Source organism: Ambystoma mexicanum, chromosome 9, assembly GCF_040938575.1.
Source record: "Ambystoma mexicanum isolate Mex_15411 chromosome 9, UKY_AmexF1_1, whole genome shotgun sequence".
In the NCBI taxonomy this organism is placed as follows: domain Eukaryota; kingdom Metazoa; phylum Chordata; class Amphibia; order Caudata; family Ambystomatidae; genus Ambystoma; species Ambystoma mexicanum.
In genome coordinates this window covers 1,205,603,862-1,205,675,950 of record NC_090931.1, presented here as the reverse complement: position 1 = coordinate 1,205,675,950, position 72,089 = coordinate 1,205,603,862, and positions in this window count along the sequence as shown.

The window sequence follows — 72,089 nt, the reverse complement described above, 5'->3', positions numbered from 1 at the left end:
AAAATATGGCTCTGTGGTTGTTGTGTGACTCCATTCACCACCACAAACATGCAAAAAATTATTTTTGTTCACATTCGGTTTATTGCTGAGTTTCATTTGTAGTTTGGTACTTAGTTTTCTTAGTGCTTTAATCATATTTAACACTAATATGAACAACTTCCTTTTGAGAAGGATTGCACTGTCCACGAATGCTTGTAGAATTACCTTTCTACGGTACGTTTTAAGGGGTGAGGATGATTTTGGTCCTCTTCTTAGTAGATTCTGAAGGACTCTGTGACAAAACATTTTTGCTAAAATACTTTTTACTATGGGTTCTTCTTACACAATCAGGATTATTAGGAACATTGTTAGCTGTATTGGCAGCCATTTTTTTGACAACATTTCTGTGTTTTGAGACACTTTTTGATGGAGGAGGTACAGTTTCGGTAGTTGAGACATCTTTTATTATGTTACCCAACTGCATTAGGTGGTTTGTATCAAGATACTCCACTAACTCTACAACAGGTGGATGCTTTCATTGGGCGCCTTTATTTTTATTTGCTCTAATCTGCGTTCCTTTCTACAGAGCTGCTTTTTGGTAGGCATTCTTTGCTGTCTGTTGAGAAAAAAAGCATACTTTGGTCTGTTGTCCAATGTATGTGTGCTGTGTGCATGTGTGCATAAGTTTGATGGGGAAGCTCTTTGGCATGGTGTGTCAACATACAGTGACCTCTAACTATCATTTGGTAAGGCTACTTTACTGTTTGTTTGTTTGTTTATTATTTGGTAATGCGCGCCAAACCCAGGGGTAGCCGGGCGCAACAGTTTTCATGAATGACAATTTAAGCTTGTTTACAGTATTTGGCAGGAATATATACAACATAGCAGAAAAAGAGCAAATATATGTAGGACTATATACAAACATATGCCTAAAAAAACACAAACGGTGGGAAGAAGCAAATATATACAAGAATATATACAGACAAGTGCCCAGGAGCAGGGCATGTCTTGGGGTGTCCAGGCAACAAATCGGTAGTGGCTGGGTGGGAGTAAGCTAGTCCTTGCCGTGCAGCCAGTTGATTATCCTGTGCCTGAATTTCGGGTACGATTGTTCAGTTCTAAGTTCAAGAGGTAAGTTGTTCCAGCAGTGAGCAGCTTTAATGGGAAAGCTAGTTCCTCCCACAGTGGATCGTTTAAACCTTGGAATCTCTAGTTTAAAGGTGTTGGTCGGATCTTGTGGGCTGCGTGGTTATTTTTCTATTGATTTTTTCCATTAGATATGGGGGGGCTAAATTGTTGAGGCATTTAGATGTGAGGGAAGCTGTTTTGAGTAGAATTCTGTCTGTTATTTTTAGCCAGTTTGTTTCTTTCCTGCAGTTAGTGATCTGCTCTCTAAAGGGGGTATTTAGTGCTGCTCTCAGGGCATTGTTCTGTAGTCTTTGAAGTTTGTCTGTGATGTATTTATTGCTTCCAGAGTACAGGGCATTGCAGTAGTCTAGCCTAGATATGATAAGGGCGTTAGCTAATGTGTTGCAGTTGGCACTGGAAAGGTATGGTCTAGATGCGCGGATGAGTTTTCAGGTGTAGGTGGAGGATGAGGCGAGGGATTTGACCTGCTTCTTGAGAGTGAGGGAGGAGTCCAGATCGAATCCAAGGGTTTTAACCACAGACATCACCTTGATAGGGTTATTATCAATGTTGAAGGATGTGTAGTTTGGGCATAGTATTTGGATGTTGGGTTCAGAACCTAGGATTAGTAGCTCTGCTTTGTCGTCATTCAGGCAGAGGCCATGTGAGGCCATCCATGCCTGAATGAGGGTGTACATTTTGTTCACCAAGGCTGAGTCTGTCTGGTAGTCACCCGAAAGGGGTATGAGGATCTGGGTGTCATCTGCGTAGTTTGTGTAGATGACACCCAGTCTGTCCAACTTGTCAAACAAAGGCTTGGTGAAGATTGTACATGGTGGGGGAGACACATGATCCTTGCGGGACACCACAGGTTATTTTGATAGGGTCGGCTGAGTCGGAAGTGGAGAAGAGTCGCATGGTGCGATTTGCTAAGAAGGATTGAACCCAGGCTATGGCATCTCCGGTGAAGTTGGCAGCCGATTCGAGACCATTATCCTTAAGTTCCTCAATTTGGGTCTTGAGGTCTAACAGAGCTGTTTCCGTGCCATGAAGTGGACGGAAGCCAGATTGCTGTGAGCCAAGCAAGTGGTTAGCTTCCAGGTAATCCTGAATTTGGATGTAGGCAGCTCTGTCAAGGATTTTAAGAAGAAAGGGCACTGTGGTGATAGGTCTATAATTGGTGGAGATAGTGGGGTCCAGGGTTTGCTTTTTCAGTAATGGTAGGACCCATGATTCTTTGAGGCTTTTGGGTCCCGTGATGGATTTAAAGGAAGAGTTTATGAGTTTGGAAATGAAGGGAGCTAAATCCCTAGCTGCGACCTTTATTAATTGTGCTGGGCAGGAGTCACCCTTACAATTCGAGGGTTTGAGGGAGAGTATTATTTTTTCTGTGTCAATTGTGGATATGGGCTTGAATCTAAATGGTGCAGTAGTCTTGTCCTTCTGAGATTGGGGTGTTTGTTGGTCTGGTGGTGGCAGTGCGGCAATCTTTTTAGCAATTTTACATTGAAGCAAGGAATTTTGTGAGCAAAGGCGTTTTGGATGTTTGTGCACCATGCTTTGTTTTTAGGGGCATTGTCTATTGGTTTAATAGGGGATTCCATTTAACAGAGGATGGCGAACAGCTCTTTAGTATTAGAGTTGGCTTTTGTGATTCTGTCATTAAAGGTGTTTTTCTTGTTTTGATAATTTCTTTTTTGTAAGATTTGGCAAATTCAGTTAGGTTGTTTTTGTTGTGTTCAGTGGGTGAGTGGCGCCAGATGGATTGGAGCTTTCTTTTCTGTAGTCTCAGAGATTTGAGGTAGGGCGTAAACCAGGCATTTAAGTGGGCTTCCTGTTTTGCTTTGCGTAGTGTGGCTGGAGCAGCTGTATCTAATACTTTGGTCAATGTGCTTTAGATGAGAGTACTAAGTGCCCTACTTGTGACGAGAACCATTATTTATAACCGTAATGCCAATAATTTGCTACCGCAACTTATTTTCACAATCTAACCTTCTAAGGATTTCCTATGTTATTTCAGTACCAAACACACAGGGATTTGTCAGCTATTCCACCTGTTATTCTTTGTTCAATAAATGGATATTTGTAGGTAGAATGGTTTACAAATGAATGCTCGCTTTGGTGCCCAAAAATAAGCAAATAACCCACGCAGACTCTTTAATGAGTAGTTACAATATGAAGGTTGTACTGTACTTGCTTTTTTGTGCAAGATGACCAGGTTTCTTCAGATATGTCGTCTGCAGTGTAGATGCTGTTGATTCTCAGGAGAGTAATCTTCACTGTGAATTGAAAAAAGATATCAATTACTTTGTGTGTTTGCAGCGGTCATGATACTGCAGACTTTACTTGTACTTCTTTCGTCAGACGATTCAACTTTCATATTTCAACCCAGTCCACACGCACATTTCACATCTCTCTGTGCAGTCTTTGCATACTACTTTCATTATGGTACTTGAAAGTCCTTCAAAATAACTACATTTTTTAAGGGTTTGCAAATGCCTTGTTCTTTACAAAGTGTAGTATTCATAGGAGAGAGGTTTGTAAGTGATAGGGCAAAGTACTAGATGGGCAAACATTTTGTACTTGTTAATGAAAAGCACGATGTCCAAAAATCGGGAATACCTCCGAAGGACATGTCAGCACTACAATCGAAAATGCCTACTATTCTCATATGATTACATTGCAAGTAGCATTACTATATGCAGTACAGAGTACAGAACTCCGACACTTTCACATACAAAATTGAGGTCTGCCCTAAATTAAACTCTCAACTAACACGCTTTTGGCAGGTGTCACCTGCCTTGTAAAGGGCAGACTCACCTGCCAAGCCTCCTGCATGGCCATTCATTCCAATGGATGTCTCACCTGCCAAAAACAAAATCGGCTGATTTCACCCGCCTTTAAGACAAAAATGGTTGAGAGCTATGCCTAAAGAGGCATGCTTGCAACGTACATACAGGTAATGCAGAAGACAGTAAGCAGTCGTGCGATTTGTTAATGACAAATCGGCAATCTTGCACTTTAAAAGGGAGAGCGTTGTTATGTGTTCCCTATGGAAATTTACCAGCATTATTTTGTCTATTTTAAATCATAAGGCTTCCACATGTACTCTGATTCAAATGTACATACCTGTACTCTATACTGATGCATGTGGACATGCATGGAGCTGTACGTAGAAATTTGCAATCCTTGCACAGTAGCTTGTGAAGTAGGTGCATTGCAATGGTATGCGATTTCCATTAAGACTCATCAACAGTAATTTTGAAGTGCGCAATGTTGATGACGGCGTTAAAATTAGCGATGTTCTATGTGATTGGTGGATGATTGTGCACCTGCTTAGTTGTGTCCAATGAGGGATTCGCTTTGGTACTGCTGTAGAAAGGGTGGAAGGACTGGGTAAGAGTTACATGCCGCACGTAGGCAATGCTTGTCCGCTGGTATGGCGTGTCACATACGGGTTTCTACAGCAACTCCTGCATGGAAAGACGACTGTAGGCATCAGCCAATCAAGGTGTTCACATTACTCTTTTTTGTTGAAAGACGGTGCGCACACTGAAAATGGCAGAGGTGGAGAGGGTCAAGGTTTTGCTGCTTGGAGACATTTTTGTGCCCGGCTTACAACACTATGCCGAGAGTAGGTATGTGGCACACCATTTCGATGTGTGAGGAGTGGAGGTGGTGTGGAGCACTAATACTGATGGCAATGCTGCGGCAATTCTGCAAGTTTGCAGAGACATGCATAGAATGACCACTCCTCATGTGGTAATTATGCACTACGGTGCTTGCCACTTGGGATACCTGACTTCACGTACTTTGTTGGCATATTTGGCACAGTTGGTTGAAGCACTGATGACCATCTTCCCAACATCGAAAGTAATTTTTTCTGCTTTACCTCCGAGAGTACAATGGAAAAACACTTCTGTTTTCTGTCCAGATCAAAGCATCGGGAGGTGCATCATCAATTGCGGCATGCGTGCATTCATGCTGCGCATTGGTATGTTTTTTTGCAGCCACAAAAACATTGCTCCAAGCAATGCGCATTACTTTGAAGGAGATGGTGTTGCACTGTCCTCTTTGGGAAATGCCATGTTCTTTTGGCACATAAGGCTTGCTTTAGAGAAGGTTCTGTAATGTTTGCAAGAGTAAAGCAAGGACAAAAAATACAAAAAATACATAAAATACCACATGTCTGGATGATATGTGGCCAGAAATTTTTTTTAAAATGGCTTTTTTCAGAGCCTACCTTAAAGGGGAAAAAGGGGAATAGTACTTTAATGTACTGTCGTCACGCTCTGATCCTGTACATGTCTGCGAACATGGCGGTAGTTAGAAGCCAGCACATATCACCACCAGGGATTGAAGGGTGGAGCCACATGTAAATGAGAATGAACGGAGCTAGGGATTGGTCCATAAAGTTCAGTAGGTGTGTTCTGACCGACGTACTTTAGTAAGACCGACTTCTTGCTCACAGGACACCACACAGCCATGGCTTTCCATGCTCGATTTGCGTCTGGATTGTGGGAGACTCATGGATACATTGGTTGAGGTGCATGCAAAAAGCTGCAGTTTATCTACAAATCTCAGATTTCCACATGCGGAAGTGAACTGGCATGGCGTGTGTGACATGAGATGGCTGGACTTGGTACCTCTTTGTGTTACTTTACAGACAGAGCGTCCCTCCAGATATACTGATCATTCATTGTGGAGGAAACAGTTTAGGCCATGTATCTGGAATTTCTTTGCAATTTGCCATGAAGGAAGGACTCGCGAAGCTCATGGACACATTTCCAAATCGTCAAATACTTTTTTCCCGTATTGCCCAATGACAAACATGGTTGCGTTCTTCTCCATTTGGTCCACAAATGGAGAAAGTGAGACGCAATGTGAATAAGGCTGTGTGTGCCTTTTTAAGAGATGTTGGCATGTCCTCTTTCCATGATGAAAACATTTTGTTTTGTTGCAATTTCATTTTCCGCAGAGATGGAGTCCACCTCGCATATGCTGGCAATCAGATGTTTCTTCACAATTTACAAAATGCATTGCGCCCTCTTTTGCAATCACACTAACCTATCTGACAATCCGTTTTCCCCAATCCACTATTTTTGTCCCATACAACACACCACTACCACCATCAGTGATGTCATCAATGATATTTGTGATGTCATCTTTGATGTCCTGGGTGTTAGTCTTAGCAATGCACGTAGATGGTGCGAGTTATGGTTGCTTAGCTTACTATAATGGGGAAATGTGCAGTGGTGTTTGGTTGCACTGTGAAGCATAACATTCCTTTAGTGATTTTTTTTACTGATTGTACATATATATGTATGGCAGGGAAGGGAAAGAAAGGGGCTAAACAAGTGATGTCATCATTGATGTCAGCATTGACATTTGAGATGACATCTTTCATGGTCTCGCTGTAAGTGGTAGCAGTGCACAGGGGTGATGGCAGGGTAGGGGGCTTAGTTTACCATAACTGGCTAATTTCAGGGGTTTTTCGGTTTTAATTTGAAGCATAAAGGGGAGGTGGAAAGTTTTTCTTAGTGAAGTGTACAGGTTTTTGTTAGGCCAACTTAACCATAACGTCCCTCAACAAAGTTTTTTTTGTAGTGTATATATATATATATATATATATATATATATATATATATATATATATATATATATATATATATTACACCGCCATGGTAGTGGCCGTGTAGTTATGGTTGAGTTGCTAAACCCATAGGAAGAGCACTTTTTGGGCGGCTTATAACTTCCCTTCCCCTGGACGAATCCACACCAAACTTGGTATTGGCCCACTCTGAATTTTTTTGCAAAGTTTGGTGAGGTTTTGTGCAGGGGGGGAGTTATACGGGGGGTCTCAATTTTTTTTTTTTTCCCATAGACTGAATGGGGAAAAAACTTTGCTCACGCCTACAGCCCAAACTGCTGGACGGATTTTTACAAAATTAGCGGCAGGAGCAGCGGCTTGGTACCGAAAGCGTGCTTTTGTAAATTTGGTGAAAATCCGTCCAGTAGCTACATTTTTAAATGACCAAAAAGTAGGTCACAGAAAGTGTGTGATATATATGTCCGCTCCGCGGGCACACTTCTCTGTTTGCTCCACGGGTAGGACACTGATTTGCTAAACGGCTCGCATCATGTCCGTGGACATGCAACGTGTCCCCTGATTGGATGGTGATGAGCGTGAAGTGCATCAGATTTTTGGAAACACCCGTCATCTTCGATCTGTGCTTGCTGAGCGCGGACATCGCAGTATAAACATATTAGAAAACACAACATTGCACTTGTCAAACTTATCAAATAATCTCTGGGGAGGTGAGGGGTGATAAGGATGGGATGGGATATGGCTGCAAGAAGCAAACAACAGGTGGTTTTTTGTCGCAAAAGTGCGAACAGTTAGGATGTTCGTGAACAGTCCTGTGCAGGACCGGAAGAAGTGGTTGATTGACTTACAATCTATGTTTACAAGTTCACCATTTACGTTTCTTCCTCATCATCTGTGTTGTCACTGAAATAATGAAATCAACTTGAAAATGAGTGAAGGTTGCAGGCTAAAAGCACTGTGCAGAGAAGTGATACATTACCGACTGCTAAGGGGTAAGGAAACTTTGCAATGACAAAATGCGCCTACTCCAGCATTGAAATAGAGGGTACACAAAAAAGAGTCAAAGTGTTTCTAGCAATAGCCCCATGTGGGATTGTTGCTTCTGCAGTCTGAAATGCCAACCTTACCTTGTGGTATTACAGAGTAATACTACATTCCGGATGCCCGTTCTTCTATATTGTTTATATTGGTTGCCCAATATTTATTAATATTAAATAGAAGTAATTTCAGGTTATTTTACACTCTTAATTAAAACGCTTGATGTGCTTGTGGTACACCCAGAGCGCGGCAAAGAAAGGGCTATTCATGTCTGTGTTAAAATGTAATTAAAGTAATAATGGAGTCAGACCTACAGTCGACACCTCAGGCAGCCACCTGCACTGCCTGATGCAAAGCCTGCCCAGCACGTGCTTGAGAATTACAGTTCTCATGGATGCGGTGAGGCAAGTTGTTGCAAAGTAAGAATGTATTTTGATTCTGAGTGAAGGTCACCAGCTTTGAATTATTGTGTGCGAGCTCAGGAAGCCCATGCATCGGACACACAGTATGAGGTTCAATTGTTTTTTGACCTTGAGAGAAAGGAACCAATCTGAAAGAAATTGAATAAAGGAGGATTGTTATAATGTAAGATATGATGAGGTTATGTATTCAAAAAGTGGACTAAGGAACATGTAAATTCAGTTTATGAAAAATTGTTGGTGCTGAAGTGGGAGAATGGGACAAAAGAATCCCACCAATCCCCTCACGCCCCTGGCCTAGAGGATCGCGGCCCAGACACCCGCCACGAGAGGAGTTTGCCTATCTACCAGACGACCAAATACCCTGGTACAGGAACATACGGATGTGCCCACCAGTCTGCCCACCAGCCTGCCCTGCCCAAGCCGACACCTGCGGCATGGATGAACTCGACTGAACCATTCAACAGTAAATAAGCACATTGTTAGAGATGCCATGACGACCTAGCCAAAGGTCAGAACACCGTGCAAACAGGCTCACTGGACACTCACACACCAATCCACACGAAGAACATATTCAGTGCTATTGCGTAGGTGACGGACACACCCACTGACGCGCATCTTTATTATTTTTCACATAGGTTTTTTCAAAATGCAGAAACGCAAGACGCACAACGAACTCATCTAAAATGCTTGCTGACGCTTCTCCTAACCCATGCATTGCAATGAGAAATATAACGAAGACATGATACTGGGGATAAAGCAATATGATACCGTAACTCAAAGTGCCAAGCATCAAACATCCCCACCTATGCACCAGGCCCAAGTAGGCCGCAAACAAGAGCCTCCATGAACATTGAACGAGCAAGAGTACAATTGCTGACCCTGCAGAATGAGCCCGGCGAGAACAGACAGCCAAGGGAGCAATGTTGCAAACTCGCATACCACAAGCCGAAGCCAAGGTCACACCTGCAAACTAAGCCAGACACACAGTGGAAAATGCAACATTAAATGTGCAGAATTCTGCCTCAACCACGGTCCCTCCTCACGTGACCAAGCCGAACCTGACAGGGTGCCAGGCCCAGGAGGGAGGAGGCGCCAGGGGCCCACGTTTTGAGACACAGGCGGCAACAATGAAGCGACTCAATGGACATCTGCGGCGGTGGGAGTAGTCTGCTCTCAAGCTTATGAACAAATCCATGCATTGTCTGCACAAACACATAGTTATACATTGTTGCAACTGGCAGGTGCACCGCGAGCTGGGAACAACGATGGTCCCATGCTGGGAGGCTCGCGAGTGGACCAATCAGAACATGGGGCACTTATCACTGACGCCATTAACATTAGCCAATCATCAGGGGTCTTCATGTAACAATTTTCATGTATCTAATAGAAGGGACAACCCAAGTATACCACCTGACTGACCCTTAACCACTAACAGCGTTCTCTATACGTATGCTATACTAACCCTACCACTCGAGGAACCAATCCAGAGTGACGATAGGTTTTTCTGCTAACTTTCCCAGGTGACGCAAGTAGTGCGTCATACTGAGGTAAAAAGGGCCTGCGAGCCCCACGAATTTTGAGAGAGAGTCAGGACGGACGCGTACGATCCTTGACCCATCCCTGCCGTTGTTTAATAAACAGCAGAACCACCTTGCTTCTTGCATGTGCCTCATACTCATTTTTGGGATACGCGGGAGGAGTTGGGGCCTCCCTGCCCGGGGGTCCGTGGACGGCCCAGCAGACCCCGGCAGAATTTCCCCCCGACAAGTTGGAGGCACTGCTGAGATCTGTTTAAGATCTGGTTTTATTTTATTTTTTCCGAGTGCCCTTGTTGCGAGGAGGCCCGGCGGCGCGGCCCCCTCTGCCGCTGCCCCCTTTTTAGGACTACAGGACCATCGCGGAACTGCGAGAAGACCGGACAGCGCAATTCGGATATTGGCCTTCGGGAGCCGGTTGAGAAGTATCCCGCCCGCGGTTGGCGAGTGTCCAGACGTGGTCCAGACGAGGGGAGGTGGCGAGCCGCTCGGAGGGGTACACGCAGTCGAGCAGCCCCGCATCAAGAGAACTTGGTGAGTATGCCACGCCCAACAAGCAATGTGAAGTTGTGAGGGAGGGGGGAGGAATAGAATACGGGAGGTGGGAGGTGTTACACAGGTGAGCGGCGAAGGTTTGATAAATTAGTGTTGACGGTGAAGTGAATGGTAGCTGGACAAGTGCGAGAGCAGTCCGCTACGTTACGGAAGATGAGGGGGCGGAGCACGAAAACATCACGTGCGGCCGCTCGTAGACACTGATTGGCCTAGGTCGCGACCACCTGTAAGGGTGTGTGTGTGCGGTTTCCTACGATTTGGTGATTATTGATCAATGAGTAGATGAGGATCCCTATTGATCGAGCAGAAAACTCGATAGATAGATGACTTTTCCCTGTAGGCGGTAGCTAACTGGTTGCCTAATACGGAAGATAATTGGCTGGTTAAGCCCTCCTGTCGAGGGGCGTATCACACGCGAGGCGACGCAGCGTGCGCAGTCTGATTATATTGTTGATTACCTTGTTCCAGGCGTGACAAGAGGACAGCTGTGGGGTTAACGGGGGTAGATTGCAAGCGTATTTTGAACTTTTAAAAACATGTAAAGAACTTACCAGTAGTTGTGGAAGAGATTGGTGACGTCACCAGTAGGGCTTTCATAGGATATCTCGAACACAAGGTACTTTTCGGAGAGTGGTGGGGAGGAGAATAATAGTAAGGGAGTGGAGACGGAGATAAACGGTAACGAGTAGATCGGGGCAAGGTGAAAAGGGGGACGTGGCTGCACACGGAGAACGCTGGCCACGACAAGTGAAGAAAGAGGAGGAGGGGTAAAACAAAAGTGGGACGGCTGTATAAGAACATCGCTCAGGGCACGCAGCCGCAGGGGGCTACATGCGCCTCGGCCGTAGGGGGCCGTAAAGGTGTTCGGTAAAGGAAGAAAAGAAAGAAAAGAATATACAAATGCAAATGCTATATCTTACTATTTTTCCTTAGCGGACAATCGCAAGTCCCCAAAATTACGGGGCCAGGTAAGGATCTGAGATTGTATAGCGTACACTGTTAGCAAGCTAACCGCTACCAAATAGGGGTAGGATAACAAGTGAAGTGCTACCATGTCATACGGGACAGGATCGGGAGGGTGGGGGAACACCCTCACTACCCCGCTACAGCATATATGTAAAACACTGTCACCCCATAGGGTGAAACTGATCAAATACAGCATAGAATGGACACAGGGGACGGACAACAAAATGACGACACCATGGCCGCCTAGTGGCAGTTTCGATCCATATACCCAACATTCACTATTAACCCATCTGCATAACACATACAAGGGGAAGAATTTGACACACCACGTGGAGGTGTTTAACTTATGGAGGATTTTCCAAGGGTCCCAACCAGGACCAAACGGAATGTTCACTATGGGGGAAACAACGGAAGAAAAGAAGATTAAGGAGGAAGGAGAGAATGGGGAAAAAGATATTGAAGGCACACAGAACACGGGTAATGGACAAGAGGGAGGAGAAAAGAGTAACAACCTAAACGAAAAGGAAATAAAAAAGGAACAGAGCGACGATATGCCCCTAGCGAAGGTAGTGAAAACGGAGGAAGGGGGGTTATATCCTTTAACAGAACTCTGAGAAATAGTAAGAGAACAATTAAGGGTGGCTGAGGGGTACTCGAACCCGGCATACAGCCCGCCACCATATACAGCTACAGGTGGCCACACGGGAAGGGAGCAGAATAGTACGACGGGATCAGCTCATACGAAGATGCCCGCAGGGGAGGGGAGGACTGGCGAAGAACAGAACGCGGGAATAGGACATGATGAGTGGGTAGCTGCACAGGTATTATTAAAATTACGAGATTCATTAACAGGAGAAGAGAAGGAGGTAGTAAGGAAAATGGACAAGGATAATACCAGAAAGAGTGAAATAAAAGGGGAAGAGGGGAAAAGAAAGGAGGAAGAGCTGTTAAGACAAAAGGAAGAGATTTTGGAGGAACGATTAGCAGAATTAAGGGATGAGCAGAATGAACTGATCAAGCAGCTTGAGAGAGAGGAAAGAGTGATAGCACGGGAAAGGAAAGAAAGTAAGAATGAGTTGGAAAAAATGAGGGAACGCACTGAGGAGAAAAAGAGAGAAGCCAAAAGGGAAAAGGCAGTAGCAGAAAGGGTATCGAGAGCAGCACTGCGTGACAAGAAAAGAGAGGAAGAAGAGAAAGAAAAAGAAATGGAAATGTGGAAGAGGAGATTACTATCAGAAACGACAAAGAAATACGAAGAAGGGAGGATGATAGAGAGTATATTAGAGCGGGAAAGAGTGAGATGGGAAAGGAAGAGAGAAGAAGAAAGGATATTGGAAAAGATGAGTAGTGAAGTAATGGAGGAATTAATAAAGAAAAGAGAGGAAATTGGTAGAGAAATAGCGGAGAAAAAAGAAGGGGAAAGAGAAGATAGGAGAGGGGAAAGTAAAGTAAGGAGGTATGTACGCAGAGACACAGCAGTAGCAACAACATCAGCACAAAGGGGAGCAATTAGTAAAGAAGAAACGGGAGGAACGGATCTAATAGACTTAAAAACAGTAACGATCGGGGGAAAAAGACAGATTGGGGATTGTCACTCCTGGATGGCTTTTGTAGTGAGGAAGAAGAAGGAATGGAGAAGGGAGGAAGAAATAGTGAAAGGGAACGCCTAGATAAATTATACATCACCCGGACAAATAGAGAATCACCATGGTCCTGCAGGAGAATGGAAGAACTGGAGGGAAGTGAGGGGGAAGAGCGAGGAATGGCGGGAAGGCAGACACGTGCAGCTACACCCTCATCATCCCGTGCAACATGCCCACCCGCACCCGCCCCTCACGTAATAACACTCTACGCAGGCAGGCTTAGAGATCTCCCTGGACGCAGGCAGGACGAACGAATGCACACGCCCACATCAAATAAAGGAAACGATAAAAGAAGGGGAAGAGATGGAGGAGAAACAGTTACGAGCAGGGGAAATATGGACGCAATTGACGATGTAGAAGACACGGAAGAAGAGGAGGGGTACACGGACCCGATTTTGTGGAACCCAAGGGGTCAAACAGGACACAACTTAATGCCACTTCTGGAGAGGGGAGGGGTTAGACCACAATACGTCCCTTGGAAGCATGCAGACAAGGAAAATATAAAGTGCAGGCTCCCATCATTAAGTGGAGGTGCGGGAAAATGGATATATGAAATGGAAAAACACACCGCAGGACAGAAACTGGCAGTGGGGAATGTAAAGGGCCTTCTAATATCAATATTGGGGCATGCAGCAGATGACATCTGGAAGAGAGCAGGCTTCCCCGGGGTCACAATAACAAACACATCACACGATGGGGCACCATTCGCAAACTGCAGACATGCATTATCGCAAGCGCTGAGGGTACAGTACCCAGACACATCAGACATAGGAGCAATTACATCACGCAAGATGCGTGAGAACGAAGATCCTGTGATTATATCCAGGAAATTCAAGAGAAGTGGCGTATGGAAACTAGAGAACAATGGGACAAAACACCAGCAATATTCTATCATATACTAATACAAGGGCTCCCAGAAGCAGTTCAGAAACAACGGAAGAAGGTAGTGGGGATGGAAGCAAAAGCATGGACAGAAATACAACTGACAATAGTACATCATTGTAGGACATGGCAAGAGAAGATGAAACAAAAGGAAGATATAGAAAAGTGGAAGAGGCTAAATTGGTACAGAAAAAACGTACTAAATATACGATGGAAGGTGCACTAATAACTACACCTACAACAGTGACTCAAAACCCCACACAAGTAGTGGCTGCACAAGATCCCTCCCAAATACAATCATCACAGATTGTAGCACAACAGCTGCCACCACCCCAACCATACACAACTAACATGGGAGGAGGATACTCAAAGCCAGGAGCCGGATATTATAATTATAACAGGGTAAGGGGAGGAATGATGAGGGGGGGGGATACGGCTATAACACACAACAGCAAGGGGGAGGATTGAGAAATTTCTACCCCACCGGGCAACCAGTATACCAGGACAATTCAGGGAGTTTTCCATGGCAGAACAGAGAACCACCGGTATGTTGGATTTGTGGATCACTAGGGCACATGTCACGCACATGTAGAATGAGACCAGGCACACCAGCATGGGGAGAACAGGGACAACAAGGGCCTACAAGGGAACAGCAGGGCATCCAACAACAGCAGGCACTGCAACCAGGAAATGTGCAGCAACAACTAGTGACACAACAACAGCCACAGACATATTCACTACCACAACAACAGGTAGCGATAACACAACAACATCAAGTGCAGCAAATACAGCAACCTGCCCAAATTCAAGACCATAAAATAACATCTACCAATACACAACTACATCAAACACAACTGGGAAGGGTCCTGGGACACAACCCTTACACAGGAAGTGGTCAATCATTATACCCACAATAGGACAGCCCACAGACGGCCTTGGTGTGTCCCATCCTGTCGGTAACACCTAATAGTGCGGAGGAACCACGCATAGAGGTAACGATAGGTGACAAAAAAGTGTCATTCCTTGTTGACACCGGGGCGACCCGGTCTTGCATAAGGGAAGGTAAATTTAAGATGTCAGGTGAGGCCATGAACACCCAAGGATTCTCTGGGGCTAGGGGGTTGGTTCCCTTTACTGATAACATTCCTTTATCGATAGGGGATTATGACATGTCCGTCCCGCTTTTATATTCTAGGGACTCACCAGTAAACATACTTGGGAGAGACATAATGAGCAGATTGAATATGACGATCTCCTTTACGGAGGACGGCATAATTTGCTCCACTCCTGGAATAAACATGCTCACTGCACGGCAAATTATGCAAGCATACTGTGGACAGACAGTGATTAGGGCTGAGCCAGTAGATGGCGAACTGTTCCAGTACGGAACAGACATGGCATTCGCATGGATGCCAGGAATAGAAGGAAAGATCTGGAGGAGGCCAACAGCCTATTTGTTTAGACCAGAAACACCAGCCAATGAACCAGAAGGAAAGGTGATTTCAGTGAGCATGGAGAGCATTATAGCAACTGCTGATTATATCGCAGTACATGCCCAAAACAGGGAAGTAAGAGCATAGAGGGCAGTGATAGCCCTAGCTGAGGGATGCAGGCTCATCCAGGTGTCAGACGAGGAGCTCTTTTCAGAAGAAAAGGAAGAAGGTGAAATGGTATCTATGATGAGTGTAGACATATGGCTAAGAGTGACATACAAACAAGTGGCACAGAAAATTGCAATGGCACTTGAAGCACCAACATCCACCCCAGTTCCCTTCTTTGAAGAGGATATGGCAAAAGTCCCAACATCATTATGGACTACTAGTGCCTATGACGTGGGGTGCATAAAGAGTATAGGGGGAGTAAGAATAAAATTGAAAAAAGGTGCAATACTCCCTAGAGTGAAGCAATACCCATTATCAAAAGAGGCAGATGAGGGCATATATGAAACAATAACGGCCCTTATATATAATGGATTATTGGTACCATCAGAATCACCATGTAACACAGCCGTATATCCAGTGCCCAAAGCTAAAGGAGGGTCTTGGAGCTTCATCCAGGCCCTCAGGCCCTTGAACAACATAGTGGAAGCAGAATACCCCATAGCAGCAAACCCGGCCACAATATTGTGTGGCATTCCAGCAGAGGCATCACGATTCACAGTGATTGACCTCAAAAATGCTTTTTTTTCAATACCCCTGCATCCAGACTCACAAGATCTAACAAGCTTCACGTACAGAAACACAAAATGGAAACACACCAGATTGCCACAAGGGTACTGCGAGTCGCCCTCAATTTTCAACAGAGTAATACAAATGGACTTGGGAAACATTGAATTGGATAGCACAGTGTTGCAGTATGTTGACGATATAATAATTTGCAGCACAAGCGAAAAACAATGCAGAGAGGACTCATTGAAGATGCTGACAATATTGGCTGAAAAGGGTTACAAGGTAGACAAAGAAAAGTTACAGTACTGTCAGGAACAGGTACTATACATTGGTCAGCTCATATCCCAATACGGAAGAAAGATTGCACCACAAAGAGCACAGGCCATATCAAAAACGCCGTTGCCACAAACAGTGAGGGAACTGCAGCAGTTCCTGGGACTGTGCAACTACTGTAGAGCATGGGTGTTTGATTACAGCTCATACATAGGACCCCTACCTGAGGCATTAAAAGAAGCTAACAAAGGGGAGAAAAAATTGGGGTGGACAATGGAAATGAAAGAGGCCTTTGAGGAACTGAAAGATGCAATATCAACTGCTCCGGTACTGGCCACCCCAGATTATGAACGACAAATCTTTATATTTTCACATTGCGACTCAGCAGTAATGAAAGCAGTGTTGGCTCAAAAAACAAGCATGGGTTACAAACCAGTAGCATTTTACAGCGGTCACTTGGATCCAGTAATGTTAGGACATTTCCCTTGCGAACAAAGCTTCGCCGCAGCTGCCTTCACGGTAGAGAAAGCATCATCAATTACAATGGGGTTCCCAACCACACTATTTGTGGAGCATGCACTATTTGCAATATTGAACAAGCCTAAGTCCACACTAACCACGCAGAGGGCGTCAGGTTATGAGATCATCTTATCTAGACCAGAATTATCAATTGTCAGATGCAGCACAGTTAATCCTGCAAGGTTTATAGCGGAAGTAATTAAGGAAGGCGACTATGCACATGATTGTACGCAGACTACCGAAATGTACTCATGTACTAGAAAAGTTGAAGAGGACGCGCTAAATGGAGGAGAGCTCTTGTTCATTGATGGGTCATCAACAATAGACCAAAGTGATGGGATAAGGAGAACTGGGGCAGCAGTGGTAAAAATGACAGAGGAATTGGTGTGTGTGGCGGTGAAATGCGTACAATTACCACGACATTACTCTGCTCAAGCAGCAGAATTGGTTGCACTGATCTTGGCGTTGAAGGAAAGCTTTGACAAAAGAGTGACTATATATTCTGACAGCGCATATGTCACGTCTACTGTCCACTCAGGATTGTCCAAATGGAGGAGAAGAGGGTTTAGGAGAGCTGACGGCATCCCAGTGCAACATGCTCTCTTGTTAGCTGAGTTAATTGAAGTAATAAATGATCCCCAAGAACTAGCTCTGGTCAAATGTCTCGCACACACTAACGGAGAAGATCATATCTCAAAAGGAAATGCAGCAGCAGACGCACATGCGAAGTATGCCGCATATTTTGGTGAGATATGGAACCCCCCAGAGTCAGAGAGAGGGAGAGGGAGGGGGATAGCTAAAGAGATGTTGATAAGAGAAGGGTACACCCATCTCCCAGCCACACAGATAATGGAGTTACAAGCGGCTGCACCAATGGCAGAAAAAGAAATATGGGTAAAAAGAGGATGTACAATGTCGCCAACTGACGCACTTTGGCGCCAGGGTAACACTGGAAAGATGGTAATGCCATTGGCACTATTGAGCACCGCCCTGAGCCAACTCCACCACCCAGCCCACACAGGCAAGGAAGTTATTGCAGCACGAATTAGGGAAGATTGGTTCTGTCCCGAGTTAAATTCCCATGTGACAAATTTTATCAGCAATTGTCTCACATGTCAGCAGTTTACGGCCGGTCACACGCTGAAAGTAATAAAAGGTACTATACCCCGGCCAGAGGGACCCTTCCTGCACATCCATATTGACTACGTTGATATGATCAACGTATGTCAAGGAAATAGGTATATGATTGTAGTAGTATGCCCATTCTCTAGGTGGATTGAGGCAGGACCCTGCTCACATCCAGATCCATTTAGAGCAGCTAAATTTCTAGTGAGGGAGGTTTTCCCCAGGTGGGGAGTGTGCGAGGTACTGCGGTCGGATAATGGCCCGCATTTCGCTAATGAAATGTTCCAGCACATCACATCCTTACTGAACATCAAGCATAAATTTGCATGTGGATATAACCCACAGGCTAACGGTTTTTAGGCGAACGCCTGAATGGCCTACTGAAGGAGGCAATTGCAAAAATACAGCAAACAACAAAGAAGAGTTGGTTGTATTGCCTTCCGCTAGCTCTATTTGAGCTGAGGAATAGACCAGGCTCCGACCACCACCTCACTCCTCATGAGGTGGTGACCGGACGTCAAATGCGACTTCCTCTAACGCCAACATCAAGGGCATTCACAGACTATGAAAACACTGCAACTGTTCTTGGTGATGAAATGTACCAATATGTGTCTTCTTTGATTACTAGTGTAGTGTTTGTGTCCCAACAGCTCGAGCGCACGCGGGCGGGTCTAAGAGTTATCAACAAGAAGACGAGGACCAAGGATCGGAAAAGGAAAAACTGTGCAAACTTGCTAAAGGTGACCACGTGCTACTCCGCAATTTCAATAGAAAGTGGAACAGCCCACGCTTCACTGGTCCCCACCTTCTAGAGGAGGTATCTACGAGAGCAGTAAAGTTGCAGGATAAGCGTGCTTGGAATCACCTACACGACTTAAAGATCTGCAAACTCCAGACCCGCCCTAGCGTCACCGACAGGGCCATTGGAAGAACAGCGACAGCGTCACCCACGGAGGAAGAGACTTCTACCACAGCTGACGACCTAAGGGTCTCCATACCCTGCCACCCCCCAGATTCCCCAGAGACAACTACTGAAATAGAAACTGGTAATTCCCATACCGCCCACCCCATGGTCACACGATCAAAGAGTAAAGAGACTTCCGCCAGTTGAACTCCAAACCCTCTGCCCATCGACCTCCTACCCACTACAGTAACCACCCAATTGAAGGACATTGTCTTGCACATATACACATGTAAACACTTGAATGTTCTCTTTTTCTTTCTCGCACATGCAGGTACCGCATATTATTGTATTGCTAAGAAAACAGATAACTAATAAAGTTCATTGCCCAGGAGTAGATGCTACCCTCAGACGATAACTACCCTGAAGCCCTATCACACCAATTTGTCTATCACATAAAAAGGCCAAAGTACCTAAAAAGAAGGAGGGTACGTGTCTACTACACAGCATTTATCTTGGCCGTAGAACAATCAATGCCCCATCTTCACCAACACTTGCCTACCCTAAGAGACAGATCGCTTAGATTGGCGTGGGAACAGCTCTTCCCCTGGGCACTGAACGACTACTTGATAGGGAGAGCTTGAAAACAACAACTAACACTAATAACAAGCATATTGAGAATTTTCAGGCGGGCAACTTTAACGTCGCAAGAATAAGCTGCCGGACTGCAGCAAGGTAAGAGCAAAATGCCGGTGAGACTAGCTTCTGTAATAAAGATGATAGGGATTTTGATGATCACTGGGTTTTTGGCTGCCTCTGTATGGCAGAAAAGTTATGCTATCAATATTTTGGCTGTACCCAAACCTAATGTACCCCCACCCACGGCTGCAACAGGTGTTACGTCACGTGGTACTAGCAAGCCTCCACATAAGGGAAATAGCAGCACATACTCAGATAATAAAGGTATTGATAATTACATAACAGATTCAGCACATGTCTCGAACAACATGTGGTACCAACACATGACCCAAATAGGTAAGCAGACAACAGAAGACAGCTGCTACGTCTGCTGATTGATCCCATACGCCATGAGCGCTTCGCGAACATTCGTTGCCACGGAAATAGATGAAAAGACAGCACGATGTATAATATACCTGGCACTGTTCCAAGGGAGATTTCAAGGGACGGTGGTGAAACTGGTGTGGAAGACGCGAGACACATATCCATACGAAAACAACTTCCTCAAGACTTATTTGAGTTACCACAAGAGCAGTTTTCATGCTGAAGCATTCAGATACCTGACAAGTGGTCCTGAAAAGGGAGAAACAAAGAAAGTAACACTACAATACCTACCATGTGACTGGTACGCCACTGAAGTTCCTGGTAAACCAGGATGTTGGGAAAGACCATTGGCAACAATAACAGGGAAGGTGTACATGGACAACAAATGGGACATAGGAGTGATTGGCAGCAACATGGTAACAAGAGAAAATATTACAACTATTGATGAACACAATAACAGATGTTGGACAATTTGGGGCAAGTACGTACCCATGCTGACGTGGATGGAGAAGGATGAAGACCCAATAAGCATACTGCTGCTGTCTGTACCTAAGATATGCTACCAACATAGAGGAGAAGTGGACGTGGGATACAACACCAACTGTGCAAGCGTGATAGAGTTACCTGAGGGGGGAGCAGGAACAGCAGTATTAATGGACCATTACTGGGCCTGCGGAAACAAGGCATACCACACACTGCCCCCTCTGTGGAATGGTATATGCACAATGGTACACGTTAATGTACCATCACTAGTGGTGCCCCAGAAACATGTGAACATGGCGAACTTCCCTAAAATGGATGAAGGAAACAAGAGGAAGAAGAGATCTGTAAAACCTCAGAAGAGTTCAGAGAACGAAAACAACAACAACAACAACAATGTCCTGAATAGAAAGAAGAGACAAGGAGAACCTCTGACAGGAAATTACCTATGGGGAAGGTCGGAAACAGCACTCACTTCAATCCCACCAGAACACAGACTATTCAGCAGAGCAGCAATGTTCTTCTCGTCAATAATACATCCGGGACTACAAGCTTAAGCAAACGCAAAATGGCTCCAGATAACTCGATGGGAGCTAATGATGACAATTAATTCTACAGTAAATGGATTCAACGCAATAAAAGAGGAACTGCGAGCAGTGAGGATGGTAGCCCTACAGAACAGATATGTATTAGATCTCCTTACAGCAATGGAAGGAGGAGTTTGCGCAAAGATAGGACAATCATGCTGCACATTTATTCCTGCTAACGATGCTGACAATGGTACACTGACAGAAGCAGTATCACAACTGGCCCAGATGCACTCCAAAATGATGGAAGAAAGTAAAGGAGTGAAGAAGGATGACAGCTGGTTTTCAATGTTATGGTCATGGATGCCATCTTGGCTGTCGGATGAACTGAAGATTATAGTTGGATGCATAATACTGGCTGGAGCTGCACTGATCATAATAAGATTTTGGAAGACCCGGAAGGCACGCACTACAGACGAAATGGTTGGTATGCACCCCTTGATGCCGGCAGATGATGGCCAGCACACAGGCACAATAATAAAAGAAAGAGAAAAACTGTGCAAACAGATCATCACCAACCAACTGGACCCACCATCTGTGAAGCTCGAAAACCCAAGAAACCCAAGGAACTACATAGGGAAATGGGTATACTGCACAACTGGAGGAACCTGTGTATATATGTATTGGTCATTTGAAGACCATGTCAACCACTATGGACACTTGGGAGGAGTAACTAAAATATGGAGAGTAAGAGTAGATAAGGAAAAAGATATGTTTGTGGTCGACAAGTCGACCAGAGGGGGGACTGAAGTGGGAGAATGGGACAAAAGAATCCCACCAATCCCCTCACACCCCTGGCCTAGAGGATCGCGGCACAGACACCCGCCACGAGAGGAGTTTGCCTATCTACCAGACGACCAAATACCCTGGTACAGGAACATACGGATGTGCCCACCAGTCTGCCCACCAGCCTGCCCTGCTCAAGCCGACACCTGCGGCATGGATGAACTCGACTGAACCATTCAACAGTAAATAAGCACATTGTTATAGATGCCATGACGACCTAGCCAACGGTCAGAACACCCGTGCAAACAGGCACACTGGACACTCCAACACCAATCCACACGAAGAACATATTCAGTGCTATGACGTAGGTGACGGACACACCCACTGACGTGCATCTTTATTATTTTTCACATAGGTTTTTCAAAATGCAGAAACACAAGACGCACAACAAACTCATCTAAAATGCTTGCTGACGCTTCTCCTAACCCATGCATTGCAATGAGAAATATAACGAAGACATGATACTGGGGATAAAGCAATATGATACCGTAACTCAAAGTGCCGTGCATCAAACATCCCCACCTATGGACCAGGCCCAAGTAGGCCGCAAACAAGAGCCTCCATGAACATTGAACGAGCAAGAGTACAATTGCTGACCCTGCAGAATGAGCCCGGCGAGAACAGACAGCCAAGGGAGCAATGTTGCAAACTCGCATACCACAAGCCGAAGCCAAGGTCACACCTGCAAACTAAGCCAGACACACAGTGGAAAATGCAACAATAAATGTGCAGAATTCTGCCTCAACCACGGTCTCTCCTCACGTGACCAAGCCGAACCTGACAGGGTGCCAGGCCCAGGAGGGAGGAGGCGCCTGGGTCCCACGTTTTGAGACACAGGCAGCAACAATGAAGCGACTCAATGGACATCTGCGGCAGTGGGAGTAGTCTGCTCTCAAGCTTCTGAACAAATCCACGCATTGTCTGCACAAACACATAGTTATACATTGTTGCAACTGGCAGGTGCACCGCGAGCTGGGAACAACGATGGTCCTAAACTGGGGGGCTCGCGAGTGGACCAATCAGAACATGGGGCACTTATCACTGACGCCATTAACATTAGCCAATCATCAGGGGTCTTCATGTAACAATTTTCATGTATCTAATAGAAGGGACAACCCAAGTATACCACCTGACTGACCCTTAACCACTAACAGCGTTCTCTATACGTATGCTATACTAACCCTACCACTCGAGGAACCAATCCAGAGTGACAATAGGTTTTTCTGCTAACTTTCCCAGGTGACGCAAGTAGCGCGTCATACTGAGGTAAAAAGGGCCTGCGAGCCCCACGAATTTTGAGAGAGAGTCAGGACGGACGCGTACGATCCTTGACCCATCCCTGCCGTTGTTTAATAGACAGCAGAACCACCTTGCTTCTTGCGTGTGCCTCATACTCATTTTTGGGATACGCGGGAGGAGTTGGGGCCTCCCTGCCCGGGGGTCCGCGGACGGCCCAGCAGACCCCGGCAGAATTTCCCCCCCGACAGTGCAAACGGAGTCTGCCTTACGCCAAGAGAATGGAAATGGTGAATGTAATGTAAGTTTAATTTTGGATGATTTTATACTCGAACGAGCATCAACTTATCATTATCTGAGCATTATTTGTGGGTCACATTGTGCTTGTTTGTTCTGTGTGGCATATTACAATGAAACGCAAGTATAACCTTTGTGTGTAATGTTCTTTTTACTGTCCAGATTGGCAGGCCAGCATTGATATGCATGTAGACCACTACTCAGTTCTCCCAGGTTCAACGCTAATATTTCATCAAAATGTCATGTATGAGCACATAGAATTGTACCGTCAGCTTTTGTATCCCGTTTAGAGTTGATCATACTACATGGAAATGTTCTCAGAAGCAAATTGTAATAAAGATCGGCTAGTGAGACATATTTCTATTATGTTTCCGAAACAGGTACATTTTGCCATCTTGAGATTGTCATAGATTCCAGATGCCAACTGACAGATTTTTTAATCGGCAGCTCCAGCTACTTGTGAACAACTAGATGTGTTTGACAGTTTTTTGGGACGATCGGCAAGGGCTGATATGCCCTTACGCTGTACTAGCGATTAGGAGCAACATAACATCCTTTGCGGTGGTCTAGCCTCAAGTTGATGCACAAGCCCTGGCATTCACTCTGCGACCCAAGCACTTCTTTTATCCAAAAAGAACAATGTGTGATTCACAACAAACATTTTGGATCGTGAGCGAAGAAAAAAATTTAAAATTTATTGAATTTGGCAATAGTCAGATGTTGTTGCAGCTTTTATTGTGAAATAAAAGTACTTTACAAATCTTGTTGTTTCTTTTGTAGTATGGTTTAGTATTCCGAATTTTGCCGTGCAGTGTTGTGAGAAGTTGTGTGTTGATTTTCGGGTTCTGCGTCACATCACGTAGGTGATGACTGGGCGCGTTTGGGTACTCTGCTCAGGAACGTCACAGAGAAAGGCGGACCATGTCACTAGGTTTGGTGATGTGAGGTTCAGGGGCGGGGCATATGATTTAGTGCAATCAGGGCAGTTCACCTTAGGCCAGTGGTCTTCACATTTTTTTGGCCGGGGCCCCCCTGAGAAAAATTTGGGCAGGTCAGGACCCCCCAGAAATGCCAAATGGACAGTATATATTGCGCTACATCACCTGCTCCAATCACAGTCACTGGGCTTCCTCATCCCACTCTTACCCAGTCACTGGGCTCTCCGCACTCCATCACACACCCTGGGCTCTTCCCACTCTGCTCCCACCACTATTCCATGGTTCCCGCCCATTGTGCTCCCACCATAGTTTGTGGGTTCCCCCAACCCGTTTCCAACACAGTCTGAGGGCCAGTGGTGACTGGTGATTTTTTTTAAGTGGAGGGGCATAACTATTTCCCCCAAAAATGCCATAGCGATCGAGCATAATGAGGGAGCCAGAACCAATAAAGGGGTGTCAGGGGGGGTTCCCCCTGTGAATGTTTTTTAAATAATGGGTTAAAATGTTACTTTTAACAAAAAAATGGGTAAATAGCCAAACAGTTTGCAACCAAACAGTTTGCAATTGGTGCTGGGTGTCCAGGGGGCAGGCATGACATTTTTTACAGGATATCTATAATAGATGTCCAGTAAAAAGATACCAACTTTGTACCCTGGGCCCCACTGGGCCTAACATAATCAACATGATTACTTTGGTATGCAAGGCATTGCACATTTATACAGCAATCACGCTATCATTGACACACGCATCCATCACTATACATTTACTCATAACATAAGCATACACGCATCCATACACAAGCTAAAATAAAAACAATGAACATAAACGCACCTTCTGCATTGGCCTGCATGTGGGTGCTGAAATGCTCTGCTCCAGGCTGCTCTGTCCGTATGTGCAAGGAGGCGCAGGAGCTCCTCCTCAGACATACAGACATGCAGTGCCCCAGCCAGCATTTTCAATGAGCTATACAATGCTGGCGAAGCAAAACGCCCCAGCACTTGTATGGCTCAGTGAGCATGTGCGGCTGGGAACTAAACTGAAATGTCAAAGGGAAACAGTTTTCCCTTTGACAGTTCAGCCAGCCCAGGAGCACTCCATCAGCTGGAAAAAGCAGCTGAGCGAGTGCTCACTGTTTCACTGGGCTGGCTCCTTAGCTCCTCCATAATGGATGAGCCACCAGGCTCTGACTGGGCTATAAGGCAATGCCTGTACCAAAAATGTAAAATGCTAGCGTGGGCCAGTCAAAATGGGCCACCATTTTGGCCAGTGTGGACCAGTTTGATGAGCTACTTAACTATGCAGTTAGTAATTTTTACCATTTTTGCTGAATATATCACAATTTACTTACATTTTAACACAAAGCATCCCCTTGGGTACTATTGAAACAGTGGTCCACATTACAACCCTGGCGGTAGCTGTGCCGGTAAAACAAGCACAGCTGCCGCCGAGTTGCATCCGGGTCCGGCACCATGAATGGGCAATTACTGGGTCATGCTGAGTTAGGCAGACCTGATAATTGCCCTTTCGCAGGTGCCGGTACCGGTAGATCCCCATTCCCATTTGAGCCACATAGGGCATCCCACAGTTTGAATACTGCTGCCTTAGGCCAATGCCGCAACGGGTAAGATTAGCACAAGATGGCCACGCCCTGTTGCCAGATTTCGCATGTGTACAAAAGAGGAAAACATTGGAAATGTTTGTATGATTGATCAACATATGTATAAAAATACATACCTGAACCCTCGGAACAATAATATTTTCTGAGCATTGCTCTTGTAAAATGTATCAAATAATCTCTAAGGAGGTGAGGGGTGATGAGGATGGGATGGTATATTTGTGACTTGATTGCGAATGAGTTTACAATGTTTGGTGGGATTCTGTCATGAGGGGGGAAGATTAGATAAATCTACACTTATTTTGGCAAACTGATAATCGATCTAGAAATAAAGTTTTTGCGAAGTTTGGTGGGATTGTGTCAAGAGGGGGCAAAATTAGAGGGGGGGTGCCAAAATAATGTAAAGGCTTATATTTGTGGTGGCATTTGTCAAATCTACACAAAGGTTTGGAACAAGATTATAGATCTAGATATAAATGGTTTCGTACAGTCTGAATGGATTTTGTCAAGTGTGGGCTTGGTTATATGAAGATTGTGTGTCCATTCATTTGACACTTTTGAAAAAATAAAACATAAGTGTATTTGAAGCAAACTTGCGTAAGGAGAATTGGCAAGGACCTACAAGCATGGTATTATTTGCCAAGTGTCATAATGTCATAATGTAGCTATAAAAAAATAGCGGTATACCTTGAATGAGTGGCAATGGGCAGTGGCCAGATTGTATGATTCATGGAATAAGGTCATGATCCAGAAAATCTGGCTACTGCCTATGACCACAAGGGAGAAAACATAGGATTAAAGTGGCCATGTCCACCTGGGACTGGCTTTGTGGTAAAGTTATTCAAAATTAGGATAGATCTGAAAGGGAAGAAAAATGTGCTTGTGGTAATATGGTCATAGGGTTCTCTTTTTGCCTTCTGCAGGCTGCCATGGAAAGCGAAGAGGGCCCTGTATGGAACCCTTGCCTTCCTTTTCCATGCTGGCCATCTTGGAAAAGGATTTTCCTTCCTATACTGGGGCGCCACAGGCGTTGCGGTGTAGGAAGCAAAATCCTCTTTTTTAGCACCCCGGGTTCCGCATTAGGAATCTAGGTTGCTAATGGCTTTCATCTCCCATTTCAGCATCGGTCCACGGACATACGCACAGTCCGCGGATATCAAAATCACTAGCTGGTGGTTCAGCATGTTCTATGTTACATGTATATAAAGTAAGGGAATCCTAGTAAACATACATCAAACTCACACTATGTATATGTATATTCAGTAAAAAAACTTTGTTAAATGGACGTTATGGTTAAGTTGCTCTATCAAATTCCTATGTATATTCAGTAAAAAAACTTTGTTAAAGGGATGTTATGGTTAAATTGCGCTACTAAAAAGCTATGAAAGGGTCATTGGAATAAATATCATGAGCTAATTAGTGCATTAAGCAATGCATTGATATAAATACCATTCTATTATGAAGTTCTATCCAGTATACAAAGCTACTCATGCGGAAACAAAGGTATTCTGTGTAGCATACCCGTTGAAGGTGCACTATTTATAATCTTGACATGTTTAATAATGAAATGATAACTGCTTTCTTGTAGAGTTTTGCGTACGGTGAAACATATAATAAGTAGCTAATAAAACCCACTTACTACATAATTGCATTATTAATGACAAAACACAAAGAGACAATAACACATACAAATATGAGTATATACAGGGAAAGTGAACTAAGCAAAAAAACAGCAGTAGTACCAGTAGTGTTTTCACCCAGTCGCCCAGGTGAGTGCATCGGCCCTTTTGTGCACTGCTGCTGACTCCATTTCAGAGTAAAACTAATGCCCATAGCCCCGAACCAGCCCGCTTGCTGCCTCTCTCTCCCTCGACCCCCTCGTCCATTCCCACCCACTAGTGCCACCTCCCGTCCCTCCCACTGCCCCTGATTGGCTATTCTCCCTTCCTCGTGTAGGCCTAGTCCCAAGGCACTGCCTGCGCTCCATCATTTCACCCAGGCACCCAGGTGAGTGCATCTGCCATTTTGTGCACTGCTGCTGACCCTATTTCAGAGTAAAACCTCCATCCATAGCCCCGAACCAGCCCGCTTGCTGCCTCTCTCTCCCCCGACCCCCTTGTCCATTCTCACCCACTTGTGCCACCTCCCGTCCCTCCCACCACCCCTGATTGACTATTCTCCCTCCCTCGTGTAGGCCTAGTCCCAAGGCCCTGCCTGCGCTCCATCGTTTCACCCAGGCGCCCAGGTGAGTGCATCTGCCCGTTTGTGCACTGCTGCTGACCCAATTTCAGAGTAAAACTTCCATCCATAGCCCCGAACCAGCCCGCTTGCTGCCTCTCTCTCCCCCGACCCCTTTGTCCATTCCCACCCACTTTTGCCGCCTCCCGTCCCTCCCACCGCCCCTGATTGGCTATTCCCCCTTCCTGGTGTAGGCCTAGTCCCAAGGCCCTGCCTGCGCTCCATCGTTTCACCCAGGCGCCCAGGTGAGTGCATCTGCCCTTTTGTACACTGCTGCTGACCCCGTTTCAGAGTAAAACTTCCATCCATAGCCCCGAACCAGCTCGCTTGCTGCCTCTCTCTCCCCCAACCCCCTCGTCCATTCCCACCCACTTGTGCCGCCTCCCGTCCCTCCCACCGCCCCTGATTGGCTATTCTCCCTTCCTCGTGTAGGCCTAGTCCCAAGGCCCTGACTGCACTCCATCGTTTCACCCAGGCGCCCAGGTGAGTGCATCTGCCCTTTTGTGAACTGCTGCTGACCCCATTTCAGAGTAAAACCTCCATCCATAGCCCCGAACCAGCCCGCTTGCTGCCTCTCTCTCCCCCGACCCCCTTGTCCATTCCCACCCACTTGTGCCGCCTCTTGTCCCTCCCACCGCCCCTGATTGGCTATTCTCTCTTCCTCGCGTAGGCCTAGTCCCACGGCCCTGCCTGCGCTCCATCGTTTCACCCAGGTGCCTAGGTGAGTGCATCTGCCATTTTGTGCACTGCTGCTGACCCCATTTCAGAGTAAAACCTCCATCCATAGCCCCGAACCAGCCCGCTTGCTGCCTCTCTCTCCCCCGACCCCCTCGACCATTCCCACCCACTTGTGCAGCCTCCCATCCCTCCCACCGCCCCTGATTGGCTATTCTCCCTTCCTCGTGTAGGCCTAGTCCCAAGGCCCTGCCTGCGCTCCATCGTTTCAAACAGGCGCCCAGGTGAGTGCATCTGCCCGTTTGTGCACTGCTGCTGACCCCATTTCAGAGTAAAACTTCCATCCATAGCCCCGAACCAGCCCGCTTGCTGCCTCTCTCTCCCCTGACCCCCTCGTCCATTCCCACCCACTTGTGCCAACTCCCGTCCCTCCCACCGCCCCTGATTGGCTATTCTCCCTTCCTCGTGTAGGCCTAGTCCCAAGGCCCTGCCTGCGCTCCATCGTTTCACCCAGGCGCCCAGGTGAGTGCATCTGCCCTTTTGTGCACTGCTGCTGACCCATTTCAGAGTAAAACCTCCATCCATAGCCCCGAACCAGCCCGCTTGCTGCCTCTCTGTCCCCTGACCCCCTCGTCCATTCCCACCCACTTGTGCCGCCTCCCGTCCCTCCCACCGCCCCTGATTGGCTATTCTCCCTTCCTCGTGTAGGCCTAGTCTCAAGGCCCTGCCTGCGCTCCATCGTTTCACCCAGGCGCCCAGGTGAGTGCATATGCCCTTTTGTTCACTGCTGCTGACCCCATTTCAGAGTAAAACCTCCATCCATAGCCCCGAACCAGCCTGCTTGCTGCCTCTCTCTCCCTACGACCCCCTCGACCATTCCCACCCACTTGTGCAGCCTCCCGTCCCTCCCACCGCCCCTGATTGGCTATTCTCCCTTCCTCGTTTAGGCCTAGTCCCAAGGCCCTGCCTGCGCTCCATCGTTTCACCCAGGCGCCCAGGTGAGTGCATCTGCCCTTTTGTGCACTGCTGCTGACCCATTTCAGAGTAAAACCTCCATCCATAGCCCCGAACCAGCCCGCTTGCTGCCTCTCTGTCCCCTGACCCCCTCGTCCATTCCCACCCACTTGTGCCGCCTCCCGTCCCTCCCACCGCCCCTGATTGGCTATTCTCCCTTCCTCGTGTAGGCCTAGTCTCAAGGCCCTGCCTGCGCTCCATCGTTTCACCCAGGCGCCCAGGTGAGTGCATATGCCCTTTTGTTCACTGCTGCTGACCCCATTTCAGAGTAAAACCTCCATCCATAGCCCCGAACCAGCCTGCTTGCTGCCTCTCTCTCCCTACGACCCCCTCGTCCATTCCCACCCACTTGTGCCGCCTCCAGTCCCTCCCACCCGCCCCTGATTGGCTATTCTCCCTTCCTCGTGTGGGCCGAGTACTAAGGCCCTGCCTGCGCTCCATCGTTTCACCCAGGCACCCAGGTGAGTGCATCTGCCCTTTTGTGCACTGCTGCTGACCCCATTTCAGTGTAAAACCTCCATCCATAGCCCCGAACCAGCCCGCTTGCTGCCTCTCTCTCCCCCGACCCCCTTGTCCATTCCCACCCACTTGTGCCGCCTCCTGTCCCTCCCACCGCCCCTGATTGGCTATTCTCCCTTCCTCGTGTAGTCCTAGTCCCACGGCCCTGCCTGCGCTCCATCGTTTCACCCAGGTGCCCAGGTGAGTGCATCTGCCCTTTTGTGCACTGCTGCTGACCCCATTTCAGAGTAAAACCTCCATCCATAGCCCCAAACCAGCCGCCTTGCTGCCTCTCTCTCCCCCGACCCCCTCGTCCATTCCCACCCACCCACTTGTGCCGCCTCCCGTCCCTCCCACCGCCCCTGATTGGCTATTCTCCCTTCCTCGTGTAGGCCTAGTCCCAAGGCCCTGCCTGCGCTCCATCGTTTCACCCAGGCGCCCAGGTGAGTGCATCTGCCCTTTTGTGCACTGCTGCTGACCCCATTTCAGAGTAAAACTTCCATCCATAGCCCCGAACCAGCCCTCTTGCTGCCTCTCTCTCCCCCGAACCCCTCGTCCATTCCCACCCACTTGTGCCACCTCGCGTCCCTCCCACCGCCCCTGATTGGCTATTCTCCCCTCCTCGTGTAGGCCTAATCCCAAGGCCCTGCCTGCGCTCCATCGTTTCACCCAGGCGCCCAGGTGAGTGCATCTGCCCTTTTGTGCACTGCTGCTGACCCCATTTCAGAGTAAAACCTCCATCCATAGCCCCGAACCAGCCCGCTTGCTGCCTCTCTCTCCCCAGACCCCCTCGTCCATTCCCACCCACTTGTGCCGCCTCCCGTCCCTCACACCGCCCCTGATTGGCTATTCTCCCTTCCTCGTGTAGGCCTAGTCCCACGGCCCTGCCTGCGCTCCATCGTTTCACCCAGGTGCCCAGGTGAGTGCATCTGCCCTTTTGTGCACTGCTGCTGACCCCATTTCAGAGTAAAACCTCCATCCATAGCCCCGAACCAGCCCGCTTGCTGCCTCTCTCTCCCCTGACCCCCTCGTCCATTCCCACCCACTTGTGCCGCCTCCCGTCCCTCCCACCGCCCCTGTTCGGCTATTCTCCCTTCCTCGTGTAGGCCTAGTCCCAAGGCCCTGCCTGCGCTCCATCGTTTCACCCAGGCGCCCAGGTGAGTGCATCTGCCCTTTTGTACACTGCTGCTGACCCCATTTCAGAGTAAAACTTCCATCCATAGCCCCGAACCAGCTCGCTTGCTGCCTCTCTCTCCCCCAACCCCCTCGTCCATTCCCACCCACTTGTGCCACCTCCCGTCCCTCCCACCGCCCCTGATTGGCTATTCTCCCTTCCTCGTGTAGGCCTAGTCCCAAGGCCCTGACTGCGCTCCATCGTTTCATCCAGGCGCCCAGGTGAGTGCATCTGCCCTTTTGTGCACTGCTGCTGACCCCATTTCAGAATAAAACCTCCATCCATAGCCACGAACCAGCCCGCTTGCTGCCTCTCTCTTCCCCGACCCCCTCGTCCATTCCCACGCAATTGTGCCACCTCCCATCCCTCCCACCGCCCCTGATTGGCCAGGATACCGTGACGTCAACCCATTACCAACCCTCCCAGGGCAGCCCTCTGCCCGGTAGCCCATCGGCTAAAGACCTGAGGCAAAGGACTACATTGAAGGCTCCTGATCTTATCTGCAGGTATCAGCAGGAGAAGCAAGAAGCCAACAATAAGTAAGTGTGGAAAGGGCAGGGCCAGAAGCAATTACTTCACACCATACTACCCCACCACTCATCTAACAAAGAATCACCATTGTAAATTCTTTATATCTGTAATATACGTGCATTTGGAAACGTTGTCTCATACATGTGGAAAGTTGAATCTAGAAGTGTCGCAATAGCCCCTCTGTGAATTTAGAAGTGCGCCCAATAGCCGCCCATTGAAAGTTGAATTTAGAATTGTGCCCAATAGCCCCTCTGTGAATCTAGAAGTGTGCCCAATAGCCCCTCATTGAAAGTTGCATTTAGATGTGTCCCAATAGCCCCTCTGTGAATTTAGAAGTGCGCTCAATAGCCGTTTATGGAAAGTTGAACTTAGAATTGTGCCCAATAGCCCCTCATTGAAAGTTGCATTTCGTAGTGTCCCAATAGCCCCTCTGTGAATCTAAATGTGTTCCCAATTGCCGCTCAATAAAAGTTGAACTTAGAATTGTGCCCAATAGCCCCTCATTGAAAGTTGCATATAGAAGTGTGCCCAATAGCCCTTCTGTGAATTTAGAAGTGCGCCCAATAGCCCCTCATTGAAAGTTGCATTTAGAAGTGTGCCCAATAACCCCTCATTGAAAGTTGCATTTAGAAGTGTCCCAATAGCCCCCCTGTGAATTTAGAAGTGCGCCCAATAGCCCCTCATTGAAAGTTGCTTTTAGAAGTGTGCCCAATAGTCCCTCTGTGAATTTAAAAGTGCGCCCAATAGCCCCTCATTGAAAGTTGCATTTAGAAGTGTGCCCAATAACCCCTCATTGAAAGTTGCATTTAGAAGTGTCCCAATAGCCCCTCTGTGAATTTAGAAGTGCGCCCAATAGCCGTTTATGGAAAGTTGTATTTAGAAGTATGCCCAATAGCCCCTCATTGAAAGTTGAACTTAGAACTGTGCCCAATAGCCCCTCATTGAAAGTTGTATTTAGAAGTGTGCCCAATAGCCACCCATTGAAAGTTGATCTTAGAATTGTGCCCAATAGCCCCTCATTGAAGTTGCATTTAGAAGTGTGCCCAATAGCCCCTCTGTGAATCTAAAAGTGTTCCAAACCGCCGCTCATTGAAAGTTGAACTTAGAAGTGTGCCCAATAGCCCATCTGTGAATCTAGAAGTGTTCCCAATAGCCGCTCATTGAAAGTTGAACTTAGAATTGTGCCCAATAGCCCCTCATTGAAGTTGCACTTAGAAGTGTGCCCAATAGCCCCTCTGTGAACTTAGAAGTGTTCCCAATAGCCGCTCATTAATGATGCATTTAGAAGTGTGCCCAATAGCCGCTCATGGAAAGTTGAACTTAGAAGTGTGCCCAATAGCCCCTCATTGAAAGTTGAATCTAGAAGTGTTCCCAATAGCCGCTCATTGAAAGTTCAACTTAGAAGTGTGCCCAATAGCCCCTCAATGAAAGTTTCACTTAAAAGTCCTCAATAGCCCCACATTGAAAGTTGCCTTCAGAAGTATCCCCAATAGCCGCTCATTGAAAGTTGAACTTAGAAGTGTGCCTGATAGCCCCTCTGCGAATTTAGAAGTGCGCCCAATAGCCCTTTATGGAAAGTTGAATTTTGAAGTGTGCCCAATAGCCCCTCATTGAAGTTGCATTTAGAAGTGTGCCCAATAGCCCCGCATTGTAAGTTGAATTTAGAAGTGCCCCCAATAGCAGTTCATTGAAAGTTGATCTTAGAAGTCTCCACAATAGCCCCTCATTGAAAGTTGAATTTAGATGTGCGCCCAATAGCCGTTTATGGAAAGTTGAATTTTGAAGTGTGCCCAATAGCCACTCATTGAAAGTTGAATATAGATTTGTGCCCAATAGCCACTCTGTGAATATAGAAGTGTCCCCAATAGCCCCTCGTTGAAAGCTGAATTTAGACGTGTGCCCAATAGCCGCTCATTGAAAGCTGAAGTTAGAAGTGTGCCCAATAGCCACTCTGTGAAAGCTGTATTTAGAAGTGTGCTCAATAGCCTCCTGAGAAAATTGGATTTAGAAGCGTACCTAATAGCCGCTCATAGAAAGTTGAATTTAGAAGTGTGCCCAATAGCCTCTCTTTGAAAGTTTAATTTAGAAGTGTGCCCAATAGCCTCTCTGTGAAAGCTGTATTTAGAAGTGTGCCCAATAGCCTCCTGTGAAAATTGTATTTAGAAGCGTACCCAATAACCGCTCATGGAATGTTGTAATTAGAAGTGTGCCCAATACCCCCTCTGTGAAAAGTTGAATCTAGAAGTGCCCAATAGATTCTATGTTCAAGTTCGATTTAGAAGTGCATTTAAAAGTTGAATTCAGAACTATACCCAATAGCTTCTAGGTGGAAGTTGAATTTAGAAGTGCATTTAGAAGTCGCATCTAGAAGTATCCCCAATAGCCTCTATGTGAAAGCTGAATTTAGAAGTGCATTTAGAAGTCGAATTTAGAAGTGTACCCATTAACATCTCTGTGAAAGTTGAATCAAGAAATGTTCCCAATAACCTCTCTGTGAAAGTTGAATTTAAAAGTGCGCCCAGCAGCTTTTATGTGAAAGTTGAATTTACAAGTGTGCCCAATAGACTCTCTGTGAAAGTTGAATTTAGATGTGTGCCCAATAGCTTCTGAAGGAAAGTTAAATATAGAGGGGCGCCCAATAGCATCTCTGTGGAATTGAACTTAGAAGTGTGCCCAATATCCTAATAGTCTAATACCGTACCTGGTTGAACTGACTAATCTTCCAAATAACCTTGCTGTGCAAAGTTGATTTTAGATTAATGCCTAATACCCTCCCGGTATAAAGCCGAATTGTGAGAAGTGTGCCTATTAGCGTGCCATAATTGAACTGACTAGTGTCCAGAATAGTCTCTCTGCGCTTAGTTCAATTTAGAAGTGTACACAACAGCATTGATGTTAGAAGCGTGCCTAAATATCCCTTCTGCGCAAAGTCTAAGTTAGAATTATACCTAATAGTATATCTGTGTAATGTAGAATCTAGAACTGCACCTAATAGTCTAATATCCTCCCTATACAAAATTTAATCTAGAGATAGACCTAATATCTCTATACAAAATTGAATCTAGAGGAGACATAATAGCATGTCTGTGTACAGTTGAATATCGAAGTGCACCTAATAGTCTAATATCATCTGTGTAATCTAGAATTTAGAACTCTACAGTTGAATCTAGAAGTGCACCTAATAGTCTAATATCATCTGTGTAATGAAGAATTTAGAACTGTGCAATAGCCTAACATCTCTGTGTGCAGTCGAATCTAGAAGTGTACCTAATAGCCTAATATCATCACTGTGTACAGTCGAATCTAGAAGTGCACCTAATACTATAATAGCATCTCTGTGCAAATGGGACTTGGAAGTGTGCCTAAAACGTGCCCACTCTCAATTTAGAACTACAATTAGAAAGCACTCCTAAATCCCACCTAAAAGCTTGTACCAAGCATGAGTACACCCACTCCACCAGAGTCTGTCGGAAACAAGCACTGCGGACCGCCCCCACTCCCCGATCTGCCTTCCATCCAGTCCACACCTTCCCAAATCATCCCACCCTCCGTCGCATACCCTACCATTCCCCTCTCCAAACACCAAGCCAGAGGGGCACGATGGCGAGCCAACCACTCTAAAACCACTCCTCCCACGAACCCCACCACCGTAGAGCCAACGTTAACCATGCCCGCTCCCCTCACTATCATACCAGGCACACCCCGCCCTGCAATCATCCACCTCCCGCCTTGCCCACAAAACCCTGCCACCTTCCCCCACCGACCGCACCCTTTCCCCTCCCTAAAAACTGCACGCCAAGCCCTAGCAAGAACCAAAGCTGCATCCCTCTCCCCCTCTGACCCTCCGACCCTCTCTCACACTCCAATCGAGACAAAGAAACTAAAGAGGAAACACACCTGGTCCCCCTTAATCTCTCAGCACTCCTCACCTCCCCTGTATCGACCCACCAACTCATTCCCCCAATCACCTCCTTCCCCCTTGGCTTCACCCTTCCTGAAACCCCTCTCCCTCGATTTCACATCAGGTGCAACTGAAATTCCTAGCCTGCCACACCTCACCTTCAAATCCCCCGAACCAAACCCGATCATCCTAACATACTCAGCCACCCAATACCGCCCAAGGCCCGACAATTTTTCTGCTCGCCCACTATTCCCATCGATCATCACCCCCCCTACCCCTCTCCCTCTCCCTCTCCAGCCACCACCCCTTCTGCTCCAGCCCCGAGACCAACTTCGCCTACCGATGTGAACTGCATCCTATTTAATGCCCGATCCATAGCAAAAAATAGACACTGCATCTTTAAACTCCTCGCCTCTGACAAACCAGACCTGTTTTTCATCACCGAAACTTGGTTCTCTGACGACTTCGCCCCAATCGCTAATGAAGCCTTCCCCCCTGACTACTCCCTCATCCCGCTGAACCGTCCCTCCAGAGCAGGGGGAGTAGCATTCGTCTTCAAATCTCTCTTCCATGCCCCAATCATCGAAAACCAACCTTCCATTCCTTTCTGCGAATCTCTCCTCGTTAAACTATCCCTCTCCCCGTCGCTCTCACACAGCTTCCTAATAATCTACAGGCCCCTTGGCTACGATAGACAATTCGCAAACAACCTCTGCGACTCTATTGCCACCCTTCAACTAAACCATCCCAGCTCACCCTTCTTGGAGACTTCAACATATGGCTCGACATCCCCACCAAACCTATGACACACTCTGGTTGACGGTTTAGATGCAATTAACCTCCAACCCCACATAAATGGCCCGACTCAATATAAAGGACACACTCTCGATGCCATCTTTACCTCCAACACCCGGATTCATTTAAACCCCCCCAACCCTATTATCTGGTCCGATCACTTCATTCTCTCGTTCGCCATTCACTCACCCGACCCCCTTCCCGTACTCGAATCTGAACCTCTGAATCTACGCAAATGCTGGAAAAAACTAATAATTGTCCCGGACCTAGCCGAAGCACTCCTCCAGTCTCCACCATCTACCTGCCAACTCAATAAACAACTAACCCCTGACGCCTTTGACTCATGGCTCAACGCATCTCTGATACGGCTCACACCCCCTTGCAAACCATCAACCCGCCGTGGCCTCTTCCCCAGATGGTTCACCCCTGAGTTGAAGACCACTAAACAACTGTATAAATACCTAGAACGCAAATGGCAGAAAGACAAAACCATGGAGAGCAGGGCAATCTTGGCCCAACACCTTTACCAGTACAAGGCAATGTATAATGTATGGGACGAATATGTGTATGGGGCGATGTGTGTATGGAGCGGATGTGTATATGGAGCGGTGTATGGAGTGGTGTATGGAGTGGATGGGTGGATGGAGCACCTGGGTGTATGGAGCAGATGGATGTACGGAGCGGATGGGTGTATGGAGAGGGTAGGTGTATGAAGCTAATGAATATATGGAGAGGATGAGTGTGCATGGCAGATGAGGGTATAGAACAGATGAGTGTATGAGTGGAAGATATAGAACATGATTTTACTGTTGGATGCATGAAAACCATGCGTGCCTAAAGCGGCCGAGTGCGGAAAAGGGAAGAGTGCAGAGAGCGGATGAGTGCGGAGAGCAGACGAGTGCGTGGAGTGGATGAGTGCGTGGGGTGGATGAGTGCATGGAGCGGATGAGTGTGTCGAGGTGATGAGTGTGTCGAGGGGGTGAGTGCGTCGAGCGGGTGAGTGCATCGAGGGGGTGAGTGCATCGAGGGGGTGAGTGCGTAGATGGGGTGAGTGCGTAGAGGGGGTGAGTGCATAGAAGGGGTGAATACATAGAAGGGGTAAGTGTGAAGAGAGGGTAAGTGAGTAGCGCAGATGAGTGCGTAAATTTCAGAGCAGAGAGTAGAATGCAGGAATGCACAAACCAGATGAATGTGCAGAACGGATAAGCGTAAACCAGATGAGTATGTAGAACAGATGAGTATGCGGAGCGGATGAGTATGTAGAGCCCACGAGTATGGAAAGCAGATGAATACGGAAGTGCAGAGAGTGTGTAGATCGTCAGAGCAGATGAATATACAGACCTGGCGAAAGTATAGAATGAATGAGTATATAGAGCACATAAGTGTATAGAGCACTTAAATGTATGGATTGGATGAATATATGGAGTAGATGAGTGTATGGAGCGGGTGAGTGTATGGAGCGGGTTAATGTACGGAGCGTATGAGCGGACGAGTGTACGGAGCGGACGTGTGTACGGAGCGTATGGAGCGGATGAGTGTATGGAGCGGAATGAGAGTATGATGGGAGATGAGAGTATGGTGCGAGATGAGTGTATGGAGCGGATGAGTGTATGGAACGGATAAGTGGATGCTGCGGATGTGTGTATGGAGCGGATGAGTATATGGAGCGGATGAGTATGGAAAGGATGAATGTATAGAGCAGATGAGTGTATGGAGCGGGCTGAGTGTATGGAGCGGGCTGAGTGTATGGAGCGGGATGAGTGTATGGAAGGGATGAGTGGACGGTGCAGATGTGTGTATGGAGCGGATGAATGCATGGAGCGGATGAGTGTATGGAGCGGATGAGTGTATGGAGCGGATGAGTGTATGGAGCGGATGAGTGTGTGGTGCAGATAGGTGGATAGAGCGGAGCACACTACACTAGTGCACGCGGGTGGACCAGAGTGTATTATACCAGACTAGGGGGCACAGAGTGGATATGTGTGCATGCTACAGACTGGAGCACATAGAATGGGACGTACATAGTATGGTTTGGAATGCAGAGAACGTTGAATGAACATATAACCCATCATATCACACCACCATGCTTACTCTCTCCTTTACATCACCACTCAACTAGAACACAGGGATACTATGACACCATTCGGTATAACTGTTCTCATACCAACATCCGCCGCTTACTCCACATCACTCTGAATAAACACTGCTCGTTTCACACCCCCAGCCAGGCGTTCTCCTCAGGCCTAACGCAGCCACACCCGTTCTGGATAAAACCTGCCAGAACGAACACATTCTCCTGATCCCTCAATCACCGCACCTACCGCTAAGAAGCAGCTATTACACGAATACTGCATGAGCTGCACACATACCTGGTGCTCACATGCACCTTTGACCCTCTCTACTCTCTCTACTGATCTGAACTTCGGTTCCCAAGGGCGTTCAACCTACCAGCGCCTTCAGACCATACCAATGGTATATAAGGCGCTATATAAGTGCAAAATAACATAACATAACATAACATAACGTGGCTGATTATCTTTATGCAGAGAAATGATTGCTCTGTTTCAAAGCTGCTACTTCCCCTATCTATATGTATCACATGATGTGACTGGACCCTAAGGAAAGTAGTGTGAGTACAATGTATACAAATATGAGCATATACAGGGAAAGTACAGTAATAAAAAACAACAGAACTATCAGAAAGTGCTGATAACCCTACTGATTATCTTTATGCATAGAAAGGATTGCTGTCTTTCAAGTCTGTGTCTTCTCCTATGTATATGTTTCATATGATGGGACTGGACCCTAAGGGTATTACTGTAAGAACATACTTGAAGGATAAGTGTACAAATATAGTACCTTTTCAATTTTTAGTTCCTGACTGTTACTAAAGAAAACCATGTAGCCTAGATATGTCAGTAAAGGAAAAAGGGGGGAGCCAGACATGTGATGTCATCAGTTATGAAATAAATGACATTTGTGATGTCATCTTTGATGTCCTGGGTGTTAGTCTTGGCAGTGCACGGTGGTGGCGCGAGTTATGGTTGCTTAGTTTACCATAACTGGCGAATTTCAAGGGTTTTTCGGTTTTACTTTGAACCATAACATCCCGTTAACAAAGTTTTTTTTGTGAATTTCATAGGTTTTTAGGAGCGCAACCTAACCATAACGTCCCTGAAACAAAGTTTTTTTACTGAATTTGATAGGTTTTTAGTAGCGCAACTTAACCATAACATCCCTTTAACAAAGTTCTTTTTACCAAAGTTCATCAGTTTCTAGTAGTGGCACGTAACCATAATGGAAACTAACATCTGACTTCATTGCACACCTTGCGGAGAATGCCACATGACCATATGCTGGCGCACAGCACAGTGACATGTCCGAGAATCCATACACACTTAACAATAAGATCTATGCCTCGTGGACAGTGTGGAAATACATTTTTTACTGATGTAGGAACTTCCAACTTCAACATTTCCCTTGCACAGCTCCAACACCTATTTGTACTCAGCCATTAACAATATAGTACACAGTACATGCTTTTAGCAAAAGTACTATTTATCTGAAAACGACATGAGCTAAGGCCATCCCTCCTCCCCAAGAAACAGCACCACTGCTATAATGAAGGAGCATGAGAAACACTGCCCCTACCTTACAAATAACACACGCACAACATTTTCTCCCGTCCACCTACACCCCCATATTACTGTTTGGTGCCTCTTTGCTCATTTCCGTCCTCAACTTTCCTTCTTAGCTGTCCTTCCAAAAAAAAAGCCAAACCATAAACAAAGTAAATGTTCCTTTAAGAACCACCTTTCACAGTTTAAAAATATTTTTTAAAAAAAATCCCATACACTCCATCTACTTTAGATTTCTCAGTAAAGGACATAGACGCAATAAGATTTTTCAACATTTCCATTTGCAGTTTGTGTTATGCTAATGGGAATATTGTAGCGTTCCTCCTCCGTTCCAGGGACTGGAACAGTGAATAAAGGGCCAGCAGGCCAAGTTATCAGGCCAATCAAAGCGAGAGTGATAACGCGATCTCTGGGTCATTACCCCACCTTCCACCCCTAAAATGGGGGATGAATGCCATTAACAATCTAGATTTTTAAAGCAGTAACATGTGCTACTAAAAAAGAGGATTAGAAAAGAAAATCCTTTTCCAAGATGGCCACCATAGAACGGGAAGGCGGTTGTTCCATACAGGGCCCCTCTTCTCTTTCCATGGCAGCCTGCAAAAAGGAAACCCTATTAACATATTACAACAAGCACTTTTTTCTTCCCTTTCAAATGTATCCTAATGTCGAACAACTTTACCACAAAGCCAGTCCCAGGTGGACATGGCCACTGTAATCCTATCTTTTCTCCCTTCTCGTCATGGCCAGTAGCCACATAGTGCGGATCATGACCTTATACCATGACCCCGACATTCTGCCCACTCCCCATGGCTGCAGCCTACCCCTCAGTCAATAAACGTATACCGCTATGTTTTTTAACTACATTACAACACTTTTGTAATACGAAAACACTACGACATCTCATCACATAACCAACCCTAATGTTATTGTACACCTTTTTTGGATGACTTTCCTCTCCAGCATAGCCAAATGCACCCATAAGCACCTACGTGTCGTGACGCAGAACCTGAAAATGAACACACAGTGACGTAACATTTTGAAATAATAAACTGTTTTTTAAAAGAAAACATTAACATTTTAGAATTTGTAAAGTACTTTTATTTCACAATAAACTGTCCGAGACCATCGGACTATTTCCATTTTCAATCAAATAGTAACTTTGTTTCTTCGGTTGTCATTGAAAATGTTAATCGTGAGGCACACGTTGTTCTTTTCGCATACACAAAGTATTTGTTTTCGATAAAGCAACCGCTTCGGTTGCACAGTTATTTCCAAGACGTCGGCATGAATTTCGGCCTCCACCACCATAAAAGATGTTATTTTACTCCTAATGGCCACTGCAGCGTATGGGCAAATTGTTCCTGGGCGATCGTCCCACAAAACAGTGATGGTTAGGCAGCCGGAGACGAGTATGTGCATCTGGCATGCAAAAAAGCCATCACTTGGCATCTGGAATCCATGGCAATCACAGTAAGGCAGGATGTAGCTGTTTGCAAAACGTAACAGAAAATATGTATCAATACCCAACCTTTACCAAACAATTTCAAAAAAGACAAAAAGAATGTGGAAACTGATACACAAATTGATGATGTCATACATGACATTTTAAAGAAATATTAGCGTTGAACATGGGTGAATCGAGTGATAACCTACAAACGCCGAGACTCTGCACTCTCCATAAGTAAAAAAAAATGACAACTATACAGAACGATAGTACTTCAATTACAATGGCAAAAATAATGTTCAGGTAATAAAAAATGTAATCTCATGATTTCAAAAAAGACAAAAAGAATGTGGAAACTGATACACAAATCGATGTGGACATGCATGACATTTTAAAGAAATATTAGCGTTGAACATGGGTGAATCTAGTGATAGCCTACAAACGCAGAGAATCTGCGCTCTCCATAAGTAAAAAAAAAATTACAACTACACAGAAAGATAGTACTTCAGTTACAGTGCCAAAATTATTGTTCTGGTAATAAAAAATGAAAACTTGTTCCGGTGTAGAGTCGTCAAAAGTAAACTTACACGATATTTACTGTCTCAATTGTCTTGGTTAAACTCAGACAGCAATGTACTTGCACCAAAGAATTCTTGAACTGATATTACATGTGTTTTACAAACCTTTTTAATACATAACCTTATCAAATGGTATTTTTTGCAAACTTTCACTCCCTGCATTCTTACTGAATTTTCCCTTTACTCAAGGTCAAAAAACAATTGACCCTTATGGGTTCAGTCAGATGCGTGGGCCTAATGAGCTTGCAACCAAAAAAGCAAAGCAAGTGACCTTCACTCAGAATGCAAATACATTCTGACTTTGCAACAACATATCTAAATCCCATACACTTGCGGACCCGCTGTTTCCATCAAACAGTGCAGGTAGCTGCCTCAGATTTCAAACTCTAGGACGCCAGTCTGACTGCAATATTATTTTAAATACATTGTAACACAGACGCAGTAAATCTTCACTCTTCACCTTTACTTAATGGACACTATATTGAGCAGCAACTTTCAATTTACCCTATGACTTTGGTGACAAGAAAACACCACTTTTGACTTACTGCTGCCACATCCCATCCCAGCCTTATTAACCCTCACCATCTGAAACAGTATTTCATAAGTTTAACAAGTGCAATGGTGTGTTGTTTTATATGTGTTGGCGGCGATGTTCGCGTACACCAAAACACGAATGAAAGATGGCGGGCGTAGCAAAAGAATGTGACGCACTTCACACTGTTCAACATCCAATCAGTGAACACGTCACATGTCCGTGGACATGACGCTACGGATAAGCCAATCGGTATCTTGTCCACGGAGAGAACAGGGAAGTGTGACCGCAGAGCAGACATGGGTATCTCTAATTTTTTGAGACATACTTTTTGGTCATTTTAAAGAAAGCTAATGGACGGATTGGCAAATTTCCAAAAGCACGCTTTCGGGACCAAGCTCCTGTCGCAAATTTGGTGAAAATCCATCCAGCGGTGTGGGCTGTAGGCATACGTAAAGTTATCCCCCATTCAGTCTATGGGAAAGAATGATGTTTTGGGACCCCCCTATAACTTTTCCCTCCCTGAACCAAACATCACCAAACTTTGCAAATAAATCCAGTGGCCCATATACTTTTTTTGCAAAGTTTGGTGTGGATTCATCCAGGGGGAGCGGAGTTATAAGCCACCCTATGGAAACAGCAACTTAACCATAACGACACAGCCACTATATATATATATATATCCGTACAAAGTGAATGGAGTGCACTCCAGAAAACAGTTCAGAGTGTGCGATCCACACCAAACATTTGAATCAGGAAGCCAGGTTACAAGGTAGAACATTATATTTCTTTAATTAATATAATGTCAAGGACAAAGAAAGAAACACACGAAAATGCTGAATTTCGCAGCAAACACACCGCTTGATCACGTTCAGGGTATGAACACAGAGGAAGGGCTTAAAAACTGGTTTACTCTCTATGGTTCCAATGTATGGAACGACACACTCTTAGAGCCTGCCTGCTGACAGGAGCCACCATCTTTGAACATTGCACATAACATAAAACACATTGTAGTTTCAAATGCAATGTACACAAAGGAGAAAGCATAAATGTCATTAAATTGGTCAAACAATATGCCACATTTATAGACATCGTTTGATGTTAACACTGCACAACCTGGATATTATGCCCAAAATATAAGAAAAAATCCATTGCAGCTACGGCTTACGTGCAATATTTGTTGTGTAGTATCTTTGCATACATGCTATCTATTTGCCATTTGCGTTCCAAATACTGGAAGGCATAGAGCAATTAAAACATTTGTTTCTGTGCACAATTAAATAAATTGGACACACAGATCGAGTATATTCATGTTCAGGGTAACCATTGGGTCCAGCCCCACAAGTCTGGGGGAATTACCATCACAAAGGGAGGTCTGTGTCTGACCATATGCCTTTTTTTTAAAAAAAAATGATGTAAGTTTAATGTATTAACTAACCAGTGGAATCTAAATGTGTTGGGTATATTTCACATTAGATAGAATCCTCACAAAGATACAAGGTGCTTAAGTTAAAGTACATAGTACTCATGGTAATGCCACATTTAGGTTCCTATGTCGAGAATTACCTCTCAAAGTGCAACTGGCTATTTTTACTGTCTGTGCAAATATGCAATATACAGCTTAATACTGATAAAGTGCAAAGTGCATTTACCAGCTAAATGGGGGTATTCCCTATATAGGGAATTACCTATTAAAGTGCTAATGCCTGTTAATTCAGTCTGTGCAAATATGCAATATTCAGATTAATACTGATAAAGTGAAAAGTGCATTTAGCAGCTAGACGGTAATATTACCGAAATGGGGATACATAAAGTGCTTAGTGCATGTAATATCAAGACATAGACAAACCATATTTTGCATCACTCAGTGAGCTCGATGTTATAGGAGTATAATGTTAAAAACAAATAAAAGCACTGTAGAAAACCTTAATACATTATACAACACCTAAGATTTTTACTGGCCATATGTGCAGTTAAAGGGGGAAGTGGACTGAATGAATAGAGTGCTTGAAATTATCGAGCTTCCAGTTAGTCTGTGTTCCTAAGTGTAAAAGCAGAACAATTGCTCACCCTATACAGAGAAGGAAATATGAAATAAGATAGCAAAAAGGGGGAGAGAATCTGAAATTCATTCAATTACTTTTTGTGAGTGAAATATTGAATTGATGATTACTCAATCCTAAATGCTAATGTGAAAGTGAAAATAGCCCATCTGTGAATCTAGAAGTGTTCCCAATAGCCGCTCATTGAAAGTTGAACTTAGAATTGTGCCCAATAGCCCCTCATTGAAGTTGCACTTAGAAGTGTGCCCAATAGCCCCTCTGTGAACTTAGAAGTGTTCCCAATAGCCGCTCATTAATGATGCATTTAGAAGTGTGCCCAATAGCCGCTCATGGAAAGTTGAACTTAGAAGTGTGCCCAATAGCCCCTCATTGAAAGTTGAATCTAGAAGTGTTCCCAATAGCCGCTCATTGAAAGTTCAACTTAGAAGTGTGCCCAATAGCCCCTCAATGAAAGTTTCACTTAAAAGTCCTCAATAGCCCCACATTGAAAGTTGCCTTCAGAAGTATCCCCAATAGCCGCTCATTGAAAGTTGAACTTAGAAGTGTGCCTGATAGCCCCTCTGCGAATTTAGAAGTGCGCCCAATAGCCCTTTATGGAAAGTTGAATTTTGAAGTGTGCCCAATAGCCCCTCATTGAAGTTGCATTTAGAAGTGTGCCCAATAGCCCTGCATTGTAAGTTGAATTTAGAAGTGCCCCCAATAGCAGATCATTGAAAGTTGATCTTAGAAGTCTCCACAATAGCCCCTCATTGAAAGTTGAATTTAGATGTGCGCCCAATAGCCGTTTATGGAAAGTTGAATTTTGAAGTGTGCCCAATAGCCACTCATTGAAAGTTGAATATAGATTTGTGCCCAATAGCCACTCTGTGAATATAGAAGTGTCCCCAATAGCCCCTCGTTGAAAGCTGAATTTAGACGTGTGCCCAATAGCCGCTCATTGAAAGCTGAAGTTAGAAGTGTGCCCAATAGCCACTCTGTGAAAGCTGTATTTAGAAGTGTGCTCAATAGCCTCCTGAGAAAATTGGATTTAGAAGCGTACCTAATAGCCGCTCATAGAAAGTTGAATTTAGAAGTGTGCCCAATAGCCTCTCTTTGAAAGTTTAATTTAGAAGTGTGCCCAATAGCCTCTCTGTGAAAGCTGTATTTAGAAGTGTGCCCAATAGCCTCCTGTGAAAATTGTATTTAGAAGCGTACCCAATAACCGCTCATGGAATGTTGTAATTAGAAGTGTGCCCAATACCCCCTCTGTGAAAAGTTGAATCTAGAAGTGCCCAATAGATTCTATGTTCAAGTTCGATTTAGAAGTGCATTTAAAAGTTGAATTCAGAACTATACCCAATAGCTTCTAGGTGGAAGTTGAATTTAGAAGTGCATTTAGAAGTCGCATCTAGAAGTATCCCCAATAGCCTCTATGTGAAAGCTGAATTTAGAAGTGCATTTAGAAGTCGAATTTAGAAGTGTACCCAATAACATCTCTGTGAAAGTTGAATCAAGAAATGTTCCCAATAACCTCTCTGTGAAAGTTGAATTTAAAAGTGCGCCCAGCAGCTTTTATGTGAAAGTTGAATTTACAAGTGTGCCCAATAGACTCTCTGTGAAAGTTGAATTTAGATGTGTGCCCAATAGCTTCTGAAGGAAAGTTAAATATAGAGGGGCGCCCAATAGCATCTCTGTGGAATTGAACTTAGAAGTGTGCCCAATATCCTAATAGTCTAATACCGTACCTGGTTGAACTGACTAATCTTCCAAATAACCTTGCTGTGCAAAGTTGATTTTAGATTAATGCCTAATACCCTCCCGGTATAAAGCCGAATTGTGAGAAGTGTGCCTATTAGCGTGCCATAATTGAACTGACTAGTGTCCAGAATAGTCTCTCTGCGCTTAGTTCAATTTAGAAGTGTACACAACAGCATTGATGTTAGAAGCGTGCCTAAATATCCCTTCTGCGCAAAGTCTAAGTTAGAATTATACCTAATAGTATATCTGTGTAATGTAGAATCTAGAACTGCACCTAATAGTCTAATATCCTCCCTATACAAAATTTAATCTAGAGATAGACCTAATATCTCTATACAAAATTGAATCTAGAGGAGACATAATAGCATGTCTGTGTACAGTTGAATATCGAAGTGCACCTAATAGTCTAATATCATCTGTGTAATCTAGAATTTAGAACTCTACAGTTGAATCTAGAAGTGCACCTAATAGTCTAATATCATCTGTGTAATGAAGAATTTAGAACTGTGCAATAGCCTAACATCTCTGTGTGCAGTCGAATCTAGAAGTGTACCTAATAGCCTACTATCATCACTGTGTACAGTCGAATCTAGAAGTGCACCTAATACTATAATAGCATCTCTGTGCAAATGGGACTTGGAAGTGTGCCTAAAACGTGCCCACTCTCAATTTAGAACTACAATTAGAAAGCACTCCTAAATCCCACCTAAAAGCTTGTACCAAGCATGAGTACACCCACTCCACCAGAGTCTGTCGGAAACAAGCACTGCGGACCGCCCCCACTCCCCGATCTGCCTTCCATCCAGTCCACACCTTCCCAAATCATCCCACCCTCCGTCGCATACCCTACCATTCCCCTCTCCAAACACCAAGCCAGAGGGGCACGATGGCGAGCCAACCACTCTAAAACCACTCCTCCCACGAACCCCACCACCGTAGAGCCAACGTTAACCATGCCCGCTCCCCTCACTATCATACCAGGCACACCCCGCCCTGCAATCATCCACCTCCCGCCTTGCCCACAAAACCCTGCCACCTTCCCCCACCGACCGCACCCTTTCCCCTCCCTAAAAACTGCACGCCAAGCCCTAGCAAGAACCAAAGCTGCATCCCTCTCCCCCTCTGACCCTCCGACCCTCTCTCACACTCCAATCGAGACAAAGAAACTAAAGAGGAAACACACCTGGTCCCCCTTAATCTCTCAGCACTCCTCACCTCCCCTGTATCGACCCACCAACTCATTCCCCCAATCACCTCCTTCCCCCTTGGCTTCACCCTTCCTGAAACCCCTCTCCCTCGATTTCACATCAGGTGCAACTGAAATTCCTAGCCTGCCACACCTCACCTTCAAATCCCCCGAACCAAACCCGATCATCCTAACATACTCAGCCACCCAATACCGCCCAAGGCCCGACAATTTTTCTGCTCGCCCACTATTCCCATCGATCATCACCCCCCCTACCCCTCTCCCTCTCCCTCTCCAGCCACCACCCCTTCTGCTCCAGCCCCGAGACCAACTTCGCCTACCGATGTGAACTGCATCCTATTTAATGCCCGATCCATAGCAAAAAATAGACACTGCATCTTTAAACTCCTCGCCTCTGACAAACCAGACCTGTTTTTCATCACCGAAACTTGGTTCTCTGACGACTTCGCCCCAATCGCTAATGAAGCCTTCCCCCCTGACTACTCCCTCATCCCGCTGAACCGTCCCTCCAGAGCAGGGGGAGTAGCATTCGTCTTCAAATCTCTCTTCCATGCCCCAATCATCGAAAACCAACCTTCCATTCCTTTCTGCGAATCTCTCCTCGTTAAACTATCCCTCTCCCCGTCGCTCTCACACAGCTTCCTAATAATCTACAGGCCCCTTGGCTACGATAGACAATTCGCAAACAACCTCTGCGACTCTATTGCCACCCTTCAACTAAACCATCCCAGCCTCACCCTTCTTGGAGACTTCAACATATGGCTCGACATCCCCACCAAACCTATGACACACTCTGGTTGACGGTTTAGATGCAATTAACCTCCAACCCCACATAAATGGCCCGACTCAATATAAAGGACACACTCTCGATGCCATCTTTACCTCCAACACCCGGATTCATTTAAACCCCCCCAACCCTATTATCTGGTCCGATCACTTCATTCTCTCGTTCGCCATTCACTCACCCGACCCCCTTCCCGTACTCGAATCTGAACCTCTGAATCTACGCAAATGCTGGAAAAAACTAATAATTGTCCCGGACCTAGCCGAAGCACTCCTCCAGTCTCCACCATCTACCTGCCAACTCAATAAACAACTAACCCCTGACGCCTTTGACTCATGGCTCAACGCATCTCTGATACGGCTCACACCCCCTTGCAAACCATCAACCCGCCGTGGCCTCTTCCCCAGATGGTTCACCCCTGAGTTGAAGACCACTAAACAACTGTATAAATACCTAGAACGCAAATGGCAGAAAGACAAAACCATGGAGAGCAGGGCAATCTTGGCCCAACACCTTTACCAGTACAAAGCAATGTATAATGTATGGGACGAATATGTGTATGGGGCGATGTGTGTATGGAGCGGATGTGTATATGGAGCGGTGTATGGAGTGGTGTATGGAGTGGATGGGTGGATGGAGCACCTGGGTGTATGGAGCAGATGGATGTACGGAGCGGATGGGTGTATGGAGAGGGTAGGTGTATGAAGCTAATGAATATATGGAGAGGATGAGTGTGCATGGCAGATGAGGGTATAGAACAGATGAGTGTATGAGTGGAAGATATAGAACATGATTTTACTGTTGGATGCATGAAAACCATGCGTGCCTAAAGCGGCCGAGTGCGGAAAAGGGAAGAGTGCAGAGAGCGGATGAGTGCGGAGAGCAGACGAGTGCGTGGAGTGGATGAGTGCGTGGGGTGGATGAGTGCATGGAGCGGATGAGTGTGTCGAGGTGATGAGTGTGTCGAGGGGGTGAGTGCGTCGAGCGGGTGAGTGCATCGAGGGGGTGAGTGCGTCGAGGGGGTGAGTGCGTAGATGGGGTGAGTGCGTAGAGGGGGTGAGTGCATAGAAGGGGTGAATACATAGAAGGGGTAAGTGTGAAGAGAGGGTAAGTGAGTAGCGCAGATGAGTGCGTAAATTTCAGAGCAGAGAGTAGAATGCAGGAATGCACAAACCAGATGAATGTGCAGAACGGATAAGCGTAAACCAGATGAGTATGTAGAACAGATGAGTATGCGGAGCGGATGAGTATGTAGAGCCCACGAGTATGGAAAGCAGATGAATACGGAAGTGCAGAGAGTGTGTAGATCGTCAGAGCAGATGAATATACAGACCTGGCGAAAGTATAGAATGAATGAGTATATAGAGCACATAAGTGTATAGAGCACTTAAATGTATGGATTGGATGAATATATGGAGTAGATGAGTGTATGGAGCGGGTGAGTGTATGGAGCGGGTTAATGTACGGAGCGTATGAGCGGACGAGTGTACGGAGCGGACGTGTGTACGGAGCGTATGGAGCGGATGAGTGTATGGAGCGGAATGAGAGTATGATGGGAGATGAGAGTATGGTGCGAGATGAGTGTATGGAGCGGATGAGTGTATGGAACGGATAAGTGGATGCTGCGGATGTGTGTATGGAGCGGATGAGTATATGGAGCGGATGAGTATGGAAAGGATGAATGTATAGAGCAGATGAGTGTATGGAGCGGGCTGAGTGTATGGAGCGGGCTGAGTGTATGGAGCGGGATGAGTGTATGGAAGGGATGAGTGGACGGTGCAGATGTGTGTATGGAGCGGATGAATGCATGGAGCGGATGAGTGTATGGAGCGGATGAGTGTATGGAGCGGATGAGTGTATGGAGCGGATGAGTGTGTGGTGCAGATAGGTGGATAGAGCGGAGCACACTACACTAGTGCACGCGGGTGGACCAGAGTGTATTATACCAGACTAGGGGGCACAGAGTGGATATGTGTGCATGCTACAGACTGGAGCACATAGAATGGGACGTACATAGTATGGTTTGGAATGCAGAGAACGTTGAATGAACATATAACCCATCATATCACACCACCATGCTTACTCTCTCCTTTACATCACCACTCAACTAGAACACAGGGATACTATGACACCATTCGGTATAACTGTTCTCATACCAACATCCGCCGCTTACTCCACATCACTCTGAATAAACACTGCTCGTTTCACACCCCCAGCCAGGCGTTCTCCTCAGGCCTAACGCAGCCACACCCGTTCTGGATAAAACCTGCCAGAACGAACACATTCTCCTGATCCCTCAATCACCGCACCTACCGCTAAGAAGCAGCTATTACACGAATACTGCATGAGCTGCACACATACCTGGTGCTCACATGCACCTTTGACCCTCTCTACTCTCTCTACTGATCTGAACTTCGGTTCCCAAGGGCGTTCAACCTACCAGCGCCTTCAGACCATACCAATGGTATATAAGGCGCTATATAAGTGCAAAATAACATAACATAACATAACATAACGTGGCTGATTATCTTTATGCAGAGAAATGATTGCTCTGTTTCAAAGCTGCTACTTCCCCTATCTATATGTATCACATGATGTGACTGGACCCTAAGGAAAGTAGTGTGAGTACAATGTATACAAATATGAGCATATACAGGGAAAGTACAGTAATAAAAAACAACAGAACTATCAGAAAGTGCTGATAACCCTACTGATTATCTTTATGCATAGAAAGGATTGCTGTCTTTCAAGTCTGTGTCTTCTCCTATGTATATGTTTCATATGATGGGACTGGACCCTAAGGGTATTACTGTAAGAACATACTTGAAGGATAAGTGTACAAATATAGTACCTTTTCAATTTTTAGTTCCTGACTGTTACTAAAGAAAACCATGTAGCCTAGATATGTCAGTAAAGGAAAAAGGGGGGAGCCAGACATGTGATGTCATCAGTTATGAAATAAATGACATTTGTGATGTCATCTTTGATGTCCTGGGTGTTAGTCTTGGCAGTGCACGGTGGTGGCGCGAGTTATGGTTGCTTAGTTTACCATAACTGGCGAATTTCAAGGGTTTTTCGGTTTTACTTTGAACCATAACATCCCGTTAACAAAGTTTTTTTTGTGAATTTCATAGGTTTTTAGGAGCGCAACCTAACCATAACGTCCCTGAAACAAAGTTTTTTTACTGAATTTGATAGGTTTTTAGTAGCGCAACTTAACCATAACATCCCTTTAACAAAGTTCTTTTTACCAAAGTTCATCAGTTTCTAGTAGTGGCACGTAACCATAATGGAAACTAACATCTGACTTCATTGCACACCTTGCGGAGAATGCCACATGACCATATGCTGGCGCACAGCACAGTGACATGTCCGAGAATCCATACACACTTAACAATAAGATCTATGCCTCGTGGACAGTGTGGAAATACATTTTTTACTGATGTAGGAACTTCCAACTTCAACATTTCCCTTGCACAGCTCCAACACCTATTTGTACTCAGCCATTAACAATATAGTACACAGTACATGCTTTTAGCAAAAGTACTATTTATCTGAAAACGACATGAGCTAAGGCCATCCCTCCTCCCCAAGAAACAGCACCACTGCTATAATGAAGGAGCATGAGAAACACTGCCCCTACCTTACAAATAACACACGCACAACATTTTCTCCCGTCCACCTACACCCCCATATTACTGTTTGGTGCCTCTTTGCTCATTTCCGTCCTCAACTTTCCTTCTTAGCTGTCCTTCCAAAAAAAAAGCCAAACCATAAACAAAGTAAATGTTCCTTTAAGAACCACCTTTCACAGTTTAAAAATATTTTTTAAAAAAAATCCCATACACTCCATCTACTTTAGATTTCTCAGTAAAGGACATAGACGCAATAAGATTTTTCAACATTTCCATTTGCAGTTTGTGTTATGCTAATGGGAATATTGTAGCGTTCCTCCTCCGTTCCAGGGACTGGAACAGTGAATAAAGGGCCAGCAGGCCAAGTTATCAGGCCAATCAAAGCGAGAGTGATAACGCGATCTCTGGGTCATTACCCCACCTTCCACCCCTAAAATGGGGGATGAATGCCATTAACAATCTAGATTTTTAAAGCAGTAACATGTGCTACTAAAAAAGAGGATTAGAAAAGAAAATCCTTTTCCAAGATGGCCACCATAGAACGGGAAGGCGGTTGTTCCATACAGGGCCCCTCTTCTCTTTCCATGGCAGCCTGCAAAAAGGAAACCCTATTAACATATTACAACAAGCACTTTTTTCTTCCCTTTCAAATGTATCCTAATGTCGAACAACTTTACCACAAAGCCAGTCCCAGGTGGACATGGCCACTGTAATCCTATCTTTTCTCCCTTCTCGTCATGGCCAGTAGCCACATAGTGCGGATCATGACCTTATACCATGACCCCGACATTCTGCCCACTCCCCATGGCTGCAGCCTACCCCTCAGTCAATAAACGTATACCGCTATGTTTTTTAACTACATTACAACACTTTTGTAATACGAAAACACTACGACATCTCATCACATAACCAACCCTAATGTTATTGTACACCTTTTTTGGATGACTTTCCTCTCCAGCATAGCCAAATGCACCCATAAGCACCTACGTGTCGTGACGCAGAACCTGAAAATGAACACACAGTGACGTAACATTTTGAAATAATAAACTGTTTTTTAAAAGAAAACATTAACATTTTAGAATTTGTAAAGTACTTTTATTTCACAATAAACTGTCCGAGACCATCGGACTATTTCCATTTTCAATCAAATAGTAACTTTGTTTCTTCGGTTGTCATTGAAAATGTTAATCGTGAGGCACACGTTGTTCTTTTCGCATACACAAAGTATTTGTTTTCGATAAAGCAACCGCTTCGGTTGCACAGTTATTTCCAAGACGTCGGCATGAATTTCGGCCTCCACCACCATAAAAGATGTTATTTTACTCCTAATGGCCACTGCAGCGTATGGGCAAATTGTTCCTGGGCGATCGTCCCACAAAACAGTGATGGTTAGGCAGCCGGAGACGAGTATGTGCATCTGGCATGCAAAAAAGCCATCACTTGGCATCTGGAATCCATGGCAATCACAGTAAGGCAGGATGTAGCTGTTTGCAAAACGTAACAGAAAATATGTATCAATACCCAACCTTTACCAAACAATTTCAAAAAAGACAAAAAGAATGTGGAAACTGATACACAAATTGATGATGTCATACATGACATTTTACAGAAATATTAGCGTTGAACATGGGTGAATCGAGTGATAACCTACAAACGCCGAGACTCTGCACTCTCCATAAGTAAAAAAAAATGACAACTATACAGAACGATAGTACTTCAATTACAATGGCAAAAATAATGTTCAGGTAATAAAAAATGTAATCTCATGATTTCAAAAAAGACAAAAAGAATGTGGAAACTGATACACAAATCGATGTGGACATGCATGACATTTTAAAGAAATATTAGCGTTGAACATGGGTGAATCTAGTGATAGCCTACAAACGCAGAGAATCTGCGCTCTCCATAAGTAAAAAAAAAATTACAACTACACAGAAAGATAGTACTTCAGTTACAGTGCCAAAATTATTGTTCTGGTAATAAAAAATGAAAACTTGTTCCGGTGTAGAGTCGTCAAAAGTAAACTTACACGATATTTACTGTCTCAATTGTCTTGGTTAAACTCAGACAGCAATGTACTTGCACCAAAGAATTCTTGAACTGATATTACATGTGTTTTACAAACCTTTTTAATACATAACCTTATCAAATGGTATTTTTTGCAAACTTTCACTCCCTGCATTCTTACTGAATTTTCCCTTTACTCAAGGTCAAAAAACAATTGACCCTTATGGGTTCAGTCAGATGCGTGGGCCTAATGAGCTTGCAACCAAAAAAGCAAAGCAAGTGACCTTCACTCAGAATGCAAATACATTCTGACTTTGCAACAACATATCTAAATCCCATACACTTGCGGACCCGCTGTTTCCATCAAACAGTGCAGGTAGCTGCCTCAGATTTCAAACTCTAGGACGCCAGTCTGACTGCAATATTATTTTAAATACATTGTAACACAGACGCAGTAAATCTTCACTCTTCACCTTTACTTAATGGACACTATATTGAGCAGCAACTTTCAATTTACCCTATGACTTTGGTGACAAGAAAACACCACTTTTGACTTACTGCTGCCACATCCCATCCCAGCCTTATTAACCCTCACCATCTGAAACAGTATTACATAAGTTTAACAAGTGCAATGGTGTGTTGTTTTATATGTGTTGGCGGCGATGTTCGCGTACACCAAAACACGAATGAAAGATGGCGGGCGTAGCAAAAGAATGTGACGCACTTCACACTGTTCAACATCCAATCAGTGAACACGTCACATGTCCGTGGACATGACGCTACGGATAAGCCAATCGGTATCTTGTCCACGGAGAGAACAGGGAAGTGTGACCGCAGAGCAGACATGGGTATCTCTAATTTTTTGAGACATACTTTTTGGTCATTTTAAAGAAAGCTAATGGACGGATTGGCAAATTTCCAAAAGCACGCTTTCGGGACCAAGCTCCTGTCGCAAATTTGGTGAAAATCCATCCAGCGGTGTGGGCTGTAGGCATACGTAAAGTTATCCCCCATTCAGTCTATGGGAAAGAATGATGTTTTGGGACCCCCCTATAACTTTTCCCTCCCTGAACCAAACATCACCAAACTTTGCAAATAAATCCAGTGGCCCATATACTTTTTTTGCAAAGTTTGGTGTGGATTCATCCAGGGGGAGCGGAGTTATAAGCCACCCTATGGAAACAGCAACTTAACCATAACGACACAGCCACTATATATATATATATATCCGTACAAAGTGAATGGAGTGCACTCCAGAAAACAGTTCAGAGTGTGCGATCCACACCAAACATTTGAATCAGGAAGCCAGGTTACAAGGTAGAACATTATATTTCTTTAATTAATATAATGTCAAGGACAAAGAAAGAAACACACGAAAATGCTGAATTTCGCAGCAAACACACCGCTTGATCACGTTCAGGGTATGAACACAGAGGAAGGGCTTAAAAACTGGTTTACTCTCTATGGTTCCAATGTATGGAACGACACACTCTTAGAGCCTGCCTGCTGACAGGAGCCACCATCTTTGAACATTGCACATAACATAAAACACATTGTAGTTTCAAATGCAATGTACACAAAGGAGAAAGCATAAATGTCATTAAATTGGTCAAACAATATGCCACATTTATAGACATCGTTTGATGTTAACACTGCACAACCTGGATATTATGCCCAAAATATAAGAAAAAATCCATTGCAGCTACGGCTTACGTGCAATATTTGTTGTGTAGTATCTTTGCATACATGCTATCTATTTGCCATTTGCGTTCCAAATACTGGAAGGCATAGAGCAATTAAAACATTTGTTTCTGTGCACAATTAAATAAATTGGACACACAGATCGAGTATATTCATGTTCAGGGTAACCATTGGGTCCAGCCCCACAAGTCTGGGGGAATTACCATCACAAAGGGAGGTCTGTGTCTGACCATATGCCTTTTTTTTAAAAAAAAATGATGTAAGTTTAATGTATTAACTAACCAGTGGAATCTAAAGGTGTTGGGTATATTTCACATTAGATAGAATCCTCACAAAGATACAAGGTGCTTAAGTTAAAGTACATAGTACTCATGGTAATGCCACATTTAGGTTCCTATGTCGAGAATTACCTCTCAAAGTGCAACTGGCTATTTTTACTGTCTGTGCAAATATGCAATATACAGCTTAATACTGATAAAGTGCAAAGTGCATTTAGCAGCTAAATGGGGGTATTCCCTATATAGGGAATTACCTATTAAAGTGCTAATGCCTGTTAATTCAGTCTGTGCAAATATGCAATATTCAGATTAATACTGATAAAGTGAAAAGTGCATTTAGCAGCTAGACGGTAATATTACCGAAATGGGGATACATAAAGTGCTTAGTGCATGTAATATCAAGACATAGACAAACCATATTTTGCATCACTCAGTGAGCTCGATGTTATAGGAGTATAATGTTAAAAACAAATAAAAGCACTGTAGAAAACCTTAATACATTATACAACACCTAAGATTTTTACTGGCCATATGTGCAGTTAAAGGGGGAAGTGGACTGAATGAATAGAGTGCTTGAAATTATCGAGCTTCCAGTTAGTCTGTGTTCCTAAGTGTAAAAGCAGAACAATTGCTCACCCTATACAGAGAAGGAAATATGAAATAAGATAGCAAAAAGGGGGAGAGAATCTGAAATTCATTCAATTACTTTTTGTGAGTGAAATATTGAATTGATGATTACTCAATCCTAAATGCTAATGTGAAAGCTATCATGCTACAACCTAATATAAGCCCCTATGTGCAATTAAACAATTTCAAAATCAATTCCTTTAAAACCACCAGTATAAAGAATATTAGGCATGTTTAAGATTATGTTAGAGGTTACAAAAGATTATTGTTAAAATTTATTTGTATGAGAAGTATCTGTAAAAAGAAGAAAGATGATAAGAAAATGCTAGAAATGTATCTAGAGTGTATACAGGGTACTTTCATGTTAGATTCCGAATTTAAATACGGTCATTGTGCTTAAGTGCCTAAGAAAGTATAGAGTTCTTTGTCCAGATTATGGCCCTTAGGTTTCTTAGTCTCCAAGTCTAGGATGTATCTCGTCTCAGCTTGTCTGAGGAGAAGCTCCCAATTACCTCCTCTCGGTGCTTTCAGGACAGTGTGTATGCCAAAATAGGAAAACCCTTCAAGTGTCCTCTTTGTTGGAACTTCAAAGCCATGTTTCTGCATTCCTTATCAAAGGTTTCAAGTTTAGAACAGTGGCGTCTTATTAGAATAAATTCACCATAGGGTATGCTCCACTTGAGGGCTGTGGGATGGTTACTTTTTGCATGTAAGGGTAAGTTGGAGCTTGTGGGTTTAAGATAAATTTCAGTCGCAACTTCACCTTGTGCCACAGTTACAAGAATATCCAGATAAACGATAGCAGTCTTGCTGTGGCACTCGGTGAATTGTAAGTTTAGTTCATTCACTTTTAGTGACTTGACAAACTCCAACCATTCAACAGGCTGTCCATCCCAAATTACAAACAAGTCATCTATATAGCGTAGCCAGAGTACAATTTTATCTGTATAGTGACTGTTAGTGGGGGTCCAGACTGTAAACGTCTCCCACCAGCCCATAGTTAGAGTCGCGTATGGGGAGCAAAAGTCATGCCCATGGAGGTTCCTTGCAACTGTGTATAAAAATTCTTATTGAACAGAAAACTATTGCTCGTCAAACAGAGATTGGTCAACTCTAAGATCATCTTCCCCTGTTGTAAATAGTTGAGTGATCTAGTCTGTAAGAAATACTCGCATGATTTCAAGCCATCACTATGTTTGATGGATGTGTAAAGGGAGACCACATCCAGTGTAGCCAACAAATACTTTTTTTCCCAAGGTATTCCATCTTTTCTATTGAGGAAGTCTTTAGTGCCTCTCAAGTATGACGGTAAACTCGTTACAAATCTGACTACCGTTTCATCCACTAGTTTAGACACATTTTCTAGAAATGCTCCACAAAGTGTAACTATGGGCCTCCCTGGTGGTTTAGTTTTATTTTTATGTACCTTGGGCAAAAAGTAGATAGTGGGCATCATCGAACATTTTGGAGGGAAGTATTTGCACATGTCTTCATCAAGTAGGCCTCTCTCTTTCCATTTACTCAATAGCTCGAATAGTTGATCATTCATGTGTGCTGTGGGATCATTGTCCAATAACTTGTAACATTCTGAATCTCTGAGTTGTCTGTTGGCTTCATTGATATAATCTTGCTGATTCATTATGACTATGTTGGTGCCCTTCTCCGATGGTTTGATTACATAGTCGTCCAATTTACATATATTGGACAGGATATCCCGCTCACAGCAAGTAAGGTTATCTTTAGTGTCAATTTTGGTTTTTCTGAATTTCTTTAAATCTCTTACGACCAGATCTTGGAAAGCCTCAATTTTCCCTCATGGATTGAATATAGGCTTAAAGCGTGACTTCGATTTCAGTTCACTTTTACTGGGCCAATCAGTTCATATATCTATAAAGTCCCATTGTGGGTCACTTATATCTTCATTGTCTAGCCATTCCGTTTCAAGATGGATGAGATCTCGTAATATATGTACGTCTTCCATTACCACAGGGGTGTAACCAGTCAAGGGTTCCTTCCTCTTTGCCTTAGATGGATGGATGGCAAAGAATTTCTTCAAGCGTATTTTGCGCATATATCTATCGAAGTCTATTCTTGTTTCAGCATAGTTGTAGGGAGAGGAAGGACAGAAGTTTAAACCTTTTTTCAGTACTTGTTGTTCTTCAGGCGAGAAATCACGTGATGTTAAGTTGATGATGGACATGTCTGGTAACTTGCTTTGTACTGTCATGAATTTTATGTCCCAGAGCGAGTTTGTCTGTCTGTCTTGTCCATTCCTGTGGTATCTGTGGCAGTTGCTCCTCCTTGTTTTCTTGTTCCTCTTGACCTGGTTGATTTTCGCTGTCCTCTTCCTCTTGCTTTTTTGCTGTTGTTGTTGCTTCTGCTATCCATTCCTAAGAGTCTCATCTCTTCTAAAAAAAATCTATTTCCTCTGGGGCTGTTCGTTTTCACTTTCTGTGGTTTCAATGTCTGAGGATGATGGTTTGTATCATTTTCTGTTTTCGATACTGCTATTGGGAGTTTCTATCTCAGAGTGTCAAACCTTTTGGCAAATGTCAGTACTCTTCCCTTCTCGCAGTCTTCCTTATCCCGCAAAAATATACACTGTTTCCTCAGCTTGATTTCTTCCTCAAATATTTTATACCTCTTTTCCATGTTTACTCAAATGGCTTTCCCTTCTTCACTTTGACTGATGGCCTGTAACCTTTCTTCAGTCTCTTGTATTTTGGACAATATTTTCTGTCTATCAATTTTAGCATATTTTATAAGGATATTTAAAAATGTCACAGAGCAGGTATTGCTTGATTCTCCCCATTCTTCTAACATTGCAGGGTCCTGTTCTTCAAAGGTGGGTGTTGTTAGTATATGTAGGCCTCTAGGAATGCGGCCCACGTCAACATAATTTTGGAACGAATACTCTTCCCACCATTTGCTGATTTCCCATCTTTGTAGCTTCTCCAGTTCTCTTAACAGTCTTACTTCATCATTCGACTGTGCGTCCGGTGGTTTATTGCTGGGCTTATTAGCTGTAACACAAGTTTGCTTTCAAGGAATAAAAACACTGCTTGCTCCTTGCGAGCGCTTTCTTTGTCCATTTGTGTAGACATATTGTGTTTAGAAAAATACCTGGATATGGGTGCCTGACTCACTTGAGAAATGATTCTCATTTTCTATGCAGGGTTTCCAATGACAATGCTTTAGAAACTTTCCTTTCATGGATGTCCAGTTGAGGTGAAGCTTAATTGTTGTAGAAAACACAGATATCAATGCAGACAACTATGGACTCACCGGCACGGTCAAACGCACCTCCACCCTCCGATGGTAATGGTTCCAAGCCGCTTACATGGCAGGTCCTTCAATGAATGCAGAGAATGTTGCTATATATATATATATATATGCATTACACAGCCACTGTAGTGGCTGTGTAGTTATGGTTAAGTTGCTAATCCCATAGTAAGAGCACTTTTTGGGTGGCTTATAACCTCTTCTCTTTCCTGGACGAATCCTCACCAAACTTTGCAAAATAAGTAAATGGCCCGCTCTGGTTGTATCTGCAAAGTCTGGTGAGGTTTGGTCCAGGGGGGGCAAAGTTATAAGGGTGGTCCCAAAATGTCTGTTTTTCCCCATGGACTGAATGGGGAAAAGACTTTGCGCATGCCTACAGCCCAAACCGCTGGACGGATTTTCACCAAATTTGGGGCAAGAGCAGCGGCTTGGTCCCGAACGCGTGCTTTTGTAAATTTGGTGAAAATCCGTCCAGTAGTTTATTTTTAAATGATCAAAAAGTAGGTCTAAAAAAATTAGTGATATCTATGTCCGCTCCATGGACACACTTCCCTGTTCGCCCCGTGGACAGGACAACAATTGACTAATTGGCTTGCGTCATGTCTGCAGACATGTGGCGTGTTCGCTGATTGGATGGTGAAGAGCGTGAAGTGCGTCAGATTGTTTCGATGCGCCCGCCATCTTGGATCCGTGTTTGGTGTCCACGGACATCGCAGTAAAAACATATTAAAAAACACAACATTGCACTTGTCAAACTTATCAAATAATCTTTGGGGACGTGAGGGGTGATGAGGATGGGACGGGATATGGCTGCAAGAAGCAAAAAACAGTACATACACAATATTGTGATTCTCGAAAGTTAAGGATCAACAGCATCGTGAATGGCCTGTGAGGCACCTGGAAGGATGTGCTGTCCCACAGGAGTGTCTCTTGTGGAGACAGAAGCAGAAACGGAGGATGTGGTAGAGGAACACAACCTACTACGTTGATCACAAGGTACAACCTTGCAAACGGCTCCACCGTGGAATGACCTTAGGTGTTGCTTTATAGATGTTGTACCAAAGCTGTACGAACCAGGCCTCCCACGACTCAGCATCCTGTGGCACGTATTGCAGGTTACCTTGATTGCACGCACTTTGACACTCCACCCTGAATGGTAAACAACCGCCACATCCAAGACACACGGCGGGTGATGTTAGTAGGTGGCTTTTTGTCGCAAAAGTGCGAACAGTTAGGATGTTCGTGAACAGTCCTGTGCAGGACTGGAAGAAGTGGTTGATTGACTTACAATCTATGTTTACAAGTCCGCCATTTACGTTTCTTCCTCATCATCTGTGTTGTCACTAAAATAATGAAATCAACTTGAAAATGAGTGAAGGTTGCAGGCTAAAAGCACTGTGCAGAGAAGTGATACATTACCGACTGCTAAGGGGTGAGGAAACTTTGCAATGACAAAATGCGCCTACTCCAGCATTGAAATAGAGGGTACACAAAAAAGAGTCAAAGTGTTTCTAGCAATAGCCCCATGTGGGATTGTTGCTTCTGCAGTCTGCAATGCCAACCTTACCTTCTCGTATTACAGAGCAATACTACATTCCGGATGCCCGTTCTTCTATATTGTTTATATTGGTTGCCCAATATTTATTAATATTAAATAGAAGTAATTTCAGGTTATTTTACACTCTTAATTAAAATGCTTGATGTGCTTGTGGTACACCCAGAGCGCGGCAAAGAAAGGGCTATTCATGTCTGTGTTAAAATGTAATTAAAGTAATAATGGAGTCAGACTGGTGCCCCCTACAGTCAGCACCTCAGGCAGCCACCTGCACGGCCTGATACAAAGCCCGTCCAGCACGTGCATGAGAATTACAGTTCTCATGGATGCGGTGAGGCAAGTTGTTGCAAAGTAAGAATGTATTTTGATTCTGAGTGAAGGTCACCAGCTTTGAATTTTTGTTTGCGAGCTCAGGAAGCCCACGCAAAGGACACACAGTATAAGGTTCAATTGTTTTTTGACCTTGAGAGAAAGGGACCAATCTGAAAGAAATTGAATAAAGGAGGATTGTTATAATGTAAGATATGATGAGGTTATGTATTCAAAAAGTGGACTAAGGAACATGTAAATTCAGTTTATGAAAAATTGTTGGGGCAAACGGAGTCTGCCTTACGCCAAGAGAATGGAAATGGTGAATGTAATGTAAGTTTAATTTTGGCTGATTTTATACTCGAACGAGCATCAACTTATCATTATCTGAGCATTATTTGTGGGTTACATTTTGCTTGTTTGTTCTGTGTGGCATATTACAATGAAACGCAAGTATAACCTTTGTGTGTAATGTTCTTTTTACCGTCCAGATGGGCAGGCCAGCATTGATATGCATGTAGACCACTACTCAGTTCTCCCAGGTTCAACGCTAATATTTCATTAAAATGCCATGTATGAGCACATAGAATTGTACCGTCAGCTTTTGTATCCCGTTTAGAGTTGATCATACTACATAGCAATGTTCTCAGAAGCAAATTGTAATAAAGATCGGCTAGTGAGACATATTTCTATTATGTTTCCGAAACAGGTACATTATGCGATTGTCATAGATTACAGATGCCAACTGACAGATTTTTTAATCGGCAGCTCCAGCTACTTGTGAACAACTAGATGTGTTTGACAGTTCTTTGGGACGATCGGCAAGGGCAGATATGCCCTTACGCTGTACTAGCGATTAGGAGCAACATAACATCCTTTACGTGGTCTAGCCTCAAGTTGATGCACAAGCCCTGGAATTCACTCTGCGACCCAAGCGCTTCTTTTATCCAAAAAGAACAATGCGTGACTCACAACAAACATTTTGGATCATGAGCAAAGAAAAGAATTTCAAATATGATTGAATATGGCAATAGTCAGATGTTGTCGCAGCGTTTATTGTGAAATAAAAGTACTTTACAAATTGTACAGTCTTGTTGTTTCTTTTTAAAGTACGGTTTAGTATTCTGAATTGTGCCGTGCAGTGTTGTGAGAAGTTGTGTGTTGATTTTCGGGTTCTGCGTCACATCACGTAGGTGATGACTGGGCAAGTTGGGTACGCTGCTCAGGAAGGTCACAGAGAAAGGCGGACTATGTCACTAGGTTTGGTGATGTGAGGTTCAGGGGCAGGGCATATGATTTAGTGCAATCAGGGCAGTTCACCTTAGGCCAGTGGTCTTCACATTTTTTTGGCTGGGGACCCCTGAGCAAAATTTGGGCAGGTCGGGACCCCCCAGAAATGCCAAATGGACAGTATATATTGCGCTACATCACCTGCTCCAATCACAGTCACTGGGCTCCCTCATCCCACTCCTACCTAGTCACTGGGCTCTCCGCACCCCATCACACACCCTGGGCTCTTCCCACTCTGCTCCCACCACTATCCCATGGTTTCCTCCCATTGTGCTCCCACCATAGTTCGTGGGGTCCCCCATCCCGTTTCCAACACAGTCTGAGGGCCAGTGGTGACTGGTGATTTTTTTAAGTGGAGGGGCATAACTATTTCCCCCAAAAATGCCATAGCGACCGAGCATAGTGAGGGAGCAAGAACCAATAAAGGGGGCTCAAGGGGGGTTCCCCCTGTGAATGTTTTTTAAATAATGGGTTAAAATGTTGCATTGTAGAGCATACTTTTAACAAAAACATGGGTAAATAGCCAAACAGTTTGCAATTGGTGCTGGTTGTCCAGGGGGCAGGCATGACATTTTTTACAGGACATCTATAATAGATGTCCAGTAAAAAGATACCATCCTTGTCCCCTGCCCTGCTCCAGGCTGCTCTGTCCGTATGTGCAAGGAGGCGCAGGAGTTCCTCCTCAGACATACAGACACGCAGTGCCCCAGCCAGCATTTTCAATGAGCTATACAATGCTGGCAAAGCAAAACGCCCCAGCACTTGTATGGCTCAGTGAGCATGTGCGGCTGGGAACTAAACTGACATGTCAAAGGGAAACAGTTTTCCCTTTGACAGTTCAGCCAGCCCAGGAGCACTCCATCAGCTGGAAAAAGCAACTGAGGGAGTGCTCACTGTTTCACTGGGCTGGCTCCTTAGCTCCTCCATAATGGATGAGCCACCAGGCTCAGACTGGGCTATAAGGCAATGCCTGTACCAAAAATGTAAAATGCTAGCATGGGCCAGTCAAAATGGGCCACCATTTTGGCCAATGTGGACCAGTCTGATGAGCTACTTAACTATGCAGTTAGTAATTGTTACCATTGTTGCTGAATATATCACAATCTACTTACATTTTAACACAAAGCATCCCCTTGGGTACTATTGAAACAGTGGTCCACATTACAACCCTGGCGGTAGCTGTGCCGGTAAAACAAGCACGGCTGCTGCCGAGTTGCATCCAGGTCCGGCACCATGAATGGGCAATTACTGGGTCATGCTGAGTTAGGCAGACCTGATAATTGCCCTTTCGCAGGTGCCGGAACCGGTAGATCCCCATTCCCATTTGAGCCCCATAGGGCGTCCCACAGTTTGAATACTGCTGCCTTAGGCCAATGCAGCAACGGGTAAGATTAGCACAAGATGGTCACGCCCTGTTGCCAGATTTCGCATGTGTACAAAAGAGGAAAACTAAGGTAAGGTGCATTGGAAATGTTTGACGTATGTATAACAATACATGCCTGAACCCTCGGAACAATAATATTTTCTGAGCATTGCTCTTGTAAAATGTATCAAATAATCTCTAAGGAGGTGAGGGGTGATGAGGATGGGGTGGTATATTTGTGACTTGATTGCGAATGAGTTTACAATGTTTGGTGGGATTCTGTCATGAGGGGGGGGGGAAATTAGATAAATCTACACTTATTTTGGCAAACTGATAATCGATCTAGAAATAAAAGTTTTTGCGAAGTTTGGTGGGATTGTGTCAAGAGGGGGCAAAATTAGAGGGGGGGTGCCAAAATAATGTAAAGGCTTATAAATGTGGTGCCATTTGACAAATCTACACAAAGGTTTAGAAAAAGATTATAGATCTAGATATAAATGTTTTCGTACAGTCTGAATGGATTTTGTCAAGTGTGGGCTTGGTTATATGAAGATTGTGTGACCATTCATTTGACACTTTTGAAAAAATAAAACATAAGTGTATTTGCAGCAAACTTGCGTAAGGAGAATTGGCAAGGACATAAAAGCATGGTTTTGCCAATGTGCCAGTATTTTATTATTTGCCAAGTGTCATAATGTCATAATGTAGCTATAAAAAAATAGCGGCATACCTTTAATGAATGAGTGGCAATGGGCAGTGGCCAGATTGTATGATTCATGGAATAAGGTCATGATCCAGACAATCTCGCTACTGCCTATGACCACAAGGGAGAAAACATAGGATTAAAGTGGCCATGTCCACCTGGGACTGGCTTCGTGGTAAAGTTATTCAAAATTAGGATAGATCTGAAAGGGAAGAAAAATGTGCTCGTGGTAATATGGTTATAGGGTTCTCTTTTTGCCTTCTGCAGGGTGCCATGGAAAGCGAAGAGGGCCCTGTATGGAATCCTCGCCTTCCTTTTCCATGGTGGCCATCTTGGAAAATAATTTTCCTTCCTATACTGGGGCGCCACAGACGTCGCGGTGTAGGAAGCAAAATCCTCTTTTTTAGCACCCCGGGTTCCGCTTTGGGAATCTAGGTTGTTAATGGCTTTCATCCCCCATTTCAGCATCGGTCCACGGAAATACGCACAGTCCGCAGATATCAAAATCACTAGCTGGTGGTTCAGCATGTTCTATGTTACATGTATATAAAGTAAGGGAATCCTAGTAAACATACATGAAACTCACAGTATGTATATGTATATTCAGTAAAAAAACTTTGTTAAAGGGACGTTATGGTTAAGTTGCGCTACCAAATTCCTATGTATATTCAGTAAAAAAACTTTGTTAAAGGGATGTTATGGTTAAGTTGCGCTACTAAAAAGCTATGAAAGGGTCATTGGAATAAATATAATGAGCTAATTAGTGCATTAAGCAATGCATTGATATAAATACCATTCTATTATGAAGTTCTATCCAGTATACAAAGCTACTCATGCAGAAACACAGGTATTCTGTGTAGCATACCTGATGAAGGTGCACTATTGATAATCTTGACATGTTTAATAATGAAATGATAACTGCTTTCTTGTAGAGTTTTGCGTACGGTGAAACATATAATAAGTAGCTAATAAAACCCACTTACTACATAATTGCATTATTACAGACAAAACACAAAGAGACAATAACACATACAAATATGAGTATATACAGGGAAAGTGAACTAAGAAAAAAAACAGCAGTAGTACCAATAGTGTTTTCACCCAGGTGCCCAGGTGAGTGCATCTGCCCTTTTGTGCACTGCTGCTGACTCCATTTCGGAGCTGCCTCTCTTTCCCCTGACCCCCTCGTCCATTCCCACCCACTTGTGCCACCTCCCGTCCCTCCCACTTCCCCTGATTGGCTATTCTCCCTTCCTCGTGTAGGCCTAGTCCCAAGGCACTGCCTGCGCTCCATCGTTTCACCCAGGCGCCCAGGTGAGTGCATCTGCCATTTTGTGCACTGCTGCTGACCCCATTTCAGAGTAAAACCTCCATCCATAGACCCGAACCAGCCCGCTTGCTGCCTCTCTCTCCCCCGACCCCCTCGTCCATTCCCACCCACTTGTGCCGCCTCCCGTCCCTCCCACTGCCCCTGATTGGCTATTCTCCCTTCCTCGTGTAGGCCTAGTCCCACGGCCCTGCCTGCGCTCCATCGTTTCACCCAGGTGCCCAGGTGAGTGCATCTGCCATTTTGTGCACTGCTGCTGACCCCTTTTCAGAGTAAAACCTCCATCCATAGCCCCGAACCAGCCTGCTTGCTGCCTCTCTCTCTCCCGACCCCCTCGTCCATTCCCACCCACCCACTTGTGCCGCCTCCCGTCCCTCCCACCGCCCCTGATTGGCTATTCTCCCTTCCTCGTGTAGGCCTAGGCCCAAGGCCCTGCCTGCGCTCCATCGTTTCACCCAGGCGCCCAGGTGAGTGCATCTTCCCGTTTGTGCACTGCTGCTGACCCCATTTCAGAGTAAAACCTCCATCCATAGCCCCGAACCAGCCCGCTTGCTGCCTCTCTCTCCCCCGACCCCCTCGTCCATTCCCACCCACTTGTGCCGCCTCCCGTCCCTCCCACCGCCCCTGATTGGCTATTCTCCCTTCCTCGTGTAGGCCTACTCCCAAGGCCCTGCCTGCGCTCCATCGTTTCACCAGGCGCCCAGGTGAGTGCATCTGCCCTTTTGTGCACTGCTGGTGACCCCATTTCAGAGTAAAACCTCCATCCATAGCCCCGAACCAGCCCGCTTGCTGCCTCTCTCTTCCCCGACCCCCTCATCTTTTCCCACCCAATTGTGCCACCTCCCGTCCCTCTCACTGCCCCTGATTGGCCAGGATATTGTGACGTAAAGCCATTACCAACACTCTGAGGGCAGCCCTCTGCCCGGTAGCCCATCGGCTAAAGGCCTGAGGCAAAGGACTACAGAGAAGGCTCCTGATCGTATCTGCAGGTATCAGCAGGAGAAGCAAGAAGCCAACAATAAGTAAGTGTGGAAAGGGCGGGGCCAGAAGCAATTACTTCACACCATACTACCCCACCACTCATCTAACAAAGAATCACCACTGTAAATTCTTTACATCTGTAATATACGTGCATTTGGAAACATTGTCTCATACATGTGGAAAGTTGAATCTAGAAGTGTCGCAATAGCCCCTTCTGTGAATTTAGAAGTGCGCCCAATAGCCGCCCATTGAAAGTTGAATTTAGAACTGTGCCCAATAGCCACTCTGTGAATCTAGAAGTGTGCCCAATAGCCCCTCATTGAAAGTTGCATTTAGAAGTGTCCCAATAGCCCCTCTGTGAATTTAGAAGTGTGCCCAATAGCCGTTTATGGAAAGTTGTATTTAGAAGTATGCCCAATAGCCCCTCATTGAAAGTTGTATTTAGAAGTGTGCCCAATAGCCACCCATTGAAAGTTGATCTTAGAATTGTGCCCAATATCCCCTCATTGAAGTTGCATTTAGAAGTGTGCTCAATAGCCCCTCTGTGAATCTCAAAGTGTTCCAAATCGCCGCTCATAGAAAGTTGAATTTAGAAGTGTGCTCAATAGCCTCTCTGTGAAAGTTGAATTTAGAAGTGTGCCCAATAGCCTCTCTGTGAAAGCTGTATTTAGAAGTGTGCCCAATGGCCTCCTGTGAAAATTGTATTTAGAAGCGTACCCAATAACCGCTCATGGAATGTTGTATTTAGAAGAGTGCCCAATACCCCCTCTGTGAAAAGTTGAATCTAGAAGTGCCCAATAGCTTCTACGTTGAAGTTCGATTTAGAAGTGCATTTAGAAGTTGAATTCAGAACTATACCCAATAGCCTCTATGTGAAAGCTGAATTTAGAAGTGCATTTAGAAGTCAAATTTAGAAGTGTACCCAATAACATCTCTGTGAAAGTTGAATCAAGAAATGTTCCCAATAACCTCTCTGTGGAAGTTGAATTTAAAAGTGCGCCCAGCAGCTTTTATGTGAAAGTTGAATTTACAAGTGTGCCCAATAGACTCTCTGTGAAAGTTGAATTTAGGTGTGTGCCCAATAGCTTCTGAAGGAAAGTTAAATATAGAGGGGCGCCCAATAGCATCTCTGCGGAATTGAACTTAGAAGTGTTCCCAATATCCTAATAGTCTAATACCGTACCTGGTTGAACCGACTAATCTTCCAAATAACCTCGCTGTGCAAAGTTGATTTTAGATTAATGCCTAATACCCTCCTGGTATAAAGCCGAATTGTGAGAAGTGTGCCTATTAGCGTGCCATAATTGAACTGACTAGTGTCCAGAATAGTCTCTCTGCGCTTAGTTCAATTTAGAAGTGTACACAACAGCATTGTGGTTAGAAGCGTGCCTAAATATCCCTTCTGCGCAAAGTCTAAGTTAGAAGTATACCTAATAGTATATCTGTGTAATGTAGAATCTAGAACTGCACCTAATAGTCTAATATCCCCCCTATACAAAATTGAATCTAGAGATAGACCTAATATCTCTATGCAAAATTGAATCTAGAGGTAGACATAATAGCATGTCTGTGTACAGTTGAATCTCGAAGTGCACCCAATAGTCTAATATCATCCGTGTAATCTAGAATTTAGAACTCTACAGTTGAATCTAGAAGTGCACCTAATAGTCTAATATCATCTGTGTAATGAAGAATTTAGAACTGTGCAATAGCCTAATATCTCTGTGTGCAGTCGAATCTAGAAATGTACCTAATAGCCTAATATCATCACTGTGTACAGTCGAATCTAGAAGTGCACCTAATACTATAATAGCATCTCTGTGCAAATGGGACTTGGAAGTGTGCCTAAAACGTGCCCACTCTCAATTTAGAACTACAATTAGAAAGCACTCTTAAATCCCACCTAAAAGCTTGTACCAAGCATGAGCACACCCACTCCACCAGAGTCTGTCAGAAACGACCACTGCGGACCGCCCCCACTCCCCGATCTGCCTTCCATCCAGTCCACACCTTCCCAAATCATCCCACCCTCCGTCGCATTCCCTACCATTCCCCTCTCCAAACACCAAGCCAGAGGGGCACGATGGCGAGCCAACCACCCTAAAACCACTCCTCCCACGAACCCCACCACCGTCCAGCCAACGTTAACCACGCCCGCTCCCCTCACTATCATACCAGGCACACCCCGCCCTGCAATCATCCACCTCCTGCCTCGCCCACAAACCCCCGCCACCTTCCCCCACCGACCGCACCCTTTCCCCTCCCTAAAAACTGCACGCCAAGCCCTAGCAAGAACCGAAGCCGCATCCCTCTCCCCCTCTGACCCTCCGACCCTCTCTCACACTCCAATCGCAACAAAGAAACTAAAGAGGAAACACACCTGGTCCCCCTCAATCTCTAAGCACTCCTCACCTCCCCTGTATCGACCCACCAACTCATTCCCCCAATCACCTCCTTCCCCCTTGGCTTCACCCTTCCTGAAACCCCTCTCCCTCGATTCCTCATCAGGTGCAACTGAAACTCCCAGCCGGCCACACCTCATCTTCAAATCCCCCGAACCAAACCCGATCTTCCTAACATACGCAGCCACCCAATACCGCCCAAGGCCCGACAATTTTTCTGCTCGCCCACTATTCCCATCGATCATCACCCACCCTACCCCTCTCCCTCTCTAGCTTCCACTCTCTCCGCCACCACCCCTTCTGCTCCAGCCCCGAGACCAACCTTGCCTACCGATGTGAACTGCATCCTATTGAATGCCCGATCCATAGCAAAAAATAGACACTGCATCTTTAAACTCCTCACCTCTGACAAACCAGACCTGGTTTTCATCACCGAAACTTGGTTCTCTGACGACTTTGCCCCAATCGCTAATGAAGCCTTCCCCCCTGACTACTCCCTCATCCCGCTGAACCGTCCCTCCAGAGGAGGGGGAGTAGCATTCGTCTTCAAATCTCTCTAACATGCCTCAATCATCGAAAACCAACCTTCCATTCCTTTCTGCGAATCTCTCCTCGTTAAACTATCCCTCTCCCCGTCGCTCTCACACAGCTTCCTAATAATCTACAGGCCCCCTGGCTACGATAGACAATTCGCAAACAACGTCTGCGACTCTATTGCCACCCTTCAACTAAACCATCCCAGCCTCACCCTTCTTGGAGACTTCAACATAGGGCTCGACATCCCCACCAACCCTATGACACACTCTCTGGTTGACGGTTTAGATGCAATTAACCTCCAACCCCACATAAATGGCCCGACTCACTATAAAGGACACACTCTCGATGTCATCTTTACCTCCAACACCCGGATTCATTTAAACCCCCCCACCCCTATCATCTGGTCCGATCACTTCATTCTCTCGTTCGCCATTCACTCACCCGACCCCCTTCCCGTACTCGAATCTGAACCTCTGAATCTACGCAAATGCTGGAAAAAACTAATAATCGTCCCGGACCTAGCCGAAGCACTCCTCCACTCTCCACCATCTACCTGCCAACTCAATAAACAACTAACCCCTGACGCCTTTGACTCATGGCTCAACACATCTCTGATACGACTCACACCCCCTTGCAAACAATCAACCCGCCATGGCCTCTTCCCCAGATGGTTCACCCCTGAGTTGAAGACCACTAAAACACTGTATAAATACCTAGAACGCAAATAGCAGAAAGACAAAACCATGGAGAGCAGGGCAATCTTGGCCCAACACCTTTACCAGTACAAGGCAATGTATAATGTATGGGGCGAATGTGTGTATGGAGCGGATGTGTATATGGAGCGATGTATGGAGTGGTGTATGGAGTGGATGGGTGGATGGAGAACCTGGGTGTATGGAGCAGATGGATGTACGGATCGAATGGGTGTATGGAGAGGGTAGGTGTATGAAGCTAATGAATATATGGAGAGGATGAGTGTGCATGGCAGGTGAGGGTATAGAACAGATGAGTGTATGAGTTGAAGTTATAGAACATGATATTACCGTAGGATGCATGAAAACCATGAGTGCCTAAAGCGGACGAGTGCGGAAAAGGGAAGAGTGCGGAGAGCTGATGAGTGCGGAGAGCAGACGAGTGTAGAGAGTGGATGAGTGCGTGGAGTAGATGAGTGCGTGGGGTGGATGAGTGCGTGGAGCGGATGAGTGTGTCGAGGGGATGAGTGCGTCGAGGGGGTGAGTGCGTTGAGCGGGTGAATGCAACGAGGGGGTGAGTGCGTTGAGGGGGTGAGTGCATAGAAGGGGTGAATACGTAGAAGGGGTAAGTGTGTACAGAGGGTAAGTGAGTAGCGCAGATGAGTGCGTACATTTCAGAGCAGAGAGTAGAATGCAGGAATGCGCAAACCAGATGAATGTGCAGAACGGATAAGCGTAAACCAGATGAGTATGTAGAACAGATGAGTATGTGGAGCGGATGAGTATGTAGAGCCCAGGAGTATGGAAAGCAGACGAATACGGAAGTTCGGAGAGTGTGTAGATCG